This window comes from Rhamphochromis sp. 'chilingali' (genome assembly GCF_963969265.1).
Source record: "Rhamphochromis sp. 'chilingali' genome assembly, chromosome: 18".
Taxonomy (NCBI): domain Eukaryota; kingdom Metazoa; phylum Chordata; class Actinopteri; order Cichliformes; family Cichlidae; genus Rhamphochromis; species Rhamphochromis sp. 'chilingali'.
In genome coordinates this window covers 30,414,367-30,475,314 of record NC_137945.1, presented here as the reverse complement: position 1 = coordinate 30,475,314, position 60,948 = coordinate 30,414,367, and the positions used below count along the sequence as shown (strand labels likewise).

Genomic DNA, 60,948 nt, shown 5'->3' with positions numbered 1-60,948 from the left:
TAGTCTACCCTAGTTGATTATATTCATAACTTTCTCACTGTGTTTTGGACAATTATGTTAAATTGTGTCATGACAAGGTTTTTACACACCTCTTTGATGCATAACTGAGTAACTAGTGATTTTTTTTTACCATATATCAAATTGTCTCATTTACATATTGTTATGGGAACACATTTCAGGATGGTGCTGAACTGAAGCAGCGTATTATTTATGCGTTTTTATTCTGTCTTGGAATTCAGCAGTGTGGTTTCAGAGGAATGGTTTTGCGACACATTACATTTGTTTTTTTCTGAATTTACTTTAAAGTTTGCACGTAACTATGATATGATGTTTCACTGATAAATACTCAATAATATAATTTTTTTTTCCTTTTCTTTTTTCTGGATGGATCACCTCCTGTTTTAACTGTATTGGTAAGTAAACACACACACACACACACCATGGCAGCTGTGCAGACAGACCTGGCTGTTACACGCATGAGTATTATTTATTTTTTAAAAACTATTCTAACCTATTATCTCGTTTTAATTTATAGATTATTTTACATATTCCGATTTTATTGAATTAAGATTTGGACAGATATAGAGTAGTACATGCACATTTGAATTCATGCAAACATCTTGCAGAGCCAAGCTTTGTATAAATAAAATGTTTATTTTAAAAATCAATAGTAATAAATAGACCAGCATTTGCATTGTTTTCTCATCAAGTTCTATACAACCATACATTTTGCGATGAGATGGGAAAGAATGCAGGTTTCAGGGACTGAATTTTACAGTCTTTTATTTACAGTCTATGCACAGAACACATGGCATTGTTAAATCATTCATCACATAGGTTATTAATTATACATTTTATATAACTCCTCCTGTTTAAATGCAACATACAAAAGCATAATCAAATAGTTAATTAAATGTGTTGTTGTGTTAATTGCAATTACAGTAGAAATAAATAAATAACATTTTATTAAAAACACAATTTTTAAGTTTAGCATTAACTTATTCAACGATCAACTTATTTTAAGGCATATTTGATTGTTACGCTATTTGAATTGTTTCATGCTTCCTGTGCTTCAGTCCATCATGAAATTATTTGAACTGTCACTGCAGCACAGACCCTACCATCTGACTGTCTGACTGGCAATAATGTGTATTGACTGCCTGCTCTCCTCTACCCCAACTGCCATGATAATGCAACTCACCAATCCCTCCACACAATCAGGTGGAACTGTGCCGTCGGCCCCCTGCGTCTCTAACTCTTTTACTCTTGCTGTTCGCTTCCCAGTCCTTCTGGGGGTTGGACCTCTGTGGGTGTTGGGGGTGGGGGCTGGCCTGGTGTGCCTCCTGGTGTCTCCATGAGGGTTAGCTTGCTGTGGTTGGGTAGGTGCTGTGGCAGCTATGCGGGGGCTCCATATTTGCATCTGTTGTGTCTCTTGGTTCTAGGTGGGGCGGATGTGGTGCTGGGTGTTGGCAGCGGTGCAACCGGGGAATGACTGGGGGCTGGTGGGTGCTGCCAGCTTGGCTTTGTGGGGCTTTGGAAAACTTTAAATAACTAGTAAAGCACATAGTAAAGCTGAGCTGATGTCCTCTAGTATACTACTGTCTCACAGTCCCCCTATAATCAGATGTCTGCACTCCTGAGTGCACTTTCCAAGCAGGAAGTAGCGAGTACAAACTCTTTGTAGCTGGTATTGAGAAACACCCAAGGAAGAGCAACTGCAGAGCGATGGGTGAGGTTGTCAGATAAAAATAAATCCAAGAAGCGCTGCAGCACGGGGACCATATATAAGAATTAAAAGGCGAAATAATTTTACATCTTTTTAAAATAAAAATGATGCTTTTAATCAATTAGTTATTCATTTTCAATTTTAATTAATTAACAACACGTTTAACCAATTTCTTAACCTTTTATTTACCATTTCGGGTTATATAGAAAATTAAAATGGTTAAAATGGATGATATTAGGATTGTATGAATCTTGGAAAATAAAGGGCTAATGGTGTATTTAGTTATTTTATTTTGGCACTCTTGGGGGTCCGTACTCTTCAGCGTAACACTGTTTTCATCTTTATTTAAAAAACAAATTACATCTGAAAGCACCTTGCGTCCTGACGTCAGCGGTTCGCCACGGCGACACGGTGTGTCGTAGTGAGAGATGACGTGATCAGGAAAAAAAGCTGTCCGTTACCGGGAGGAAGAGGGCAAGCGTCCTGCTCAGGACAGGTAAAGATGACGGGATGATTTACTTAAGAGCGGGAGAAAGAATAGCGATTACTGTTCAGTGATCAGTGACTGAAGCCATGAGCAGTTTGTTATCGATGATAAGAGAGACGGCGCGAAGGAGCATCATTAGTACTTCATCACACTGCAGCTCAGGGTGTGTGTTTGTTTCCTGCTGCAGGACCACAAAGACTCAAACACGCCGGGACAGTCTCGTCCACCGGAAAAACCGCCGTAGGATATAAAAAATCTTTTTATATGAAATTACACCAGTAATTGATCCAGAATGAATGTGATATATTAACCAAACCCGGTTTAGGCTCTGTGTCTGTGGGTCTGTGGATGCTGGCAGCAGATTCGATGAATCAGCTGATATTGTGAAAATCTGTCACTTTATTAGGTACACCGGTCTGTGTAAACTATTCGAATTTAGTGCAACAGCTCTGCTATAAATGTGACCTCTAATGAACCCAGTAAACTAAATGATGTATTTATTTGCGAGGTCATGGTTAATGACTGTGTTGGACTGAAGTGCTTTTTAAAAAAAAATCTCTTCTCTTTGTGTCAGGGACCAACGTCAATATTAAAGACAGCTGTCACCATACAATAGCTGCTACACCCCCAACTCTGCAATTTAGATAAGGTGTGCAGGTATGCATTATAAAGTAAATCATTATACTCGAGACTGTTTAGTTTTTCTAATGTGTCATGGGGAATGAGCCTTGCTCATTAGCTTCAGAAACTATTTTATTTATTAACTAATGTTACTTAGTTATGGCTGTAAAGTTTTATCATGATATTCAGGTAAATTTGATGTAATGATATTTTTGATAATATAGAAAAAGAAAAACTGAAACATGTCTTATCAGTGAGTGCAGGCAGCAGGATCAGTGCAAACAAAAAGAAGGGCATTTTCTGTCTTTTCCAATAAGTTCACTGATGACAGACTACCTAACTCGATGAGTAAATTTGTCAGGATGCAGGTGCAATAAAGCGCAGGTCAAATGTAAGCACTAAAATATCCCAGGTGCTGGAAAATTTAAGTAAAAGTGTACCATAACTATTTTAACACATTAACAATACATAAAGTAACTTAACTCTTCAGAAACTGAAGAATATTTTCTACCTGAGATGTTGCATCTAGGTTTATTTTCTTTTTAAACGGTTACTTAAAAACCACCTTTCCCACCATGTTACCTTGTTCTTGCATAGTATTTTTAGACCAACCCCTTTTTTTTGGTGGGTGGCTGTCATGTACTGACCCTGATCGCTGGTTGCTTCAGTCTCCATGCCAAAGTACCCTTGGGCACGATACTGAACCTTAAGGTGCTCTCTTATGTAGATGAAGTATAGAGAAAAGTGCAGAAAAGCTTTGTATGAAAAACATTACTAACATGACCTTTTTACCTTGAGACCTGCTGCTCTTGGTCTCAGACATGTTTGGGCTTATGTCATTGTTGTGGGCAATGTTTTGCATAACTAATGCAAAACTAACAAGCACCTCTGATTGTAAGGCGATAGGAGGCAACCTCTCAGCTGCAGCCTGACTGACAGACTGCACTCACTCTCAGAGAGACTGTTGAAGGTTTGGAAACAACTGCTATGTAATTTGTAAATGCAGACAGATTTCCAACATGTTTTCATTAGACCGAATGAGTCTTTGTCATTTAGCACAACTCGAATTGAGTCAACTCAAATCAATTTACTGACCTTCCAACTAGTAGATGACTCACTATCATCTAATCCACAGCCTCCCAAAGATCCCTGAGGTAGTTAAACAACTCCTTAGTGGCAGTGCCTGTGGTTGGATGAGATTTCGTCCTGAGTTTTTCAAAGGTGGCCTCAGGATCTCATCTCTGTTTTTTGCCAATGATGTGGTTTTGTTGGCTTCATCAAGCAATAACCTCCAGCTTGCACTTGGGTCATTTGCATCTAAATTAGAAGTGACTTGGGTGATTATTAGGGAGAAGTCTTTGGCAAGGTTTCTCAGTTGGAAAAGGGTAGAGAAGTTTGGCTACGAGTGTGGGGAGATTTGAGTGGCAGATGACAGAAGACTGACGCGCAGTGGTGCAGACTCTGTATCTGTTTGTTGTGGTGAAGAGCAAGCTAGGTACAAAAGTGAGACTGTCAATTTACCCATTGATTTACATTCTTACTCTCAACAAGCTCTGTGTAGTAATCGAAATAATGAGAAGGGCTGAAAGAGTGCCTGGGCTCAGGATTAGAGGTAACGTGAGGAGCTTGGTCATTTGGGAGCTGCTTCCCAGATAAACAGCAGAAAGCGAATATGTGAACATATTAAATGACGAGTACTTGGAGCTAGCTTTATATACTCACTCAATGTTCAGACTGTCCTTATGCATGTGTGGTAATATTCACAAATGATCCAAAGTAGTTGGTGCATCATTGCACAAACTGATGCATTTCTGTCTAGCTTCAGAAATGTTTATCATTGTATTTAATTAATACTCACGTTTTAATACATGCTGCCGTTCATTTCTGATGGACTTTGATGTATTCTTGCACCTGCCACTGATCACAACATTTCTAATGTCCAAGTATTTGCACATCATCGGGGGCCAAATGTTTTGACCATGGGACAAAGTTAGTTTTTCATGTAATTACATTCAAATATTATTTTCTACATTTGTGTGATATAGTGAAGAGGATCCACAAGGACTTCACAAGATGCAAAAACAGACATTTTGTTTAGAAACTGATTCCATGAGCCAAATTTAATATCAAAACATTGAAATAGAAACTAAAAAAAATTCTGTGTCACAAAAAAGGCGCTTATGAAATAAGAGGCCAAAAGGGCAGGAGCTTGAGCAGTGCCTGCTCCCAGTGCAGAATACAGAGTACCTACAGGAAACATGATGTGTGTAATTTCTGTTATCGTACTGAAGAACAACTTGACCCTGAACAGTTCAGTAATAACCTCAATCCAGTCTGAACTAATTCTGGTTTAGTTTGGTTCAAGTTATTATTAAGTTTGAATATTGATTTAGGACACAGTTTCATGCACTCTGTGCAAGCCAGTTAACACAGTAATTTTATGGACTCTATGGATGTGATAAAAGCAATGAATAAAAAAAAACAACAACATCATCGCCATTGTCTGTCAGACTCCAAACCACATTACATCAGCTTGTATTTTAGCCTTAATCCCTCCCTCCGCTCCCTCATGTTGCCATGGCAAACCATCACCTGACAGCTGGATGGGGGTCAGGCTGTTCAGTTTGATGAGACAGAATAATCGGGTATTATTCAATCAAATTCAAACTTTGTGTTTGAATCAGGTTTACTTGTTTCTCTTGTGACTGTAAATAAAATATCTTTGGTGAAAACACTGACTGGTTATCCTACATCACCAATATTTGAACTTGTGACGTTTTGATGCTTTATTGTTAAAGTGTGAAAATACTGCTAAATGCAGTGTGTCACATACACAGCTTATCATTTACCTTTTTTAAAAAAAAATTGAGCCAGCAGTTATTTGGTCCTTTTCTACTCCTTTCAACCACATTATAATGTTTATTACTACTATATCTGAACCCAGCGTTTATGTGACATTCAGACAGTGTTTTCTCGTGCTTTAACACCACAAAACTCTATGGTAACCATGTTATTAATATATGGCAGGTGACTCACCATGACGACAGAGCTAGGTGAAGCCCAGCCCACAGAGGCGGAGTCTTTCCCTGAAGCTGCCAACCACTCCACACCGAAACAGGTAAAAACACAAAGGATAGAAGGATCAGTAAACATCATGAGATCAATACTGCTGTGACATCACTTCCTGCTTCCTTAGGGTGAGAAGGGTGGGGTGTCCCAAGCTCAGGGCTCCTTGGCAGAGGACTCAGCCAGTAACCTGTCGTCAAGCAGCTGGATTGCTCGCTCTCCCGCTAGAAACCCACTGAGCTTTAGAACAATGCAGGCCAGAGTGACCCTGCTAGATGGCTCCATGTTCACCTGCACCGTGGAGGTGAGATGGCTTGTTCGTGTAAAGGGGCATGGAGATGAGGAAAGAGTGAAGACAGATGGAGTACCGATAAAAGATATAAATCACAACAGAAATAACAATCAGGAGGGAGAGAGCCCAAAATGACAAACAGTAAAATCACTGACCTATTTCTGTCTGTGCTTAGAAACGAGCTCGAGGTCTGCAGCTGTTTGAGAAGGTTTGTGAACACATAAACCTGCTAGAGAGAGACTACTTCGCTTTGTCCTTCAGAGATGCTGACAATAACAAGGTACCTGTCCACCCGTCCATCTGTTTACTGTCTTCCACCTGTCTTTCTAACCTCTGACCTTTTCATTGCAGAACTGGTTGGATCCAGGAAAGGAGATGAAGAAGCAGGTCAGAGGTCAGTATGGTCCCACAGCAAGTTGGGCAGGTTAACCCTGTGTGTTATACAACTCATCGCTGTGTGTCTCACAGGTGTTCCCTGGAACTTCTCTTTTAATGTGAAGTTTTACCCTCCTGATCCTGCACAGCTGTCTGAGGACATCACCAGGTAGGCTCACACACCTGTCAATCAAAGCTTTATAGTGCATGTCTCACTTGTTTCCATGTATGATGACGCTGATAATTTTTTCTGCCTTCAGGTACTTCCTGTGTCTCCAGCTCAGACAGGATATAGTTTCTGGTCGTCTTCCTTGTTCGTTTGCAACTCACACCATCCTCGGCTCCTACACAGTCCAATCAGAGCTTGGAGACTATGATCCCGGTACTCACTCTGCCCTATTATACTACTGTGACCTCTCTGTCCACATTTCTCTCTCACTCTGACCGCTCGTGCGTCTGTTTACATATTTCAGATGACTGTGGTGCAGACTACATCAGTGAATTGTGCTTTGCTCCGAATCAAACTAAAGAAATGGAAGAGAAGATCACAGAGCTGCACAAAACCTACAGGTTGTTCACCGCACATATTTTTTTCTAAACGGTGTCAATATTCAGAGCAGCAAAATTTTTTAAGTGTATGACTGTGTTTTTAGAGGAATGACTCCAGCTGAAGCAGAGATGCATTTCCTGGAAAATGTAAAGAAACTTTCCATGTATGGAGTCGACCTCCATCATGCAAAGGTAAAGACACTGTTGACAGTAAGCCCTGTTATTTAAAAAATAGCAACAACTTAGTTTCTACCCTAAATCATCACAATAGTGATCGGTTATCTATACCAAACCTGCATGTTTCCACCTGCACACAGATAAAATTGAGGCATTTTAAATACTTAGCAATATTGCAAGTCATAGATAATTCAGGCAGCTACCAGTTATTTAGTGTGACAAGGACTAGCTATGCATTATGAAGCATTTACAAATGAAATGGAACGACTCCAGCAGTTCATAAATACACAGGTGTCAACATTATATTCTTAATAGATGTTGTAGTGATACAGCAATTCATGATTAGTTCAGGTCTTTAGAAAGCATTTTCTTAAAGGGTGAGGCTGTCACGAGGGCGGCCCGACGTCCTCTAGTCCTCACTGCCCGGTACCATGGAGACTGGCATTTCCCACAGAATACCAGAACTGGCAGGGCCACCGCTGGTATTAGCTTTTCACAGATGAGAGCTGGTTCGTCCTGAGCTTATGTGACAGAATTTGATTTTCCTGGTGTCTTTGAATTCAGGCCTCTGCAGGCTGATCCTTTCATTCCCAACACATTACCCAGGCCTTATCAGTAACTGACAACCAGCATGCTTTATTTTTTATATTGAGATTTGATATGTTTTCAAAGTGGTTATTTAATGTTTTAAGCAGTGTAAAATCAGCTGATTCCCAGGTCAGGTGCAAAGCACTTATTGATTTCACTGAACAAAACATGTATATGTGAAAGAAAATGACAGATTTAACTACTGGTAGCCAAGCTAGGATCCAGAGGCTTCGACCGTTAATTTTAACTGATGTCAGTTGTCAGATTCGACTAGATTGAAGCGCTGTTCGTCTTCCTTATCCTGACCCCACGATTATTAAATGTGCTCAGACTGTGTTCGTCCTTGAATGAACATATGAAAGCACACAGTGTGTTTTGGTTTCTGGACCCAACAATCTGATCAATATGGATGGCCCAGTTCCTGTCAAGAGTCAATTACATGTGAGTGTGTTTGTATGCATGTGTGTGCATATTTGTTGACAGTAATGGTTTTTCCATCAAGGCTGTTTTCCACTGATTCACTGTGTATGAAACACACATCACAGAATGACATTTTTGAAGAATGGATGTCATTCTCTGCATTTTGTGTCATTTTGCCGTGTGTGTGCGTGTGTGTTACCATTTAGTGCAGCTACAGTTTTGGAGGATTTTGGAGATGACCTCTATGTCCAGTTGATGGAGGAATCTAACCAGTATATTGATTCAAACTGAATTCAAACAGCCAGAGCAATGACAGGAGAAAATTCCCACAGCTAGCAGTTCAATATTCAGGCCACAGAGTAATCACTTTGCCGCACTTGTCTGGAATTATACCACGTTTATCTGCTAGTGCCATCCCTCCACATTTCTTCAGATTAACTCTCTGTTAAAAAAAAAAAAAGTCACACCACAGTGCAGGAAATGTGAGTGTACAATCCCCATGATGACATATGCTCCTCTTAGCTCTCCATTTAGCTCCAGCTTTTGTCTCCTCCATAGCTCCTTTGGGACAACAGGCCTTGCTCCAGGCAGAACAACTGTCGGCCTGTGCAGATTTTTCATCACTTTGTATGTGTAAAGGAAAAACACAAGCCAACTTCATATGAAAACAAAAAAAAAAAAAAAACCAGGTGCTTGAGCTGTAATATCCTCACCATGTTACCAGAAAAAAAAAAAAAACTTATGACATTCCCTTTCTTTCAGCAGTTTATACTTGTTGTGCTATAGAGGAAAATGCCATTAAATGTAATTAATTCCAATTATATAATGACTATGTTTTCATCTTATTGTTACTTTTTGTCACCCCAATTTTCTCGTTTTTGCCTTTGATTTTTTATGCCACCTTTACCATGATTCATCCTATTTCCCACGGAGTTTGTGCTTTGCTGAGGCAAAGCTCAAATCCTGCAATCACAGAATTGTTGATCATGGTTTCCAGGATTTATTATAAGACACGAGCATGTGCACTTATCTTGGATGATTGAATCCATCTCGACTTACTTAGTTCTCCTGAGTCATTCATACATCAATCCATTTTCATAGTTGCTTATCTATTTCAGGATTGCAGAGGGGCTGGGACCTATTCCACTCAATGGGTGTCCAGCCAATCTTGATGCAAGAACAACAGGCCTTTTTTCCCCTTGACTTTACCACTTTACCATTTACATTATTTTATTTTATTTTTTACATGTTTCTTTGATATAATGGAGAACGATAGCAAGGATCTCATATGTTGCAAACACTTATAGGAAAATAAATAAAAATTTAGTAGCCAATGACTGCTAAACACTGACACTGCCTAATATTGCATAGAAGTAAAGGCAGAGCATCTGAACAAGAGCACACTTCTGAAGCTGAGGGTGGAGAATTAGTGGATTCAAATATGAAGATGAGGCAAAAAACTGCAAAATGACTGGACATACTGGCCAAGGTCTATGGCTCAAATGTATCTGTGTACACAAACATTCAAAGAATCTTCTCAGAGAGTTTTAGTCTATACATTTCTAAAAAAAACTTAAGAAAACTCTCCCAGTAACTCTACTTGAGGCGACTCTTGTTGTGATTTGGCGCTATATAAATAAAATTGAATTGAATTGAATTGAATTGTGGAAGGGCCTTTAGGCTTAGTACGTTGTTTGGTAAGTTAAGTAAGAAATTGTGTGACTGGTTGTTAATAAAATCGTGTTGCAGACTGGATGTGAATTTGCACAGAAGTCCATGCACATGCTGATAATTCATTTTACCTTTTTGCTGTATTCAGTTATTAACCATTTGACAAACAGAGAGAACCACTTTTTTCTCCAGCAAGGCTGCAACGTCTGTGAATTCTCTTTTGTTAATTTATAACGTGTAAAATGAAATGACGTGCTTCACAAAATCAGAATTTTGCGGGCTGTAAGAGACAAAGTCGTCACTCCCGCGCTGTTGTATTTTTCCAGTTGTTAAATATCATTGAAGTCATTACTTAAATCTTTGCTGCCGTGGTGTTATTATGCTCCGTAGGAGATAGGTGCACCTGTCTAAGATATCCTGTTTGATGGAAACATGCTATAAGTGGCGCATGTACATGTGATCAGTGAGCAGCTTCATTTAAACAAAGAGCACCACAAAGATGAAGAAACTTGCTTGCACTGAATGACAGTAAGCTAAACACTGATGGTTAGCGCTTGCAGGGACGGTAGCATTACCCTTTAATGTTTTTATGTACAATGGTGTTGTAATGGTATAAAACTGGTATAACTTTAGACCAGCTGTTCTGTTGTTGCTCGGTTTTTTGGTTTGTTTGTTTTTTTATTTGTTTGTCATCTGTCTGTCTGTCTGAATGGAGTAGATGATAGGAAGCGGCTTTGTTTGCCTGTCTTCAGCTAAGTCAGAGGTAAGACTCTTTCCTGTGTGTAGGCGTGTTTATATGTGGTTGTATTTTAAATGTGTATGTGTGTGTTAATCCAAACATTTCCATCTGGATGTTACTGTTTTTGTGTAGAGTTAGTTATTCATAAACAGCTCCTGACTTCACAGTAAGCCTTAAATCCACCCCCATGCTCCCATTTTAAGCATCAAGTAGTGCTGATTAAAAGATGCAACTGAGAAAACTGAGGCTGCTTGTCTAATGTAACACTTGATATTCTGATTCTCTCAGAGCTGTAATCACAGTTTAAATCTCTCATGTGTCCAGATAGAACTGCAGTCTAAAGAAGTTTTGAGCGATATAGTTTCAACAGAAACTGAGAACCGCAGATTTCAACAGCTCAACTCAGATTCAGACCTGCACCGAAAAGGAAAATAACAGCGGCTTCATAAGAACCTCTAAAAACATTGAAAAAACCAAATAAGCAAATTTTCTAAGCTTTGTTTTTTTTTTTTAAATCAAACTGGTGATGCTGCATCTTCATGTAATACAGACTGCTGGAATTGACTTAGAAAGATGTTTAGCTACTGCTTCAAATAGCTTCCCAAATAAGCACGATTCATTTCTCCCAAAAGTGTTATTTCAATCCCAATTTAAGTGCCCGAAAATATTTTAAAACCCTTTCTTGGTTTTAGGAGCCATCTACAATGATAAACATGACTGGAGAGTTCTGTGTTAGCTTGGGTGTTTTTGTGTATTTGTGCAGGACTCAGAGGGTGTGGCCATTATGCTGGGTGTGTGCAATAGTGGTCTGCTGGTCTACAGAGATAGACTGAGGATCAACAGGTTCTCGTGGCCAAAGATCCTGAAGATTTCGTACAAAAGAAACAACTTCTACATCAAGATCCGACCAGGAGAGGTAAGAACACACATTGATGACTGGCCACAAGGTGGCTTTATTTCACTCACTGTTAAACAGAGTATTATGATACATCTATGTTGATATATCTATGTTACACTGACCCTTATGCTATACTTCAGCAGCGTAATGTTTCTGTAATGTTACTTAGTCCCTGCAAAATGCTCAAGCATAGTTTGACCACTGAATGAGAAGCCATTTCATATCCAGGTGTAGACTGTTTCCTCATTATTTTACAACAGTTTTCTAAAATAAATGGTCTTGAGTTGATAGCATTTGGTTACGTCTCATAATTAGCAAAAAACATAAACATAATAATTTGAGTGTTTTGAAAGGCGCTTTCAAATAAAACTTATTATTATTATTAATGAGCAAAAAACATAATTTTCAAAGATTGAAAAAATTCAGGGAGTGGCAAAATAAACATGCTGCGTATTCCTGCTTAAAAAGAATTAGGTCATTCATAAACTTCTCTAGTGCTGTGTCTGTATTACAGTGGACTCTAAATCCTGAGTGAAACTGTTTGCACAGTGCGCAATGTGGGAGTCACTTTTAACCTGGTTACAAATAAACAAGTGTGGCTGAGCTGCTCATCCTATTGCTAAGCACAGACACACTTCAAAGAAAACTTGTTTACATTGCTTGTATCAGCTTATTGGTTTGTCACCATAGGTGAACACTGGAACGTAGATCAACCAGTAAATCAAAAGTTTTGATTTAACCTCCTAAGACCTGAACTTTTCCACAGCATGCATTTTTAATTTCTCTTTGATATTTGGGCATATTGAGGCCCGATGAATGCAAAAACAAAGAATTACCAGCTTTTTTTTTTTTTTACCTTATTTTTGTTTTTAAGAAAAATAAGAGCCACATATGAGGATATTCGTTTAAAATTTTGATAGAACAGTAGCAGTATAATGTCCTCGTAAAAGGATATCAGGCCCTTGCAGAGCAAAATTGAGTATTTTGGTCTAAATAACCCAAAATGTGATGTCCACATATGTGGACGCCAGGTCACACACCACAACAGCAGATTAGAGTGTTCACATTACTGCAGATCCTTCTGTCTGTCCATCAGCCACTGCTGAACTCCCGTGCACACTTGAGTAAGGTCAAGAGCTGGTCCACACCCATTGCTCTTAATCACTACAACTGATGGACGGACACTCCTCCCTGAGACCCTGGCACAGATTATTCCAGGGAGACTAAGACGTATGATCCCCTGAAATTTGGAACACATTCTCTGGGCCTCTTTCCTGAAAAGAGGAACCCCGCCTCCAGTCTCCCCGTCCAGAGTTACTGCTCCAGACCTGCAAGAATGTTGTAGAGGCTTGTAAACCAGAAACACCCCACCTTATTCAGACATCACATTCAAAATGTGTCTGAATTTAGTTTAGTGATATTGGTATAGGATGTGCGAGAGTGACACCTACTGATGGGTTTATTTTAAAGCTAAGATGTTGATAAATAATCTGTCTCTCCCCGTCTTCAGTTCGAGCAGTTTGAGTCCACCATTGGTTTTAAGCTGTTCAACCATAGAGCTGCTAAGAGACTCTGGAAGGTGTGTGTGGAACATCACTCCTTTTTCAGGTCAGTCAAGATCATGTCACAACGTGTGGTTTGTTTCAGAAATCATGCGATCAGTTTTGTGACAGCCATCTTTTGTCTCCTTACTTCTCTCTGGTCTGCCCTCCACCCTGTCTGTGTGCTTGTTTTTCAAATTCTCCTCATCTCATCTCCCCTTGCTCATCTCCATCTTATTCTCTTCCCTGTGTGTCTCTCCTCTCTCAGGCTATTATCACCAGAAGAAACTCCTAAGAAGTTCCTGACTCTGGGTTCAAAGTTTCGTTACAGCGGTCGGACTCAGATTCAGAGTCGCAGAGCCAGTGCTCAGATATCCAGACCAGCACCGCATTTCCCACGATGTATCAGCAAGAGGAGCATGTTGAGCCGCAGTTTAGATGGAGGTACTCGTGAATTCTGCATCAGTTATGTTTCCCAGAGTGCTAACAGGGTTAATATGGGTTATTAGTATTGCGCATTGTAAACAGTTTGCAATGAGAGAACTGGTCACTATAGCTCTAGCTGTATCATACTGGTCCAAGTAGTAATACTAGTGGCAATAGTGCATCCAACTGTACCAAGTTTGGAAGTCAAATTTTTCCTTGTATTTACTGGAATATTCCGAGTACTAGACCTGTACTACAAAGGAGGAATGGGGAATTTGAACTATGAGTTTGTTTTTCTTTCCAAGGCCAACTAGGTCAGTCCATATTTTTTAATGTTGTACCAACATTGTCCATTTATATGAATATGGTACTCTTAAGGGGCGATCGTGGCTCAAGAGTTGGGAGTTCGCCTTGTAATCGGAAGGTTGCCGGTTCGAGCCCCGGCTTGGACAGTCTCGGTCGTTGTGTCCTTGGGCAAGACACTTCACCCGTTGCCTACTGGTGGTGGTCAGAGGGCCCGGTGGCGCCAGTGTCCGGCAGCCTCGCCTCTGTCAGTGCTCCCCAGGGTGGCTGTGGCTACATTGTAGCTTGCCATCACCAGTGTGTGAATGTGTGTGTGAATGGGTGGATGACAGGTTGTGTAAAGCGCTTTGGGGTCCTTAGGGACTAGAAAGCGCTATACAAATACAGGCCATTTACCATATGAATATGGTACTCGCTGTTTTATAAGTATTAATTGTAATCTTGGTTACTGGATTTTTGTGAAGCCACATAACAAAAACATATGGATATGTTTTTGTGTTAGCTAGCTCAGCAAAGTCAAAATGACTTGAGCAGTATTATCAAAGTTCTGTGTGGAGTAGTATGCACTGTGCTGACAGCTGGTTAAGTAACTGAACCAAGGTTTGTGTCTATGTTTTCTATGTGTGTATGCTCCATGTCATTCTTTCTTTCCAATTGTCGCACAAATGCAGTGAGCCACAGTCAAATTTCACCATGTGAACACATCCTTTGCTCAATCCAGTAGCAAACTGCTCATGACCAGCACAAGTCATTTGGAATAATGGGTTTCATTGTTGCATTGTATTGTGAGTTTGTCTTCTCTCTACCATAAACTCTGTTTTATGCTTACTACCTATACTTTTCCCCCCTCTTAACTTTCCCCTTACCTCACAACTGTTTGTGACAAATGGCTGCCCTTCCTGGTTCGGACAGTTAAAAGGGAGTTCGTCCTCCACACTGTCACCAAGTACTTGCTCACATAGGATTGTCTGTTCTTTGGAGTTTTCTCTCCAGTATTGTGGGACATTGAGTCAACAGCTGCTGTGAATTGGCGCTCTTTCAATCAGACTGAAATGAATTATATGAAGAAGACTGTTAGGTACTGGCTCTATGCCTACTGCATAATTTTAAGTGTAATTTGTATGTACAGTCCAGGAGAAAATCTTTTTTGCTTTTTTTTGGTTTAAATGGGGGTATATTATTGTATTTATATCCTGTTTTTGTTTCCTATATACTCCCAACAACAACAAAAAAAGAGCCATTATAAACCTGCATAAAGATAAACTTGTTCAGCATAGGTTACTCTACAGTTCTAGCCAGGTTGAAAACAAGCAACCATCCTGATGCTAAGAACTCTGACTCTAGGTTTAGCATACCTCACTAACCCATTAGCCTTATGTTTAGGTTCAGCACTGACTGATTAGTTCATTCTTCCTCAGTATTTGACCAGTTTGTGATTGGTTCTCAGCTTCACAGACTGGACCTACCTCCTCTCCGATTGTCTCTCAAGCCATCACAGCTTCCCCAAAAGTCAATGGTGGCACTCACACAGGTAGTGCTCAATACTGCAGTTGCACTGCTACTGGCTGCTGTGGTACTGCTCTGTGACTGGGCTCCGATCGCTTTATTCAGCTTGTTCAGGAATGCCGTGTACTTGGTTACTCTGCTTCACTCCGATACACCTGATAACAGCTGTACATTTCTGTTCTTTCTGCTCACATGCCCTCAGACTTGCATCCTGTTTTCAGCAGAATGCAAGACTATTACATGTTTGTCACATGTAAGGTTAAACAACCACATCGCTCAAATAAACCTGTTGCCAATATTTTGATGTCCAGATAATTATCTGACAGAATTTATCAGTCTCAGTGCACGGTTATGTTGACACTAGTTATTAGCCCCATTAACCACACAGCTAACAGAGCTCAATGAGCCATGATATTCAAAATAATATGCGGTCATGGCTTGGTGGTGGTTCTGAATGCTGATTGGCCCAGGCTACTGTGCATGCACCCTGAGCTGTTAATTGGCTGAGTGTGCCATTACTCTGACAGAGAAGTCGTGATGCTTTGCTGCTGATGAGAACAAACACAGCTTGAATGAGCATCATAGTGGTTGCTGTCTTTACTGTTGTACCTGTTGATGTTATTGTGATGACATTAGGGCTGGTGCACTTCTGTGTGTGTATATAGATATGGGTTCTGGGCTGTATGGAGCATCTAAAGCCATCGCCATCAGTGACCTCATCACAACAGTAACACCTGAGACGAGAATGGAAGAGAGCAGTGAAGTTCAAGGTAAGAAACAATGTCTGTGGTTGATCTTGAACCAGATACTTAATATGTCAAATTATCTAAGACCTTGCACAAACTTCTCTTTTTTTCCTATGTCACCCTAGTTGAGGAGGTGCAGGAAGTGGAGAATGTGAATGAAATGGAGCAAGAGGAAGAGGAAGAGGAAAACAAAGAAACAGAGATTTCACAGCAGAGTACTCTCACTCCTCAGAAAATAGACACCAAAGTAATTGTCTCACCTGTCAACCCAATCTGACCAGTTTTCTATTGCTGTGTGAAAAACTAGATTTTGGGCCCCATGTTTGATGTTGTGCTGTGTGGCAGGTAGGGTGTAGGACCCACCTACACCCCGATCCACCTTAAACACAGCTTTAATCCTGGGAAAACAAATTCTTCATGGGAAATAATCTTTACAAAATAAACCAAAACCTTCAAACACTAAACTGGGGACAGGAACTTAGAAACTGGGAAACAAACAGAAACACGAAACAATAATGTGAGTGCAACGCAACACAGGGCAAGGAAAACACAGGGCTTAAATACAGCTGGGAGAAATCAAACTTAACGAGGCAAGGGAAGCAAAACTAGACACACTGACATGAGACACGGACTTTCAAAGTAAAACAGGAAACACAACAGGCACAGACACTGAACAAAACCTACACTAAACTCTTAACCAGAATTAAACTGAAACATAGGATACAGAATAGTAGCAAAATCCAAGAAACTAAAAATGCTGGGTCAAAATCATCCAGAACCATGAAACCATGAAGGCCCACAAACATTTAAAATGGTGTGTTAACCCCATACAGGTGCCATCCTTCTCATTAAATCAAGTTTGTGTTACTCCCAGCAGCTGGTAAAATCAGAAAAATACATATAATACAAACGTAATAATAATCTGACATTCCTACTGAAGTTCTCTATGTGCTCAACTTTATATTTAGTTTTTACAAAAGTAGATGTTTTTACCATTTGAATCCTCGGTTAAAGAGCAGCTTGCAGGCAAAAGATTCTCTTTATTTGCATATAATATTTGTTAGGAATCAGTTTGGAAGTGAACACATGCATTTTACATGGTTTGCAAGAGAGTTATTTGGTGGTTTGTGCAGGGGAAGAAAGGACTTTCTTTCAGTCATGAAAGAAATACATGCGCGGTTAATTTAAGTTCCTGGATGTAAGAAGCCTTGATTAGAATTTAGAAGCCAGAACTGTATGATACTAATAGCTGGTGTAGTTCTTTCACTAGTGTCATGGGTGGGTGAGAGACACAGTTTAACAAAAACCCATTTCCTATTGCTGATATCGACCTCATCAGCTACTCTCTCTCCTGTTGCAGTCAAGCTGATTTTAGAGGTGGACAGAAACTCTGCTACAAAAACAACTTTAAAAGGATTATTTCAATATGTGCATTTTTGCCTCATTGCTTAATTTTCCCTCTGAGGTCCCAAACCTGCAAGTTGCTCTTTGAAACTATTTCAGATCCTACCACACTTCATTTCACAGCAGAAGGCGAACTAACTGGTTTTGATCTGGAGGTTATATTTGCACTGATAATTCAACTTAAACGTTTTTGGGTTTTTTTGCTTACTTACTTTTTCTTGTTCAGACTGAGCTAACTGATACTGCTGTGGACGAAGACCTGACAGCTACTGAGGTACACATCTGTGATCGTATGGTTAATAATTCCATTGTGGAAAGACTTGTTAACATAACCTGTCTCTCTGCCTACCTATCTATCTGACAGTCTGACCAAGATGAAGATTTGAAAACTCAGGTAACACCTGAACTATTTTTTCTTCATATGTGTTGATCCCTCTTCTGTCCTCACTGATGTCTTCTGTCTCATCTTACACCCCCCCCCCCCCCCCCCTCTCTGCCCTGTCTTTAGGGTAGTCCTGAGGAGATGCAGAAACCTCAGAGCACCATCAGCGCCCTCAGACGCTCCTTTTTAGAGGGAGGAGAAGGAGAAGGAGGAGGAATGACAGAGTGGGAGAAGCGTCTGGCCTCGTCACCTCTCCGAAGGGTCGATGACTCCCCAATGATTGAACCTCTGGAGCCCGATGAGGTGAGACAGTCATGGATGGGTTATCTTGTGGCATTGGGTTCACAGACACCTGCAGTTGGTAAATGTTGTTTCAGTGCTGTGACTTGGAATTTTTTCCATTAATTGTGATGTAGTACATTGCCACAGTTTGTGGGTTGAATATTTACAATACACATCTTTGAAGTTAAACTGTTTTTTTTTTTCAGGTACCTTTTTTTTGGTAATGTGTGTGTAAAGCTGTGCTCACTTGCATAAAAGTGTTGCACTACAGGAGCCGGTGCCATTATCCCAATTTGCTGTTAGCATGTTGATAAGAAAACGAATCCCAATCTTATCTTTCAGATGTCGGGGTTGCAGACATTTAGACTGTCTCAATAGTTTTGAAAATTCTTCATGGGCCCAAGTTAACCAGCCCCGAGGAAAACCCCCAATAGCAGGAGGTGAAAATAGATCTACAGGTCACATGTCTATGTGCTTGTTGTTACCTCCTGTTGACAGTTATAAACGGGAAATATTGATCTGTATCTCAAAGCTGATTAATTTATGACCCTTACGATCAGTAGAAACTTCCTAGAAGTTTAGTTGCTCTTCAGCTCAACAACAGTAGAATTTAAGCTGAAACTGGTGGAACTTGAATAAAACCTCAATGTAATATCAAATAAACTTTGAATAAGCCTTGGTGAGAAAGATGGCGTTCAGTATCTTGCCCGTCAACATTCACACAGGCAGACAGAGCTGATCTGCATCTGTCTGGCTTCACCGCTGCTACTTTGAGTCATGAAACTGGGCCTTCCCACTGGATTTGTGTATTGTGTTACAGCCCAACCAGTTTCACTATAGTTTCAGAGAATGAAATTCTACTGTTTTATTAGTCTGTAATTTAGCACTAGTTAGCCAGTAGCACTCATGCCATTTACAGTATGTATGAAGCTTGTATTGTTTATATTATTTGTTTATAACACTACATCTAACCACTACATCCTCTCAACAAAACATAGTAACTTCTAGCAACAATCAAACAAAGGAAAAACAAAGAAATATGGCAGCAACCAAATCAGGTGTTATGCTTTAAAGTCCAAAATGACTGGATTATTGCTGTCATGATGGCTATATCTTTCTTTTGCGCTCAGGAAACTGGTCTCGTATGTCACATGATTTCTTGCTGAGTCTGTGCTTATTTAATATTGCTTACCTGTGCGCTCCAGGAGGGCGGGTTCATGACAAACCAAGCTCCTCCTCGGCCATTCAAAAAGAAGAGCTACACAGTGGGGCAGACTTACTGCACAGTCTCTGGCAGGGTTTTTACCATGACGATCATGGATGACAGCTCTGATGCTACCATGACAACAGCAAGTGTCAAACCCTGCCAACAAGTTCAACACATTTCACAGCTCACTGCTGACGATGACATCACAGAGGGACCGCTGATTGCCATCCCTGAGGTAAAGACTCCGACTTCACCTTCGGACCTGCCAGCTGTTGACAACAGACAAACGATTAGTGTGGCTGAAGGTCTCGACTTCTGTGGGGCCAGAGTCTCTGTGAAGTCCTTCCCTGCCACCCCTACATCCTCACTGGACAAGCTAAGCCCCATCTCTGGCAGGAAATCACCTTTCATGGCAGCAGTGGTATGCTGATTGGTTGGTTGGTGGTCAGCATGAAAACAAGCATGAAAACAACAACCTGGCAGCAAAATGTTAACCTCTGCAGCACTGACACAGGAAGCGTGGCTTAACACTGGCTCGTCTGAGCTAGTTCAAACTGAATGTCTTGAGCTCCAAAAGACTGTAGATATCTGAGGGACCAGAGTATCAGGAGACCAGGATCTCCACCTGGTGAACTAGGTCTCCTGGTGGTCTGAAAAGGAGATGCTGCAGAAAAGTTGATTTTCCATCAGAAAAAATTGATTACAGGATTTTAATCACAATTGATGCTGGATTAGATCATAATGGATGTTCTGCTCTGTTGTGACTGGTTGTTTTGCATCTTTTGTGGCATTAGCTGATTTCCACGTAATGTGTGTCTTAGACGGTCTTGTTGCTGACAGGTAGTTTTAAAAAACCAAAAGTTTTTCTTATTTAAAGATTACATGATTCCAGCAGGTTCATCTACCCATCTAAAAGAAATGTGCGACGGTGTCCTGATGCTGACAAATCTTCTAAATTATAAAACTTAAATGGAAAAGTGTGACTTGTTGATATTACTGTTTTTATAGTGCTTTCATCCTATTTCATTGTCTGCCATAGATGGTCAGTGAGTATGTAGCAATCAATCACAACAGAGCTTATCCAATCTAGTGGTGCTGGTCCTTCTCTGTTTTTGATTGGGTTTCCTTCTTCTCCAGGAAGCGGCACCTGTGAGCTGCAGTGTTCAGTTTAAACTCTGCCCAGCTTCTTGCTTCACCTCCTCCCAGAAACCATTTTGTGTCTTCTCCTTTGATCAAAATGGAAAACAGGAAGCTGATCTTTCAAGTTGTTTTCTTCTGTTTGTTGTTGTTTATTTATCCTTCGTGAGCTTGGGGGTGTGGCTTAACTCCATTTTACTGCTATTTTTCACTTCTGTTTTGGTTGGTTACTTTGACTTTGTAATGCTTTTTTACTTTGTTGGAAGCTGCTGCCTTTTTATTAACATTCCTGTCCATGCGAGGTGTAAGCAAAGAGACAGCAAGTCACAAATCCACCACAATGAGAGATTTCATAATAAGTTGTCTCAGTACTTCATGAGGCCTGTACCACAAAGCAGGATTAGAAGTTTAGCAAGGTAAATGCAAGTTTAACCTTGTCACCAAAGTGGCTCAGTTCCACTGGTGTTGCCATGGCACACTTTGATAAGAGAACCACTACTGATCAATTAATTCAGTTGGAACAAAAAAAGTATCCAACCCTGAGCCAAAGACACTTTTCTCTTAGAGCAAATTGGACTTATTCTTAAAGCAAACTTAGGGATTCTGAAGTTACCCGTAATCCTTTTATTTAAAAGTCAAAACTAATTGTTAATCCTGTAACGTTGTTGTTTAAGAAGCCTCATGAGGAGTGCTTAGAACTGAGGGGAGATGATGAAGACTGGAAGAGAAAGAACTAGTTAGGTGGGGATTGTCTTGTTTTTGTTTCATTGTTTATTAATGTAAATAATGATTGGACTGGTTGTTATGCAGCTCTTTTCTACTCTACCTGAGCACTCAAAGCACTTTGTACAACATCCCTCATTCACCCATTCACAACAGCATTTGTTTTTATGTATAAGTTCTAACATTTACATTTACCAATTCACACTTTAATGGATGAATAAGAGCAACTTGGTGTTAATAACTTACCCAAGGATATTTGCCACCAGCTTTTCAATTAATAGATGGCTTGCTCTACATCTGAGCTACACCACCCCAGTGTCTAGTTGACATTACAGTTTACTATATTGTGAACTTTCCCAAAGGGGTGGCTGTAGCTCAGGTGGTAGAGCAGGTAATCTACTGATCGGAAGGTTGGTGGTTCGATTCCTGGCTTCCCCTAGTGTGCATGCCAAAATCCTTGGGGAAAATACTAACCCCAAATTGCTCTCCGATGCATCCATCGGAGTGTGAGTGTGTGTGAATGTTACTTAGAAAGCACCTAGAAAAAAATGTGCTTGTGTAAAGCGCTTTGAGTGCTCAGAAGAGTAGAAAAGCACTATATAAGAACCAGTCTATTTACCAAATGAGCATCATTAAGAAATATAGATCTTCAGGACAAACTCTGTTTCATGTTCTTTTAAAGGAAATTTAATATTTTCTATAAGCCTTAATATAGCAACCACAAGTAAGCCAGTCTGTCAGTTTTCTTGCTGAAGCTTTTTGAATCAACTGAAGACTTTTAAAGGATGTTTTAAGAAATCCTGTTAATAATCAATTACAGTAGTCTAGCCTAAAAGACTGCCTAACATCACTCTGACACAGGATGTTTCTAATTTCAGAGATATTGACTACAGTATGCTCTAATCGCTGTAATGATATATTATGGTCTGCAGTATCAAATGCTGCACTGAGGTCTAGCAGGACAAGCACAGAGATGAGTCCACTGTCAGAGGCCACAAAAAGATCATTTTAACCTTCACTAAAGCTGTTTCTGTGCTGTGATGAGCTCTGAAACTGTAACTCTTCAAATAAAATTCCTCTGCATATGAGTTAGCTGTTTTACATGAGTTAAGGCTAAAGGAATACTTGGCTCAGCAGAGTTCTGACATTGTGTCAGCCTGGCTTCTAAAAGGGATTTCCAAAAGATTTAGGAATGTGTTTATGGGAATTTCTCACCATTATTCCAAAAGTGCATTTGTGAGGTCAGACACTGATGCTGGATGAGAAAGACTGTCTTGTAGTCTCCACTTTAATTCATGTTGTTCTGTCGTGTTGAGCTCAGGACTTTGTGCAGGCCGTTCAAGTCCCTCCACACCAAAATCACTCATCCATGGCTCTGTGAACCTTGCATTGTTTACTGGTTGTTACGGCCCTAGCAGGGCCTCCTCCTGAAGGTGCCTGTGTGGGCGTGTCTCCACCACACAAACAGTCACATACAAGCGGCCCTATACCACAACAAGTTACTTTAATCCAAAAAGTTCAGTAAATCAAGCATACTACTGACCAACCACAAAATGGAGAGCTATGGCCACACAATGATCACATTTAGGGTGATCATTGTGTGGCCAATCACACAATCATGCTGGAACAAGCCATCCAAAAACTGTTCCCATAAAGGTGGGAACATGAAATTGTCCAAAATGTCTGAAGAGTTACTTAAGAAGAGGGGTCGAGCCCAACACCTGAAAAACAACCCCACACCATAAACGCATCTGCCAAACGCCAAACTCAGACTCATCAGTTGAAATTGTCAGATGGAGAAGTGTGATTTGTAACTCCAGAGACCATGCACTTTACACCACTCCATCTGGTACTCTAGAGAGTCCATTAAGCTCTCTATGAACTGTTCTTGAGCTAATCTGAAGGCCACATAAAGTTTGGAAGTCTGTACTAGTTGTCTCTGCAGAGAGTTGGCGACCTCTGTGCACTATGAGAATCTCTGATTTTGCTTTAAAACAGAGTTGCTGTCATTGCCAGCTGCTTCCACCTTGTTATAATACCACTAACAGTGGTATTATAATTAACAAAGACATACTTGTACATTCTTACCCAAAGCTCCTCCATCAAGGTCCTCTCCTCCGGATGCATTTTGGAAACTGAGGCAGGAAGACAAGGAGGCTTTAGATAGGAAAATATCAACATAATTCAAGGCTATTTTAAATAAGCCCACCATGGCTCCACAGTGTCCCCTGCATGGCTGGAGTTTTATTTTGAGACTTTTAATTACAAGTTTCTTCTTTGTTTTCACTGTAACTGTTGTTTTTTGTGTGTTTGATATGTGCAGCCTAAACCTACATTTGATGATATGTCTCCTGAGCTGACAGCTCTGCTGAAATCAGCCAGAGAGCAACAAACCTTCAGAGAACACGACCTGCTCAAGGTGCCTTTTTCACTAGCTGTCTTCCTTGTTGTCCAGTTGTATTTTTGTCTGGCTCTCTTTAACTCCTCTTTCAGGTATTTTATTGCCTGCCTTCTGTGAGTTAATAAGTCTCTTTTCTCTGTGGATTTAATCTCAGTGTTCTTATGTATGAGAACCAGCACTGCATCTTGTCAAACCTACAATCAGTTCTCCTCACTGCAGCTTCGCTCAGCCAGTAAAAGAAATCCAGCATCCCATCTCAATGCTTTACAGTTTCAAAAGCTAGTCTCAGTCTCCAGGTTTGTGCATTCTGAGCAACAAATCATCTCAGCTTCTCAAGAACCCTCCATTGCCACAATTATTGGTCCGAGTTCTAACACTAAGGACATAAGCAGAGCATGGGTTCTCCTTGCCCCTTCACCAAAAGTACTGATCTGATTCATGTCCTCCAGGCTGTTATGACATCCCTGCAAGACATCCACACTCCCCTGCATCCTCTAGCAAGATCATAAAGAACAACCCTGATACCGATCTGCTCCATGACCCTGTAGCAGCTGCTTCACCCATCATACTCACCTCAGTGGTTTCTGGTTATTCTAAGCTGTCCTTTCATTTTCAAGGCTACATATTCACAAAAATATTATAAGTAAAATAAATTAATTTAAAATCCTCAGATCCTGAAGTGCACAGTTTAACTAGTTCGAGCTTAACACATAACTAGCACTGATTAAGAGTCTAATTATAAAGAATTCAAGAATACATTTTTCATCTCAGTGTTCACGTTCCAGCAAATGAATTAAAAGATCACCTGTTTGTAGCTCTTTTGATACGTGGACTATGACAAAGGTTTGTTGTTATTAGACCATGCATGACTTATTTTTATGTAAGAATTGTAATTGTGCTGTTAAAGACCATAAAATGGTCTCACAGCTCTGGGAAAGAAATACGTAAATTGAGGTGACAAGGTCACCAGGATTTGAACTGGTCTAAGATTTCTAGTGCATGTACCTGAAAGAACCTTCACCATGAGGTCGAGGTCACTAACATTCAAATTCATCTGAGACTTTTAGAAGATGGACCTATGTTGTAAATTTCAAAATCCTACATCGCCTCATTCTCTGATCTCACTTTCACAAACTTGTGTTTCCACACTGCAAACAACAACCCTGTTTAACAGGTCATCTTTTCCAGCTTGCCCATATTCAGATTTTTACTGCATCACACTTTAGTGTACAGTCCATCTCACTGATAAAATTAGCTGGCAGTGGCGCGTGGTTGTTCAAAACTAATATCAGAGGCACATAATTTAAATGTAAGCAAGTAAAGTCATGTGTGTCACTTACTCAGTCGAGGCTCCTCAGTACCCAATCTGCTGGTCACAGTTTCATTTGAAAAAGGTTTATGCACAGATTTAAAGTTCTGGTCCTTGCTGTTTTATAGCTGGTGAAATTCTACACACATATAGTGCTGTGGACATGTTTTGAGGGGTACTGGGGTAACTGGCAGGCAGTTGTTTACCAAACCTTCATCGTAGGCTTTCTGTTCTATTTCCTGGCCTTCAACAGCTTTCCGTCCTTTCTACACCATACTCCTTTCAGTTAGTTATGTCGATACTCTTTTCATATATTATGCCATAGCTAACCTGTTATGTCCATGTCATGCCATCTCCAGCACCACCAGCATTTGGACTCTGGTGGGGTCATTTCCATTTCCTACTCTATGAATAATCACCAAATATTGCTTAACCTCTGTATTTCGAGAAGGTCAGTTCAATTCAATTCACAAAGAACTGCCATTTACATCAGTCCTTCAAATCGGTTTGCAGCAGAATGACACACATGTGCAGCACTCTCATCAAGGAGACATCACTTGTTAAAATAATCACCTAATGTTCTGTGATTTCACTTCGTTTTTCAGACTTCAGAGAAGGTGGAGACAATAATGCTGGTGACAGAGCCACATGACGAGGACGAGGCAATGGTGGACCAGCAAAAGGTAGCAAAAGAAAGTCATGTGGGCATGCCCTTTAGTAATCTACCAGCCAACCCAGCAGGTGTTGACGATAGCACACAGCAATGGGCCTGTGACAGTTTTAATGATGGTCGGGCTAATAGTCCAACAAGTGATGATGATGATGATGATGATGATGATATTAGCTACGAGCCCAGCAGCCAGGCTAGCGATGACAATGCTAGTGAGATTAGTGAGGATGCCGTCAGTGTGCTGGTACAGGCAGCAGTGGAGGAGGCCATCGAAGCTGCAGTCAGAGAGACTCAGGCCCCCAACGCTAATGACACTAATCAGGATAACATTAACAACAAGATAGCAGTTAGCTTTTGTGAACAGGAGCAAGCTAGCTCTGTCCTGGACTCTCAAACACCTGGGACTCTGCATTACACTGACAACGAAGACTCAGACGACTCACAGGAAGATGAAGGAGGGTGGCAGTTTGAAGAAAACTCCCCTCCGCCCTCTTTACTCCATCCCACATCCAGGCACTTGGCCCATCAGATGCAACCATCTGCCCACAGGGATGACGATGAGTTCAAACCACTACAGGAGGTAACACCTGAGACACTTGCCCAAATGGCATCTGCGACTCCTATACTAGTTACCCTTGCCCCATTTCACCACCCTGAAACTGCACCTACCCCACCTGACCCAGTGACCTTTGGCCCATTTCTTCCTTAAAATCTAATCTACCCTCTGTTCACATGAATACATCGAAATATTATGTCAGTCAGACGAGAGTTTGATATATTTTCAAACTCTAGGCCGACTTTCCCGTTTTCCTAATTTTGCTTAAAACATAGATTGTATATCAGATGGGCATAGCTTCTGAGTCTTGAAAGGGAAGTCAATATGGAGACCAAGCAACATCTCATTCGACTGCAAAAGGTTTATGAGTGGTTTTAAAGAGGTTTGTGGGAAAACCTCCCTCGGCTCTCTTGCTTCTTAATGTTAGTAATTTTATTTATTCCTGGTGACTTTATGGGCTCAGTGGCTAGTTTGTGAAGACAAAATTCATTAATTTGTAAACTAGAGTATGACCATTGGCTAAGAACTAGACCCCCTTTTAGCTCAGCATTACCTGTTTCAGAATATTAAGATGATAAAGGCAAGAACACTCAGTTTGAGACCTCAGGATGTCTTAACCAGTGCTGGTGCTGGCTGTAAAGGGTTCAATTTTGCCTCTTTTAAGAGGCAACATTGATTAGGAAGATAAACACTCTGGGAATGAGGAAGACTAAGTGTTTAGTTTAAGAGGTCAGTTTGTACTATTTAATTAGGTGAAAAGAATTCAGAGGATTACTTTGAAGTGATGTAAAAGTTTACTGCGTAGTTTAATCAATCAAAAGATGTGTAGTTAATATGAGTAGTACCAGAAATAGATGGATACATAAATATTTTTCCCCAGACTGACATCCTGTGTTTTATCCTCAACATTTATTTTTCATCAGTACAAAAATGTGCTGGTATTTGGTTATTACTCTTCCTCATTGGCTGATGTTCATACTTGTTTCAGAGCCAAGTAGAATCTGATACTCCTGCTGGTCTGCTGCTGAGCTCACACAGCTACACTACCGAGACCTCCAACACCACTACCACCACTCACATCACCAAGGTAACACAGGACCAAGGTACCACCATAATACGCAAGATTTACATTACTGCCATGGCAATACCACCACACACCCATCAACAAAATGACATGATAACTATGGGAGCACTACTGCTACTACATGAGCCCCACACGTGTCACCATGGTAAAACCATAACCTAAGAAATCCCACTGCAAACCATGGTAATATTGTCATGGCTGAAAAGGTTTGTTGAAACTATTAAGGGTTTACAAACAGCATTAAAAAGCTGAGAAAAGGCATAGAAGACATATATGAAAGATAAAGACGCTTGACTGAATTCGGATGTTTCTCCCTTTTCTTCTTCAGATGGCAAAAGGGGGGATTTCTGAAACCAGAATAGAAAAGAGGATTGTGATTTCTGGAGATACAGAAGTTGACCACAACCAGGTAGCTTGAATGTTGTTGTTTCTGTAATGGTGTGTTCAAGGGATGAGGACAGAAGGGCTGTTAAAAAGTTAAAAAAAACGGCAAGCTTCATTCACTCATACACAGAGCATTTTATTTTATGCACTTTAAGCAATTAACCACAACATTTGCAACCAATTTGGAATCACCTAACATGCATGTCTTACACTGAACAAAAATATAAACGCAACACTTTTGTTTTTGCTCCGATTTTTCACGAGCTGAACTTAAAGATCTGAAACATTTTCTACATACACAAAGGACCCATTACTATCAAATATTGTTCACAAATCTGTCTAAATCTGTGTTAGTGAGAACTTCTCGTTTGCCGAGATAATCCATCCCACCTCACAGGTGTGGCATGTCAAGGTGCTGATTAGACAGCATGAATATCGTGTGCCTTAGACCAGCGGTCCCCAACCCCCGGGCCTCGGACTGGTACCGGTCCGTGAGTCGTTTGGTACCGGGCTGCGAGAGTTGAGGCTCAGGTGTGAAATGTATAGTTTTCAGGGTTTTTATCGGTTTTCAGTGTGATTTTGTTATCGTTTTTATCGTTAACTCTATTTTCCTTGGTCTTTTCACGTGTGTTATGAATAAATTTTCTTTTTTCTGGTACCGGTACTAGTTTTATTTTGTTGTATTTATCCACGACACCTTAATGAAAATATTGTCGGGCATAAACCGGTCCGTGGCGCAAAAAAGGTTGGAGACCGCTTCCTTAGACTGCCCACAATAAAAGGCCACTCTGAAATATGCAGTTTGATCACACAGCACAATGCTACAGAGCTACACTTTCCTAACATACTAAGCTATGCTAGCATGCACTTAACATCAGTCTGCTCTTTTCTTAACTAGCTTAGCATAGACATGATCAGAGTGATAATCTAAGAATAAAAATGTCTCCACACTGTAAATATCAGTCTCAGGGTCTGTTCTGAGAATAATGCCATGGAATCTTTGAACTACAGTGTGTCTCACTGCTCCTTCTGTCTCATTTTCAGGACTGAATCTGGACGCCCAAGGGGTTTAGTATAGAGTGCATTGCCAGAAACAAAACTGTTGGCTGCAGCATCCACCGAGCATGGATGAACTGAGGATTTGGACACACATTCATGCATGGACACACATATATACAGCATCGCCTGCCTATCTCACAGGGGGTGGAACCAATGGCTGAGTTAGCATTAGTTCGATAGTGTGACTAGATGAGTAGATTTAACTGAAAGTTTCACATGCAGCGCAGAGATGGGAGAGAAAGACGTGTTTCCATAGCAACAGACAACCTACACTGGACCTTCACTATGAATCAGCTTCTGAAGCATTTACTTATATAAGCCTTCCCCCACATCTCATTCCCCAACACTCTAAGGTGGGCATCTGATTGGCTAGCTGACTCAGGTGTGCTTGCTCCTCTATTGTTGGGAGACAGCAGCTTTTCAAAACATTTAGCCTGACATCTGAAAGATAGTGCTTCGAGCTTTACCTGTTGAGAAACTTGATGCGTACTATCACCAGCTGATCAAAACAGTTTCCTGTCTAACAAGAAAAAACAGCTAAAACTCTGCTTTGAATTTACCCATAATGCAATAGTAATGTGCCATTCGCTAAACCTTCCACGAAAATGACGATGAATCATTCATGTGTGTGTGTTTTTGATTTCTGTATCCATTTATTTATTAAATTACAAACTGATCACAGCCCCTGATTACCGACTACTTTCTCTGTTGCATTAGAGACTTCTGCTTCCCTGGTATCAAACTGACCATCACCTCTTTGTGAAAGTTTACCAACGTATAAGAGACAGACGTGTCCCAATTCAGCGGCTAAATCCTTCAAATGATACTGTATACAAATGATGCAGTCTCCATAGATCAGAAATGGTGAACCAAAGAAAGGTTTCCTATTGCATCGTTTAAAAGTTGTGAAAGCTAAGGTCGGCCAATGGCACTGCTCATGCTGTGAAACTCGTTATAGCTTGTTATAGCTTATACTGTAAAACGTTGAAAATGAGCTCAATATTAAATATTGAAATACTGTGAAATACATTATTGAAACATAATGTGAATCTAAAAACATCAGGTATAACCATAACAGCAAAACCATAACATGGATCCGTGTAGTCATTTTCTTTAAATTAGACAACACTATTGCAAAGCAGGGAAATTTCACCGAGCTTCAGCTGTGTATTGACGTCTGGCATCTGGACCCTGTCAACCAGAAATAAAGACGCAAATGAGGGACCACAATGGAGACACGGGTTTCTCTTTTGTGACATACACTATGTTGCCAAAACAAGCCATTCACTTTTTTCCTTTTTTTTTTATATATAGCACTAAATCAGTTGCCTCAATGACCTTGTCTTCCACAGGGAGGTAAAGACCCTACAATATTAGAAAACAGAGAAATCCTAACAACCAGCTGTGACCCCCTATGAGCAATTGCATTGGCAACAGTGGGAGGGAAAACCCCCCATTTAACAACATGAAACATCTGGCAGAACCAGGGTCAAGGAGGGGTGGCCATCTGCTGCGACTGGGTGGGGATGAGGGGAGGAACACAGGCCAAAGACACGCTGTGGAAGAGAACCAGAGATTACAAATAACTAATGATTAAATGCAGAGAGGTGTATAAGGATGACACAGAGAGTGAGAAATGTAAAGAAGTGAAGAAACAGAGGCTAACAGAGCATCTTTTGTAACCTTCACAAGTGCTGTTTTTGTACTGTGATGAATTTGGAATTCAGATTGAAACTCTTCAAAAGAAAAAACGTTCCTTTCCATCCGATCAGTGTTTTACAACTACTCTGTGAAGAATGTCTGAGATAAAAGGAAGGTTGGAGATTGGCCTAAGACAGGTGATGGCTTTTTCAGGAATGTTTTCAATTAAAGCCACCCTAAAGGCATACATAGGTTTTTGATCATATTTAATATTAAAGCATTAATTAATTGTTGGACATTTTGGTCTAATAGAACTTGAACAGCTTGAATGGCTTGAATGAAGCAGTAACTGAAATTACTCAGAAAGATCAACTGGAGAGAACAGTTTAAATAAATATCAATAGGATTTAAAGTAGCTGTATAATGACATGTCTTTGGGATGTTATACAGTTTACTCTAATGGGTAAACTTTTATTTATGAAGAAATTCATGATTATTAATGTTAAAGGAATGCTTGGCTCAACAACTTTGTCTGCCTGGCTGCAGTGATGAAAAAAACCTGCAGTATTTTTCATTTTCTTAGTCAGATTTTCCAACTGGAATCTTGCTTCAGGATGGTAGCAGTGCACATAAACAGGAGTAAAACTTAAACTTTTACTCTGTACTACCACTGTTGTCTTGCACAGAGAACTGACTCTACAAATAAAAATAAACCAACAACAGGTGTTATGCAAGATTGCTTACCAAGAGCAAAACAAATTCTATCTTTCCTCACTTTTACTACTGGAGCAGCTTCCAAGCGCTGTCGACTCAGGAGTCGTGTCACTCTTGGCTCTGACATCCAACTTCAGAGGTAAATGGACGGCAGCATTAACATCTCCAAAGTTGACCCACAGACGTTTGAAGTACCCACAACAGGTCAGGGATGACTTGTTGCCAAGTGGAGGAATTAAAGTATCTTTGGGTCCTGTTCATGAGTAAGGAGGAAGACTGATAGACTGATTGGTGCAGCAATGGAGAAGTTTGACAAATTCATTGCTAACCGGGTCAGGGCAGAACCAGGACATGTGAGATTCACCCATGTGAATCTGGCATTACAGAAATACCATACTGAGAGATCCCCACTGATCATTGCTCTCTTTGTTTCGTGTTATATACAGATCACTCCCCCTGATATGCAGTCTTGCATTAGTCCTGTGCAGAGCCTACACTTTGCAGAATATTGTTTACATGTTGTAGCTGTTTGCTGTCAGCAGGGGGGTTGTGTCACAAACAACTGCAGTGTTGCCAACTCCTCAGTAAGAAAAATCCCTATTGGCTGTCCTAAAAGTTGCTAGAAATCGCAAGATGACGTCATCCCTAAGTTGCCTAATTGGTTATGCTTATGTAATTGTAACCTACTGTTGGATACAGAAATAACATCGTGAAGGAGACATGAAGTGAGTTAAAAAAAAATCCACTCTAAATGCATTTAGAATATATTTAGAACTACACATTAAATTTATTTTAGCAATTATTGTTTTTTTTTATGTCACACTTCCAACCGTCTTCCTTTGTCCGGGCTTGGGACCGGCAAAAGTGACCCGAAATAGATACGTGTGTGTGTGTGTGTGTGTGTGTGTGTGTTTTAAGTAGTTTTAAACTATGTGAGCCACAAAAAGTAACAGTAAAAGAACTGACTGCGTTACAGTCAGGGCGGGAGCAGCGGCTTCGCTCATGCGCGATTCATTTGCCAGTTTGGACGCGTAGGTGTGAACATCTCCTCCTGCTCTGACAGCACCTGGGGCAGGGGTCGGCAACCCGCGGCTCCGGAGCCGCATGCGGCTCTTTAGTCTTTATTTTGCGGCTCCGGGTGGTTTGGGAAAATAAATTAGAAGTATTTAGCTGAAGTGTATTTTATTTGTGTTTAGTTCTTTTTTTTAACTTGTAGTTCTAAATTGGAAGATTATTGTGATTTTGAAATATAAAAATAAAATTATATCTTATTATTTTTTCATCGCTCAAAATAAGCGTCACACTCGCGGAAGCCGGTGTACCCGCCGAAACGCCGTGCATTTATCGAGACTTTCAACCCCAGGTAGGCCAATTATGGATCTTCGGATCCTCATTATGTCAGCAGCCATTCTCCACTGTGAACTATGTTAAAAACAAACACCGCTCACGCCTCACAGATGTCCTGCGTAAAGATGAAAGCCCCGATTTGCAGACGCTGTGAACAGAGGTTCGGGACCATAAGTCTTACTGTAAACATATCGATGATTTCATGAGCATGCTTTTCAGCATCTCTTTATTGACCCCTTTTCACACACGGTTGCTGTAGCATACAGCCAGCTGTAGCTTTTCAACAGCAGAGAGGGCACAGACTTTAAGGCAGCGAGGCGTGATTGCGGTTCCCGCTCAGGTGCGTCCGCCTCCCCTGCAGCGGCGCTGCAGACCACGCCCCGCCACACACATTAACCAGGTAAAATACATATTTAGGCAGAATTTTGCAAATATCTATTTTTTTTAGCATCGTCGTGCTTTTTTTCCCAATTATTTTTTAAAAGTCAGGTCAAGGCTCCAAAAGCCCAAAGACGATATAAGGGTGGCGGCTCACAACAGTTTTGTTTGCTACATGGATCATTTTAGTTCAGCTGGGTGTCTTTCCTTTTGTTATATTTCTTTAAGAGTTCAAAATGTGTTAATTACATGAATAAAATGTAATTTCCTCTGTAGCACTTCATGGATTTCATAAGCAACACACCTAAGTTGTTCTGTGGATTCTTTTAAAAAGCAGTTAAAAACTTTTCTGTTCAAACAAGCCTTTTGTTGATCTACGTATTTTATATTCTTTACATTATTTACATTTGATCTTTTACATTGTGTATAATGTCTATTGATCGTATTGTTTATTTTAATATTTGTGTACAGCGCTTTGTGACTGCCTGTCTGTGAAAAGCGCTTAATAAATAAACTTTACTTACTTAGTTGTTCACACAAAGCATAAAGGTAAAAACAAACAAACAATATATACAGTGGTATCTTCATTTTAGATTTCAAAAAGTATTTGCGGCTCCCAGTGTTTTCTTTTGCGTGGAAACCGGGTCCAAGTGGCTGTTTGGGTGTTAAAGGTTGCAGACCCCTGACCTGGGGGGACTATCTGCCGCCTGTGAGCGCTTTGGCGAGGTGCCCACAGCAGCACCCGCTGCTTGTTGAGAGTAAGAGCGATACGTGGTTTCAAAGTCGTCATAAGTCTTGAAACGTGTTGTCCTCGGCAATGGATAATGGCTGAAAATAAAAACAGGTATCACTTTAGCCTGCTCCTAGTTTTATCAATTCTGCACTCTGCTTTGCAGTCCTCGATATCACTGAAATGCAGCCAGAAGCTGCTATTTTACGTTTTTGTCCGCTTCTTCACTTTTTCCCGACAGGCTCCCCCGTCTGTCTGTGTACCTGGCCTGTACCACTACACTTGCTATTTTAAAACATCTGCCGCCCTTTCTTTCACATCATGTCTTATCACCAATGGTGATGAGAGGGCTTACAGGGAGGAGGTCAGCGCCCTGACCCACTGGTGTCAAGACAACCATCTCACCCTCAACATCGCAAAGACAAAGGAGTTGATAGTGGACTTCCGGAGGTGCAGAGAAGTACACACCCCCATCACCATCAACGGCGCTGCTGTGGAGAGAGTGAGCAGCTTCCGGTTCCTTGGCGTACACCTGGCTGAGGATCTTACGTGGTCAGTACACACAAACAAAACAGTGAAGAAGGCGCAGCAGCGCCTCTTCTTTCTCAGGAGACTGAAAAGATTCGGCATGAGCCCCGCATCCTCAGGACCTTCTATCACTGTGCCATTGAGAGCATCCTCACTGGATGCATCACCACCTGGTATGGCAACAGCACCGCCTACAACTGCAAAGCTCTCCAGCGAGTAGTGCGGTGCTCTGAACGGATAATTGGAGGTGAGCTTCCCTCCCTCCAAGACATCTACAGGAAGCGCTGCCTGAGGAAAGCGGGGAGGATCATCAAGGACTCCAGTCACCCCAGCCATAAACTGTTCAGACTGCTTCCATCAGGAAGGAGGTTCTGCAGCATCCGGTCCCGTACCAGCAGACTGAGAGACAGCTTCTTCCATCAGGCCATCAGACTGCTGAACACTTCATAGACACCTCAGCTTCACTACTGGAACTTCAACATTATGCACTCCACACTGTATATAAATGCCACTTGTTTTGCACATGTCTCAACTCTGTATATTTTTATATATTTTATTTATTGTTTACTCTATTTAATTTGTAAAATATGTGTACACACACACACACACACACACACACACACACACACACACACACACACACACACACACACACACACACATAGAAAATATTTAGTATACACATCCAGGAATGCATATACTATTATATATTGTACATATATTTATTAGTTTCAGATGTAGCCATTCTTGTATTTTGCTTGTTTACATTATTGTATTTTGCACAACTCTGTTGCTTGTGAAGCTCGCACACAAGAATTTCACTCACATGTGCTGTACCAATGTACCTGCACATGTGATGTGACAATAAAAGTGATTTGATTTGATAATGGTACGATCGCAGTCTGTCTTTGCATGCGATTGACCGCGTGGTTGTGCCCATCAAAGTAAAGTGCTTTCAACTGGATTCTCAGCAGGGCTGAAGAATCAGCTCCAACATACTGATGGGACATTAATAGCTGAGATATGAAATTCGTTTGACGCCACTTTAATAGAATAAACTAGAATTACTCTCAAATTACTCTCCCATCAACCTGCCCTGGGTCGTACCCCCACCGATCACTCTGTTACCTCTGGGATAGATTGGACCCTCCACCTAAGTGAATTAGATAAGTATTTACAAAAATGGGTAGATGGAAAAGGATGGCCTCAGCAGATGTCTAAACATAAAATGCTACTTAGATTACAGACAGATGACTCCTCCTTTTTAATGATGAGCTTAAATACAAAATGTGCCTTTACTCAAAAACTCAAACTGATCACCAGGAATGTGTTTCTTCTGTGGTTTAATTACTGTTCATGTTTACAGGCAGAAGTTACTGAAGTTTCTCTGCTTAGAAAATAAAAAGTATGAATATGTTAGTTTTAAGATGAACTTTAATCATTCAAGTTTGGACTACAGAGACTCAAAATCCACAGGAATAATCAGCAGAGACATTCACACTACACAGCCCATCAATCAATGATACTGCTCTGTGACATAATCCGGCATGCTTTCTGGCCACTGCTAGGAAGCGGGGCATGAGTTAGGGGTTACTCCCAACAGGAAGTGAGCAGAACTCAGATCAAGGGTCTTGGTCAGGTGGGACTTCAAGAGCTGCAGGTTCCTTAGACAACCTCTGAAGCTGGAGCTCAATGACAGGCAGTTCTGTTTGACACCAGCTACAGCAGAGAGATGGACAGGTTAGAATTATTTTTAGGTGTGTTCATCTTTTTTTTTAAATTCTGTTTATGTTCAAAGGGTCTTACCTGGATATCCTCCCAGGAAGACAGGGTTATTAGTTTCAGCAGAGGTGGATTGTGGGTAAGGGTTTGCAGTGGTGTAAGTTCGCTCATCTACAGTTAGGCTGAGGGCATGTTTGGTTTTTTGGGCCAGCAGGCGGTGCCACTGCCCATCACATAGCATCTGGCCACCAGAACGCACTGACACTCGACCTGCCCCATTATTCACGTTGAAAACCACCTGAGGAGAAAAACAGATACACCTTTATTTACGCAAATAAAACTTCATTTGCATATTTAAAACTTAGTTTGCACAATCCTTTTCTATACATCTATTACTTTAGTCAAAAACCAAGAATAACAGAAGCTCTGATGTTACTGCAGCTATTAGAAAGATACCGTGAAAACGTGGCAACTTGCTCAGTTAGATCATTAAATCCCTGGGGTGTAGGCCTATTACTGTTTACATAATGCATAGAATGGAATATCTCTGCTCACCTGTCCATTGATCATCTCCAGTCCCACAGCATCAACTTTTGCACTGCTGATTCCCAGGAGCACTCCTTCTGATTGACTTGTTTGAAACTCCAGAGAGACTGTCATGTCAGAGCCAACCTTATAGCCATCATGGACTGCAGATGGAAACAGCATGTAATCAGATCATAGCTTAATCACGGTTAGAGACAGCTATCCAACACCTGTCTAGTATGTGACGTGCAGCTAGTTCCACACGTTTTTGGACAATGCCACTTTTTTTTCAGTTTTGCCTCTGCACACAAAAATAGTGTTCATTGCCGGAGGAGGAGAATAGTGTAGAGCATGACGTTAAAGTGCAAACTGCATTATGCTGCTAACACAACCTCAGTGCTAGCATGTCATCTGTGCAAAACCCATCCCAGCAGCCACACCCTGAACTTCAACAGGTAACAAAAAGCAGTGATGAGCAGTCAGGCGGCAGCCCGTTTCTACCTGTTCAGGTTTCTGAAGTACAATCAATGTGCTGACTGCTTTAAAGTCTCTGTGTTCTGGTTTTTGTCTTTACTTTCTACTGTCGAGTTTGAGTTCATACCCAGAAAATTAGTCATGTGTGTCCTAATTAGAATAGGGATTTGTGTTGGCCTCAGGTTTATATTGGTTATTTACCAATATAAACAATGCGTTTCAGGTCATTTTACAGAAAAACACAAAAGTAATGTAACCCATAACAATGCTTTTGATATGCTTCTTAGCAATGATGAAGCTAATGAGAACCCAATTAAAACGGATAAGAAATCGAATCGATAAGTGATATTTGCAGTGGAATCGGTGTCGCTAAATTCTTATCAATTGCCATCCGTAGACAGAAGTCAACAAAAATGGATGCTAGTTCTCAAGTGGACCTCTGTGTTTTTGCAGTTGGTGGATTGCTGTAACTTGACAACAATTAGCAACGGTCTGTGCACTCCACCTATACAGTTTATGAAAATGTGCTTTCATTTGTTCATATCTCGGTACACCCATCATCCAAACATTATAACTCTTGCTCCAACTACCTAAAAACAGGCTCTCAAAATTGTGGCCCAATAAGGAAGCAGCCAAAAGTAACTTCTCATATGAACTATAGGCAAAAGCTGTACAGACTATAGGCTGTCAAAAGTCCTTCTATACTAATCAGACCGATCAGTCTGCATCTCATCTTCAGCGCAGATGATTTTGTCTACAAGTTTGACTTACTCATTTCAGCGTATCCGCTTCCATTAAAGTAACTTCCTATCTGGTCTCTGGTGAAACAGGATGTGACACCATGTTGTGACGCCGGCTTAGACACATCCAACATGACACCATTCAGACTGATGGACCGAACACAGCCTGGAAAACTGCTGGTATCCTGAGAACCAAACAGGAAGAAAGACAGGGGGAGACACATGGGAGCAGAAAGGGGGAGAGATTTCCAATAGAGTCAGAATACCTGTGAGTTTCAAAAATGTGCGCAAAGAAAATCTGTCTACATATTAATTCTTAGCGCAAAAATTTCTTCCTGTGAAATCAGGACACTCGTGCAAAAGATGTTCAATAACTCAAGAGTTTCTCTTCTAGGTACATAAAATGCTTTTTTAAAACATCAAATAAAATGATTTGATGTATTTGGGGTAATAATGTTTGTGTCTTTTGTGTTTAACGGTGAAAAAATGAAAAACAATCATACTCCGATTCTCCTGCTGGTCATAGTGTGAGGTGTTCCTCCTAGGAAAACTTTGTTGGCCACATCCAGCTGATTTCCTTTGACTGAGATGGATTCAGTTTTCAAACTGTTGACAGACACTGACATCAACCGCCGGCCCACCTCTGCAACCACCTGAGACACGGTGAACACCACAGCATTCAAACAAAGCTATTTTTGTCTTAACACCAAAACCTCAAACACAGGTTGAAATTTACAGAGTTTGACATTGATGCGTCTACAGTGCCTCGTGTCCAATTAACTCACAGTGTGCCACTCTCCATTGTTAACAGCTACAGATGAGGTGATCGAGGCCGGGCCTTTCCCCAAATCAGCTGACATCATCAGCCTGCCCCCCTTTAGGCTGAGGACAACAAAGTCCATCTGCTTGGAGTCGGAGAGAAGGAGGATCAACCCGTCCAGGGCCCAGCTTCGAACTAACAACCTCACCGACACACTGAGGAAGGGAACAGACACAGTAGTGAAGACAAGAGTGAGACACAAACACACCACAGCAGTGTCGGAGATGGAGTGTTATACAAAGATGAAGTGACCTGTCCCCTGTGTGACCCGAGAGTTGCCTCTGTTGCTATGGAAACTCACCTCTTTCTGACTGTGCTTGGGTTGATAATGAAGGTCATGTGACTGTTTCTGGACAAGCCAAACTGAACTGATGACGGCACAAAGGTTAACTCCCCATCTGATGCACACTGCATCACACACATAAATCAAAAACCAATAATCAATAAAAACGGACATATTGATTAAATTAATCAATTAAAATGAATGCACTGAGAATAGGTGATAATGAATATAGTAATTACCGTTAGACCTTCAGGTGACAGGGCACCAAACTGTGTGGGCTGAGGTAGAGGTAAATGAGTAGGGTCTGGAGTTACGTTTACATCCTGGTCATCAGGAAGGAGCACATCCCCAAGCTTCTCCTCCAAGACGCATTTGTCAAACTTCACCCCCTCATATCTCAGAGCTCCTGAAAGGTCAACAAGCCTGCACAGAGCCACAAAATCAAAACTGTTGTTGTCCGAACTCCTTTGGAGAACACAGTCTATGAAGGCTCTTACATGAGATGGTCTAGTCCAAGGAGACCTTAGTCCTTGTAATGCAAAGCACCGCACCTGACTCCTAGGTAACACTGACAGCAGCAGATAACAATCAGGAACCGCCCTAAAATAATTTTACCATTAGAGCCATAAATCCCATTTATTCTTTTTTGACTTAAGGAAATTTGCTTCTGCTGCTGGTGTCTGATGTACAATACTATGCAAAAGTCTTGAGCCAATCCCCATTTCTTTATATTTGGTATGAAAAATTACTGAAACTTGCAAACAATTATGGAAATACAGTATAAAGGGTCAAAAAAGAATTTTAAAGTCAGTATTTAGTATGACCAGCTTTATTCTTTAGCACATCCTAAACTCTCTTTGGTATGATTTCCTGTAAGTTCTTTAAGTAGTGTTCAAGAAAAGCTCTCCAGGCTTTTTGAGGGACATTCTTGGCAAAACAACCTCTTCTGAAGGTCGCAAATTGTAGATCTAATAGTCAGGGGAAACTGCCTGACATTTCAACTACCCAAGTGGCTTTAAAAGGTTTGGGATCTAAATCAGCCTTTGAATAGTTTGGAAATGAACGCTTTGATTTCTTTGATTGAAAAAGCAGTGGTGTCAGAAAACAGAGACACATCTGTAAACTGCATTTTCAGGAGCCTTCAGATGGGTGCATTCAAAGAAGCTTTTGGCAGGCATTGGAAATATGCAGTCGTTGAATTGGGACACAACTTGGATGTGTAAAACACTTACGCTCTGCCAACTGCCAGGTGTTGGATGCAGCCTTTGAACAACCTAGATATTTTCTGCAATCTGATTGGTAGACGGGCGTCATCAGCTGAAGGCAGCCCACCAATAAATAGAGAGGCTGGAGACAGCCGAGAAAATACACCCGGCAACAGGGACACAAGCTTCTTATGTTCCTCATCAATCTGCACTGAGAGCGACCTGAAAGACAGTTAAGAAAGGCCAGACAGGTGAGATGTGAGAAGAAGCATAAAAGTTAGCATGTTATGCTAATACTTACTTTTTGTTGATGGTAATGATCACAGAATGTTTCATTCTGTCACTGAAGGATCCTCCATCAGGCTTTATCACAGTTACCTTACGTGTGGCTCCGCCCACCTCTCCAAGCTCCACCTCCAATGCTCCCGAGACTAGGTGAACAGATAGGAAGTACTGCACATACAGACACATAGAAAAATTCAGGTTGCAGTGTCACCCACATAGCTTTGTTAGTTCAAATAGACTTGGTATACATGTGACCTAAATCAGTCTCACCTGTTTGTGTGAGCGGTCATTACTGAAAGCAGCCAGCAGGACCCCTGATTGGTTGTTGGAGGAGAAGGAGAAGAGCAACTCTGCTTCTTGACCAAACGATGGTGGAGTGATCTGAACATAGCCTCCAGCCAATAGGGACACACTTCGCACCGCCTGGTCAATACATTAATCAGTCAAACAACTAACCTGTAAATCAATCAAGCTGTTATCCTACGAGTGTGATCAGTGTTCATTACAAATTAACAAAAGTGACCTCAAAGCACTTTAAAATCTAAGATATTTATAGTACAATATTAGAGAGAAAACCCGAAAAATTAGACAATACCCTACGAGCAGTACTTGGCAAGAGTTAAAGGGCAGCAATAACTCGCTTTTAACAGGAAGTGACCTGAGAGAACCAGGCTCAGGATAGTTGGAGCATTTTACAACAACTGGTTGAGGGATTTAGGGGAGACACAAGGGCAAAACACCAACCATGGAGGGGAGAAATACAAATTTAATGTCGCAGTAGTTGTATGGTTCAGGAGTGAAACGAGGAGAGTAGAAACAAATGCCCAGTGCATCATCAGTAGTTTGAGCCTGAATGGTTCAAGGATACCTGTTCCAGTGTTAACTAATAGTTATTTCAAAAAGGAGAATCCAAAGTCTAATCCTATGGAGGGTGTCTGTGTCCTGAATCTAAACTTGGATTTTGTTCTACAGCTTTGACAGCTGAAGGCTCTGCTTCCCTGCATACCGAGAGCCAAGTACTAAAGTACTCTATCTGGATAATATGATACTAAGACTTTAAGATATGATGAGGTCTGATCAAGACTTCATATGTGAGAAGAAAATTTAAAATTCAATTACAAGGAGCCAATGAAGAGAAGCTAAAATAAATATGAGCTTTCTCTCACTGCTTTGTCCAACCTCAAAGTAACAAAGGCAGAGGATAGTGGGAAGGAAACAGTCAGGAACAAACCTCCTGCAGAACCAGGCTCGAGGAGGGGCAGCCATCTGCCATGACCTGCTGGTGGTGATAGAAAGTTCTACATATTTGTTTTATATGTGTATTGAAGGACAAAAACAACTCCAAGGTTCTTCACAGTAGTACTGGAAGTCAATGAAACAACTGTTGGACAGTTATTTTATTTCATACTTCAGAAAAATTAACATCAGTTTTGTCTAAATTTACAAGCTGAAAATTACTTGTCATCCAAGGACTTTAGTTCAGTGGATTATTGTGCATTATTATATGTATCAGTACATGCATTTATTAAAACGTGTATATTAGTATATTATTAGCTTGGATCTCAAAAGAGACTTGAGATGAATAGAGATGGAGTCAGGCAGGGCGACAGATATAGTCAATGTAGTATTATGTGCAGCCTTGAGGAAAATTAATTAAACCTTGTGATTCAATAGAATGTAGAAACAATTTTAGCAACAACAACTAATAAATAAAATAATAATAATTTTCTTTTTCAGTCTCTTGCGTGATTGTGGATTAATTTTGCCCTATTATTCCTTCAGTTCATGGAGGTTTGTGGGTTTGTTTAAGGTTCTGCCATAGTGTTTCAATCAGGTTCTGGAGTTTCACTGGTCACTTAGTTATGCTGCTGTATTCAGCGGATTACTATATTTTTTCTGACTATATAGGGGCTTGTCTGATTCTTGGGGATTCTTTCAAAAATGTGAGATAAAGACCCTGCAATAGCACTGTGAGTCCAGTATTGTTGTGAATTGGTGCTATATACAGAAAACTGAATCTAAATCAATTCAACTGAACAGATTTCCTGGCATGCTTGGGAATCATTGTCCTGTTGTATGACCCAGTTCGGACCAAGCTTAACTGTTGTGGAAACGGCCTCATATTTGACTCAAGAATACAGAGGAGTTCATGGTAGACTTGATGACTGGAAGGTGCCCAGGTCCTCTTACTGCAAAAACAAACTAATCACTCCTATGCTACCATGCTTGACAGTTGCTATGAGTTGTGTGTCCTGATTTTCTGTGTTGGTCTTTACCAAACATCGTACTGTGAATTATTGGCAGACATCTCCACTTTGGTCTTGTCTGTCCAAATTTGTAATTCAGTTTCAATTATTTAGTGCAGAAATCACAACTGGTGCTTTATATTCTAATATAAAGACCCTGCAATAATCCTGAGAAAACCCCAACAATCAGATGATGTCCTGTTAGTGAGCAAGAAAAACTCTTCCAACAAGTAGAAGTGGGATAACTGGGGCTTGTATAGTCTGAGCTTACCTTGAGTATGCAGCCTTTCCTGACACCATGTGCATCCCTTAGCAGGTCAAAGTTGGACCGAGCAATCTCCACATTTTTTATACACCCCACGTAAGACCGGGATGCTACTTGTCGCCTAGCAACCAGAGAGATGGCATTCACAGGTGATAACACGGTTCTGGCTATATTATAATCACCTTTGTCTTCAAAAACTCACCTGATTGGTCTGGAAGCAGGAAATCCACCAATGAAGATAGGGTCAAGATCAGAGCGGTTCAGATCAGAGGCCTTTCCAGGAGAGTCCGCTTCCAACACTTCCTTCTCCGATGACTGGTCAGCTGCCATTATGGACAAGTAACCTGGCCACACAGAAAAATGTGAAATAACATTTAGCAGTGTGGACACGGAAGCAGCAGCACGAGTATTACTAGGAGTAATAGTAGTACCTTTGCGTTTGTTCCTCTGCAGTGTGATTTTGTACCACACTCCAGTGTTGTACTTCCTGTTGGAGGTCAGCATCAGAGCACCAGAGCCAAGGTCAAAGGTCAAACGAATACGCCCCTCCACCAACTCCATGGACAGGAAGTCTCTCTGTCGATGACAGAAAGTGAGGTATGTGTATGTTTCCTTAAAAATAAGAAGCCCAGCAAAGACTGTAAATGTGTGTGTCGTACAGTGTTGTTGGAGGCCAAGTACAGCAACAATCCGACTGGAGACAGAGTTTTAAACTGCAAAACGATTAACGTGGAAGTAGACCGCAGAGACTTCTGGACCACTGAATAGCCAGATCCATCAAAGTGAAAGGAAGTTTCCTCTGCTTGGGGACTGTGAGTGACACAAAATACAAGTCAGAATTTGCATAAGGAATGTGCAGATTTAGCAAACTGTGTGTGTAACGTGTTTGTGTTGCGTCCATGTAAGTGCTGTGTACACGTAAATATGTTAAAACTTGTGTGAGTACCTGCTGAAGCAGCCGCCACACTCTCCCTCTGTATGGTCATAGTTCCAGAGTCCAATGTTCTGCTCATTCAGTGAAACTTCACCCAGGCAGCCCTGGAAGGTGGTCGATCGCAGTGCCGCAGGCCGCTGAAATCAAACACACCGAGTTAGCCCTTCTTCACCTGCACACAGACGTGCATACCTGATGTGTACCTGTGTATGAGCTCCCAGCCCTGCGATGTAAACAAAGCTGTTTTCGTCGATGTCTAAAACTTGGAAGGTTCCTGGTGATGTTGTTGTTACTGCTGGCAGCAGAGCTGACTCAGAATCCAGCTGATGGACTGACAGTGCAACATGTGATCCAAATCTGCCGGGATCATGACATTGTGGCATACACAAACACAGCTGTAAACCTATATCCACCTGCGTCTTCAATCGTGTGATTAGTTTAAATCGTTTAGTTTAGTTTTGTGGGGGTTTTGTTACCGTGTAGCATTGATCTTTGTCCATCTATTGTTGGTGATATCCAGTCCAGGAAACTCAAGCCGGGTGCTGCCCGAGCCCACATCCCACAGTAGAGAAACCTGTCCATTATGCATCTCAGCAGCCAAGAAGTCCATCTGAAACAACAGCTTCAGTTAGGATGCAGAACGAAACAGTTTCTGTTACTACTCATTAACAGCAAGTTATTGTCTTTACCGTAGTGTTGCTGCCCAGGTAAAAGAGCAGGTTATTTGGAGTGGTCGTCTTGACGATCAGATTCAGAGTGTTGAAGTTACTGGACTGAATCGATGGTCTGTAGGAACGAACACAGCCTCTGTCCGCTTGCAGTGCCACCTTAATCTGACGATGTTACACCACAACACCATCATTATCAAGAGAAATTGTGAGGTCTTTACCTTACAATGTAAAGTGCCTTGAAATAACTGTTGTTGTGGATAATCATAGTCACAGGATTATCCATCCTGGTCACAGATGTCCTAATTCTCTGGTTGAGGCTGCCTTATCTACGGTAAACTGTTTGCTGTTCATTTCTTTCCTGTTTGAGGAGTTTTGTAGACATCTATAATCATTTTGGGACAGTGATAGAAGCCATTGTGTGAGTGTTTACTTACCGATGCTGCCTGTCTGCGGGCCTGATAGATCAGCTCCCGGATGTCAGACAAGTTTCTGCTCAATGTTTCTCCTAACATTCTCATTGGTTTTATTCTGTCCATCAGATGCTGTGTACGATATTCTGCCTCCTCCATCTTATGCTGCATCTCATTGGCTGAGCACACAGGAAACAGGAAGAGTTAGGCTAAAGCTGTCTTATTTAATGAATCATTTCAATGTAAGCAGCTATCTCCTGGAAGTTTTCAGTCTTTTGAATATGTGCCTTTTACAGCTGAAGGCCCCATCCAAAGTTGTGTTTCTTAATGTTTACAGGCCTCCCAAATACTGCAAAGACTTTTTTAATGATCTCAGTGAATTGCTGTCTGTGATCTGTGTTGATTTCGACTGTGTAATTATTGTTGGGGATTTTAACATCCATGTGGACAACCCTCAGGACAAAGGGACTAAAGACCTGAGTGACACTCTGGGCAACCTTGGGCTGACGCAGCATGTAACAGAGGCCACACATAATAGAGGACACACTCTCGACCTACTGATCTCCAAAGGCCTGAGCATTTCAAAGGTTACTGTGTCTGATGTGGGCCTGTCTGATCATTACTGTGTTTTCTTTGAAAGTAAAATTTCAGCCCACACAAATACGTCAACAGCAGTGATAACAAAACGGTGTATAACTGAAAACAGTATTGAGATCTTTAACCAGGTCTTCCCATTAACACCTGATCTGTCCAGAGGGTCAGTCAATGAGCTTGTCAATAGCTTCAATGCTAAAATGTTAAATGTAATGGACACTATTGCTCCCATTAAGGTGAAGGTTATCTCTGGAAGGAAAAAGTCTCCATGGAGAAACTCCACACTGGTGAAAATGAAAAAAGAGAGTGTAGGAAAGCTGAGTGCAGATGGAGAAAAACAAACCTCCAGGTTCATTATGACATCTATAAAGAGAAACTTCACAATTATAATTTACAACTGAGGAGTGCAAGAAGGTCCTACTTCTCTGACATCATCACTAAAAACAGCCATAATGCTCGGGTCTTATTTTCTACAGTTGACAGGCTAACAAACCCTCCTGTGCCAGTGGCAGCTGAACTTCATTCGACCATGGCCTGCAATGACTTTGCCAAATTCTTCACAGAAAAAATCCAAAAGACAAGCAATTGGTACATCAACAGCAGATCCAGAATATGTACTGTGTCCACCGAAAAACTGTTTAAACACCATGAAACAGTTTCCCTACCCTATTAACCCTATTGTATCCTATTAACAGCAAAGACCTGGAGGACATCTTAGGTCAACTGAACTCCTCCTGCTGTTTAGATGTCCTGCCAACAAGTTTTTTCAAAAAGGTCTCAAAGACTTTAGAGTCAGACCTGTTACAGATCGTCAACTTTTCTTTAATGTCAGGTGTGTTTCCAGAACCACTAAAAACTGCTGTAATAAAACCTATACTGAAAAAGGACAATCTTGACAAGACACAAATGAACAACTACAGGCCGATCTCAAATCTCCCATTTTTAAGTAAGATCATTGAAAAAGCAGTTTCTCAACAGCTCAGTTACTTCTTAAAACAGAATAATTGCTACGATGCCTTCCAGTCAGGTTTTAGACAGAACCACAGCACTGAAACCGCTCTGACCAAAGTGTTCAATGACATATGTCTGAACACAGACAGTGGAAAAATGTCAGTCTTAGTTTTACTGGATCTCAGTGCAGCATTTGATACAGTTGACCACAACATATTACTCAAACGACTGGAGAACTGGACAGGTCTCTCAGGAACTGTACTAAACTGGTTCAAAACATACTTAGAAAACAGGAAATACTTTGTATCAATAGGTAACTTCACATCTGAGCAGACAAGCATCACATGTGGAGTTCCCCAAGGTTCCATTTTGGGACCCCTTCTGTTTAACATTTACATGCTCCCACTGGCACAGATTATAAAGAACAACAAAATAAACTATCACAGCTATGCAGATGACACACAAATATACATCACAATGTCACCAGGAGACCGAGGCCCTGTACAGGCTCTTGGTAAATGCATTGAGGAAATTAATGACTGGTTGTGCCACAATTTTCTAAAACAAAACAAAAACAAGCTAAACAAAAACAAAACTAAAGTAATAGTCTTTGGTGCCAAAGAAAAACGATTACAGGTCACCAGAGAACTTCAATCTGTACACCTAAAAATCACAGACCAGGCGAGAAATTTGGGTGTAGTGATGGATGCAGACCTAAACTTAGAAAAACACATTAAGACAATAACAAAGTCAGCTTACTATCACCTCAAGAATATTTCAAGGATAAAAGATCTGATGTCTCAACAGGACCTGGAAAAACTAGTCCATGCATTCATCTTTAGTAGGCTTGACTACTGTAACAGCATCTTTACAGGTCTACCTAAAAAAGCTCATTCAGAACTCTGCTGCTCGAGTCCTCACTAAGACCAAAAAAGTGGACCACATCAGTCCAGCTCTGAGGTCTTTACACTGGCTGCCTGTCCGTCAGAGGATAGACTTTAAAGTTCTGATGCTGGTCTATAAAGCTCTGAATGGTTTAGGACCAAAATACATCAGTGACCTCCTGACCCAGTATGAACCTTCCAGATCCCTCAGGTCATCTGGATCCGGTCTTTTATCAGTTCCCAGAGTCAGAACCAGACACGGAGAAGCTGCATTCAGCTTTTATGCTCCATATATCTGGAACAAACTCCCAGAAAGCCTCAGATCAGCTGAAACACTCAGTTTATTTAAATCCAGGTTGAAGACTCACCTGTTCTCAGCTGCATTTGAATAAAGCACCAAATCCACACTTTAAGCTTAAATTTCAAAACTTACATTTAACTACTGATTTTATCTACTGTCTTTTTAATCAATTTTAAATCATGCTTTTTATTGTTTTTGTTTTTTAATGTCTCTGTAAAGCACTTTGAATCACCTTGTTGTTGAATTGTGCTATACAAATAAACTTGCCTTGCCTAAATATTTGGATTTTTATGAAACCAAATCATTTGCGTAAAATCTTAATGACAAACCTGCAGTGTGTGTAAGAGTCATCAGCTGACTAGTCTCCCTCAATGTATTGTTAGCGTTTTCCACCAAAGAAGAAGAATCCTTCAGCTGTGCTCTGAGTTTCTGCAGCCGCTGCATCGCCTCCTGCAACTTGGAGTGCGCTGCTGCAGCCTGAATCTGGGTCTGCTGCAATGCCTCAGAAGAACCTGATAAACACGAGTATCAGTATTGTATTAGTATCACTGTTTCAATACGTCAGTGCATTAGTACATTACGCATATCAGTCCTTTTACCATTTGAAAGGCTCTGTAACGCTTTGACGGGCTGACGGAGAAGCAAGCTGGAGTTATGAACACTGTCTCTGACAAGTCCAAGTCTGATAGTTACCATGGAAACATTCAGCTGCAGGTCTAAATAAAACAAAGAGGAAAAAGTTTCATCTAAAAGTAGTAATTCAGTCCACACATGGCTGATGTGCAATGATAGTCCAAATCATTGTTTCATAAACAGAAACATTATCACACCTTCAGCCGCACTGCTGATTCTTCGGCTTTCTTCCAAAATATCAGAGGAAACTTCCAGCTTTGCTTTGCCTTCTTTTGACAGTGGCTGCTCCGATTGAACACTCTGAAATACAAATACATATAGGTGTTATACATTTGCATACCAACAGCCTCTCATTTACCTTATTGCACTGCTGTCTCAGGCCAAATACAGACTTACCGTGTTTAGGGCTAAGGAGGCAGACACTAGGGCAACTGAAGCCATCCGATGGGCAGAGTCCACTCGTTCTGTGATGTCACTGTCAAACTGAGCCAGCTGACTACCATTCTGAGACACGTTACGCACTGATGACAGAGAACTGAGAGAGAAGAGTTTTTATTTCAGTGGGAAAAAACAGCAGGAGCACACAAACAGAGGAAGAGGAACACAAAATACCTGTGCAAGGAGAGAGCATAGCTCTGCAGCAAGTGGGCATGTTTCTCTGCACGGTAAACATTCTCCAGAGCATCGTTTTTCTTCAGCCCCATTACCAAACCATTCACCTGTTTCCTCAGGAGGGGGCGCCCCTGATCCAGCTCAGCAGCCAACATCTCAACCTGCTGATCAGTGTGACATAATTATTATAGCAAGCGTCTGCTGGAAAGCTTTATTATTGACTACTATAGTTTCTCTTACTCTGGTGTGGTTTCTTAACTCCTCCGTCAAACTGACAGCATTTTCAAGCAGCAGCTGGCTGTCCTCCATTTGTGAGTCCAAAGACAGACACGCCACACTTAGGTTCTGATGGCCAGACTGACAGAAAGAGAGAAAGAATAGCAACAAGACGCCTTTGAATTTCAGAAGAATGCTAAGACAATGTCACGCGTGTTTTATAAAGCAGAGAAACAGCAAAAAAAAACGTGAGCTCTGCTCTAGTCTTACTGACCTCTCAATGCTTTTGACTACAAGGCTATTTTGAACATAACAAACACAACAAACTCCACACAGATTGGCCCTAGCCAACAGGAGATTAGTGATGCTCAAAAACTAGTTAATGCATTTACTTCTTTTATTTTATGTCGAGGTTATATTATCAGGCTATTCTAAAGGTTTCCTGAAAGGCCTTCAGGTGATCCAAACTGTGCCGGGGAGAGACTAGACCAGGGGTGGGCAACTCCAGGCCTCGTGGGCCGGTGTCCCTGCAGGTTTTAGATGTGTCCTTGAACCAACACAGCTGATTTAAATGGCTAAATTAGCTCCTCAACATGTCCTGAAGTTCTCCAGAGGCCTGGTAACAAACTAATCATGTGATTCAGGTGTGTTGACCCAAGGTGAGATCTAAAACCCCCAGGACACCGGCCCTCGAGGCCTGGAATTGCCCACCCCTGGACTAGACTATGATCCTCAACCATGTGCAACTATGCTCTGCACTTCCAGTTTGACTTCAGGAATATTTTTTTAGAGCAATCCAGTAATTCCGCTTCAGCCTGTGGTCTGTATATGTGGACTTACCTGATATAGCTGCAGCAATGTGTGTGCAGTGTCCAGCAGAACGTTTGTTTCTATGTTGTGCTGCACTGCATCATTCAGCGTTGTGTTTGCATGTTGCAGTGTTTTAATGTCAGCAGTAAGTGAAGTAGAGAGACGGCCAAGCTTGTCGCTAGTGGCCACCCTGCTGGACAGGAAGTCGATCTGCACCGATTGAAAGAGAGACTCCGAAAGGCTGGAGAGAGAGAGAGCATGTTAACGCTGTCCTTGTGTGTTTGTGTATCAACTATATTGCTGTGTTGCTCAAACAGACCTGAGCTCCTGATTGGCTACAAGCTCTGCAGCTGTTAGGTTTACATCTTTGATGCTGTTTAATATGGACTCTACGTCCTCCAGCAGATGCGTCTGATTGGCTGAACCCAGTCCTTCCTCTGCAGTCTGATTCAGGTGTGCTGCTTCCCTCTGAAGCACTGAATCAATTACAGTTTTCACGTTTGATTAAAAACAACTTGTTTGCTGTTGGTAATGGTGTCTTCGTTGTTTCATTAATTAATGTGTCATTAAGCATTCATTATTCATCATTCTGATATTCTGTTGTTATTTACCTTGAATGTTGTTTTGAAGTCTGGTGATGCCCTCCAATAGGAGCGCGCCTCGGGAAAAGCTGTTGTTTGTGGACACGTCCACTATCTGGACATCGTTAGACAGACTGTTGACCTAGCCAATCAGGAATTGGGAAAAATTTTCCGATGGGATGGGAAAGAAGTTTTAAAAGACCAGTCAGTTATCAGATGTGGAGAGTACAAAAGTGTTCAGAGCTAGCTAGCAGCTAACTCTAGAATTACTGCAAATGTTATCCACTGTTCCAGGACCCAGTACCATTCTCACATTGTTTGCAATGTGCAATGTATTACAGTAAAAACTAAAGGGGTGAAAACACTCTGAGTGACACACAGAAGGTGGTGTAATGAACCTTTAGCAGACAGGCGGGTGTGCCTACCTGCTGCAGTAGAGAGCCGAGCTCAGAGGTCAAATAATTTAGACCTTCTTCCACTCTAGATGTGGACACTATAACAGAGTTGTTCTGTGAAGACACCACCTGGGGAGACATGTCGTCATCATTTCAGTATGTCGTACATCTCGACATGAGCAACAACTTAATCACATTTTTGTACCTGCATTTCTCTGGTCTGATTCTCCAGCAGCCACAACTGCCGGTATGATGACATTGCAATGGTACTCAGGTTGAAAAACAGGAAGTGATTGTGCAACTCATCCAGGTCATCCAACAAGATACCAGTACATTTGTCATCACATGCTGGAAATAAAAAAGAACATGTTAGTCGCGTGTCTCATGTTAGTGTGTGTCTGTGTGTGTGTGGTGTGTGTGTGTGTGTATTTACTCACACACGCACTCGCCTTCCTGGAAGATGCTCCTCTTTTCACACTCGTTACATGACTGACCTTTGACCCCATCCTTACATTCACACTCTCCAGTCAGCACGTCACACAGCAAGTGGAGGGAGCCCCATGCACTGCAGCTACACTGTGAACACACACCGCCTGGTACTGATGGGTTACCATAGTAACCAACTGAACACCTGGAGGATGGCAGTGTGAAAACACAGCAAGCAAATTTTCACAATAAAAGTTGCATTAATTAGATGACGACTTCAGTATATAACAAAGGGTCTAAAGACAGATGTGACGTAATGATCTCACCTCTCACAGTATCTCCCTTCATAGCCAGGCTGGCAGGCGGTGCAGTGGAAATCACCTGCTGCTCCTTCCAAAATGCAGGTGGGACTAAAGCTGCACACACACATACAAAAATAACAACATGCCAAAGTTGATCAATACCAAAATTCTGTATTATATCCAGGCATTAATTAACATTAAATATAGCAAGTATGTTTGTATTTTGGACTGTTTGTCAGTTGAAACAAGTTTTTTAAAGTTACTTTGATATAAGTCTGTGAAGGTTCTCAGTCATCCAGGTCATTGTAGTCAAAGGAGCTTGCAAAGAAAAGCGTCTGGACTTCTTTAAGTTGCTTGAAGACATTTCACCTCTCATCCGAGAAGCTTCTTCAGTTCTAAGGTCAAATGGTGGAGAAACTCCCACTAGGTTTAAATCTGGGACTCTCCACCATTTGACCTTAGAACTGAAGAAGCTTCTCGGATGAGAGGTGAAATGTCTTCAAGCAACTTAAAGAAGTCCAGACGCTTTTCTTTGCAAGCTCCTTAGACTACTTTGATATAAGGTTTCCACTTTTTGCTGTTTAGGAGCTGGGCCTAAAAGACACATGCTTAACTTAGCTCATGTATCTTAATAGCCTGTTATATAATAAGCATCATAGGCCTAATTAAGTTTATTTTATATAATAGCCATGCTAACATATCTAATTCCAGCATAAATTTTAAAACTGTGACATTTTAAAACAATTTTACACAATTTAAGAATCATTAAGAAATGAGGCACAAGATGCTCGATGAAGGTGTGCACCTGTTGTTCAGCAGGGGGCATGCACATGGTGAGCAGTCGCCGATGGATCCTTTGACACTTCCATAATAACCTGAGGCACATTTCTCACAGCTCTGTCCGCTGGTGTGATGCTTACAGTCCTGTGTGAAAAAATACAGACTCTACTAAATTCTGCAGTCTCTTGATATTCTGCGCTGACTATGGTTCTGTCTTTAGTTTGCAATCTCCTCTAAAATGCTCGTATGAATCAGTGTTAGCACGTTACCTGACACTGTCCCGTCTCAGCGTCGCACTTTTCGCTGTGGTTGTTGCAGCGACACCGAACACAGGGGCGAACAAACATCGACTTCTTGCTCTGCGGTGACAACTCAGACTGAGGTTGACGGAAATATCCTACGTCACAATCCTGCAGAAGGATACATGAGAGAGGCAGAGATGTGTCAGGAAATGTCTTTGATGATGGTAGACGTAGTTAAGTGAACTGGGCCTCACTCTGCTTAGTGTAGGAGAGAGGTGCACGTTTCCTGCCTGCCAAATTCAGCTGTGGGCATTTCGTCTCCCTTGCAGAACTGCATGCAGGGATTTCTCTCTGCCTCCAGCACATTCTGTCTGTTCATGTCCATCTCCAACCTCTTCTACTTCTACTCACTTGCCTGTCCCATTCTATGTGAGTCCTTCCTTGGACTGGAAAGATCTTTACAGTACAAACAGTCTTTATTTTATATCTGTTTTATTTTTAACTTCTGCTTTAGCTACCTCACATCCATACTTATGACATGATCTAATTTTAATTAACAGAAATGTCTACAGCCTATGCAAGGACACTGGAACTTCTGGAGAAACCCGGACCAGCAGAAATCCACACAGGAAGCTCCCAAATATGTTTGACCCCAGAACCTTCCTGCTGTTAATAGAACCGTCCAAAACCATTAACAATACAAATACAAATTCAAATATAAAAATACAAACAGTTCCAGAAAAACATGTATACTGTGTAAAATATATATTTTTTAATGTGCAATGATTTGCAAATCGCATACACCCAAACACAGAACATAGAAAGCATATCAAATGATTAAACTGGGAAAATATTTCAAAAAACTTTAAATATTCCTATGTTTACCATGTTCAGCCATGAACATCTGGGAGAATGCCAGTTCTGGACTTTTGGGAGGGCTGCTGTCCCATTCTTGTCTCATAGAAGATACTACTTCAACAGTCTTGGGCCTTCGTTGCCAGATTTTTGTTTTCAGTTGTTGAAAAGTCTGGACTGCAGGCAGGCCTGTTCAGCACCCAGACTTGTCTACTGTGAAGCATTGCTGTTATAATACAGGCAGTGTGCAGTTTCGCATTGGCTTGCTTAAATATAATCAAGGCTTTTCATGTAAACAATGTAATCTGTATATGACGTATATGTTGCTGTAAAACCTTACTACACCTTTTAGCAGTGATGTTGCCTGTCCTGTGTAAGCTACCAATTCCATAGGCACTATTAGAACAGTTTCCACTTTGTCTCACTGCATTTTGAATTTGGCCCAGAGATGATGGCAGATATTCTTTTATAATGAGTATGTATGGCCTTTTCTTTGTATGACACAGCTCAAACATGAATTTCAGGATTGCGGAGCGAGCATATACAGTGTTTTCTATGACATGCTTATTTGTAATGCATGTCATAGAAAACATGCAGGGCCCAATGAATTTTCAGTCTTATCCTCGCACATGCATGATTCTTGGAGTCCTTTGATGATATTATATACTGACGAGATTTTCAAGGCTGACGGTCATTATTTTGAAATTACTCAACAATTAGTAGAGCTGGATGTATCGAGACCACTTTTACGTGGTCTTAGTCTTGTCTTGGTCTCGAATCCCTCTGTCTTGTCTTGGTCTTGCTGTCTCAGATCGACATAGTGGTCGGGAGATTTGGAGTCAACAGTATCCATGACACACAATGTAACGTTCGATAATGTGTCATGCGCAAAAGCATCAGCTCTAAGAGCCGTGCTTAGAGAGTGCTTTGTAGTGAATCAGAAGAGTCGACTCCCATTGAGCGAGAGCCGCTCCTCACTTAATTTCCTTTTGCTGCTCAGCTCTCACACAGTGGCTCAGCTATGCTCCAATTCTCCATATTGTGTCCAATCACATGCGAGGATATAGGATAATATCATTATGTGAAAAACAGAGAGGGTGAGAGACACAACAGTCAAGTGGAGCGTGCGTCTGTCCTCTCAGTGAGTGAGTGAGACAGTAGACAGCGGTGAGGAGGGCTGTGCGAGTGCGTCGCAAAAACACATAAATATGCCTGACACCCGTAAGCGAAGCAGCATCTGGCTGCAGTTTAAAGACTTTTTTGTCTTTGTCTTGGTCTCGTCTCGACTTTGTCTTGGTCTTGACTCGGTCTGTCTTGGTCTTGGTATTGTCTGGGTCTTGGTTTAGGCGGTCTTGACTACAAGTCTAACAATTAGTATGTAATTTTTTGCTCAACCTCTGCCCATTTGAACTTGTAGGAAAATGCCTCTCTAAGACAATCTTTTTATACCCAGTCATGGTGCTGAGTTGCTGCCACTAAACCTAATAGTTGCAAACCTCCAGCTGTTTCGTTTCAGTGTTATTTACTTTTCCAACCTCATTTTACCTCAATCCAACTGTTTTTGAGGCATATTGCCGTTCAAAATAAGCTAAGATTTTTCATGAAATAAAGTGTTTTGTTTTAGACATTAGATATGTTTCTACTGTTAATAAAATTGATTCTGTTTTTATTTATATTTCACACAACAACCAAACTTTTTTGGAACTGGGTGTCACGGTTCTGGGTCATGTTGACCCAGCTTTCTGTTTCTCATGCTTTGGTGTTTTTCTAGATTATGATTTATGTTCTGATTGATCAGTGATACTGTTTTGATTATGATTATTATTTAGTAGGTTTTGGTCAGTGTCAAGTCTGTCTCTGTCTAGTCCGTGTCTTAGTAAAGTGTGTTTTGTTTCCTGTTTTACTTTGAAGGTTCTTGTTCCTGTCTGATGTCAGTGTTCCAGCTTTGCTCTCCCTGTCTCGTTAGGTCTTATTTCTCCCAGCTGTGTTCCCCTTCTGTCTCTAATTCCTTGATGACTCTCTCAGTGTATTTAAGCCCAGTGTGTCTTTGCGTCAGTGTCGTGTTGTTAATGTCTACTCACCCTCACCGCGTGGTCCATCTGCTAGCCTGCCTAGTTTAGTTCTGTATTCCCAGTTTAGTTAAGTTTATGTTCCCTTTTCTGCCCACAATAAAGCTGAGTGTTTTGAGTTTACATCTGCCTCAGAGTCCTGCATTTTGGGTCCTTTCTCCCTGCCTGCCTGCACACAGCCATGACACTGGGGGTAAGTTACTCTTTCCACAAACTGGATAGAAAAGGGTTTCAGTTTTTAGTTAAACTTGATTAGCTAGCTTAATTCACTTGATTAAGTCCAGGTGCAGACCTAGTTAGCCTCGGTAGCCACAACCACGGAAAGGAAGAAAGGATGCTTTAGATAGTGCCCCACCAGGTATACAGTTGTACCACCACATGGTGATTACCTGACATGACAGTCCAGTGTACCCAGGTGGGCAGACACACGACTCAATCAGTCTGGCTACATTTCCGACTTCTGACTTCTCCACCTCCACTGCCATTTCCATGGTAATGTTAGAGATCCTTAAAAAAACAGCACAAGAAAACTGGTGATCTCACAGCTACCATGACTTGTGGTCACAGACATGTAAAAAATAAATTTCCTGTGGAAGAAGCCCCCAGCTTGGATTCTTCTTGGTCTTTCTGCTGCTTCTAAAAGAAGTCAAAGTTTATTTCTATAGCACATTTAAAAGATAAGCGTACATCAAAGTGCTTCACAATAAAACTGCAATGCGGGCGAAACAAGGAACAAATAATACAAATATAATTAAGACTACATTTAGCGATTTGAACGATTGAATTGATTCCGATGTATGGCTATCGACCGGGAGATTACTCCAGTCACTACAGCGGATCATCTGCCTCCATCTCACCTGCATCGTTCCTGTCACACCAACCCTATTCTTGGTCTCCTTCTCCACATCCATCCTCTGAGATCTTCCTCGTTTTCTTCTGCCTGGCAGCTTCATCATCCTTTGATGAATATGTCATATGTCCAAGCCATCTCAGCCTTGCCTTTCTTACTTTCTCTCATCCTGAGCTGTCTGTCAGATATAGTCCTGTCCTCTCTGACCACTTATAATGAAAATCTTTAACTCTGCCACCTCCACCTCCAGCTTTGGCTGTCGTTTTGTCAGCACCACCGTCTCCAAATCATATATCATAGCAGGTCTCACTACCCTTTCCCACTTGCTGCTGTCCCTCTGTCACAGATCACCTCTAACACTTGCACTCTTTTCTTCACCTCTTCAGCGCCTCTTTGTATGTTGCTTTGTCAGTGACTCCAGGTATTTAAACATAACCACCTTCACTATCTCTAATCCTTGCATCGTCACCTTTACCTCTGCATCCCTATCATTCACATGTAAGTATTCTGTCTCGTTTCTACTCACTTTAATTCCTTTTTCTAAGCGCATACCTCCACCTGCTCCTTGATTTAGCTACAGATCAAAATGTTATCCCACCACTGGGAAAGACACAGTATCTACTTTTAAGGTTAGGAGCTTGGGGCTTGATCAGCCCGAATTCTAAACATTCCCACCTTTTACTCTCCATGTGCTTATACATGACTACTGCATTTTATTTCGCCCACAGTTTATTTTTAACCATAATCAGTTATTTTAATACAATGTGTAGTACAGTGTTTACAAATACCTGCTCTGCTGCAGTCTGGTACCATAAGACGCTTTGATGATGATGTACTCAATATTACTGAGGACGGACATGAAGTCAGCGTGACTCACCGACCTCTGTGATACGGAGTTAAAATACTTCCACTTGTGCTGTAAAACAAACACACACACACAGTGAGCAGGTTTTCTTTCTAAACATCTGTCTTTATTTTAACATGTTGCTGTACCTCTGTCAGCCTGATGTCATGCTGAGTCGTGACACCATTGCTTGGAGCAACCATGTCAGTGTATATGGCAAGCTTCCTCAGAGTCCCGCCCCTCATTAGCACCTGAGGCTCCTGATTAGAAAGTCCTGAGCCATCCTCAGCGTGAAAGGTGACAGTGTAAGAAAGCAGTCCGCCATATGATAGTAGCTGGAAAGTGAAAACAACATAAGTACACCACTAAGCACACACAGCAGTTTACGCTACTACTATAATGAAGTGAAAATTGTAAAGTCTAAACCAACACATTTAAAGGTTGCAAGACTAAATCATTCTGTGACTATTTAAACAACCAAAGCACATATTTAAACAGTGTGGGCAACAGCAGCTGTCTGTTAGCCGATTGGGCTGAAGGTACAGTGGAAGCAACGAGACAGTATCAGGCATCAATTTGGATAATAGTACCTGGTTTCCTTCAAACTGAGCGGGGAGCCTCCAGTAGAGCGGGCCTGTCAGCCCGCTGGTGTTGAGCTGACGGGTGTCGAGCAGCATTTCACTGCCCTGACGGTACACTCCAGATACAGTACCCTGCAGGTTTGACTGACTGACCAATGACAGGAATGGAAGAGTGGAGGAGTAAGCCAGGTACACCTGTGAGAAGGGACAGCATGAGGGAGAACTCTTTGGAGCCTTAACTGTGTATGTCATGATGCGTAAACTACAATGATTATGCAAAAGATGTACTCACTGGTACTCTGGTCAGTCCTCCCTGTTCCTCGCAGTCTTGGCTCAGTCCTGAACAGAAACACTGCAAACAACCATCTAGATTTTCAGCTGACAGTCCGAACCAACCAGAAACACACTCTTCACATCGCCGGCCTGAGACCCCAGGCTGAAAAAATACACACACATAGAGGACAAACTCATATTATACCCTACAGAAACATGTGAGCAACATAAAAAGAATTTGAGATTAACAGCAAAGTTTAACTTTCCCAGAGCAATCAAACATTTCAAGCAGTGCAGGAAGCAGTGCAGCACTTGATGCTACTGATGAAGGAAAATCTGCCCACATGTTCAGTTTTTGAGACTGTTTTGCATGTATATGATTTTGGAATATGGAATTTCATGAGGGTCTTTTTATTATCTTAAGCAGGACCATCACTGATTTGATGAGATCTCTAAACCAGAACTTATATACAAACAAACAAACAACTCACACATTACCTTGCACACACAATTTCCAGTGTTTTGGCAGGAACACACCCCCAAGGTAGCGTTGCAAAAGGTCTCCTCTGTGCCTGCCATGTCACAGCCACAGGCTGAGCATGCTGGGTACCCATAGTAACCAGGTGCACACTGATCACATGACTTGCCAAAGAACCCCTCTTTGCACAGACATTGTCCATTGGTCAGGTCACAATGAGGGGAAGAGCTTCCTGCTTCACTGCAGCTGCAAGGCTAAACAGACACTACACAGTTAACCTGTCTCACAAGGTGTGTGTGTGTGTGTGTGTGTGTGTGTTACCTTGCAGCCTGTGGTGGGGTTATGGCCCCAGTAATTTTTTACACACTTATTGCAGGTTTCTCCCTCTGTGTGGGCGGGGCAGATGCACTCTCCATTCTCAGGGTTACAGTTCCCACCAGTGTGATCACAGGAGCATGCTGGGAGGAGAAAGTAACAATCAATTAGAGACAGAAATGTCAACAAATCAGCATGAAGACTTGTAGCTTACAGTTTATTACCTATGCAGCCTTTGTCATGGAAACCATAGTAACCCCTACTGCAGCGGTCACATTTGTGTCCAGTCACACCCTCTACACACTGGCACTGCCCCTCCTTATCACATGATTCAAACAGAGATCCTGATTTGTTGCAGCCACATGGCATACAGCCATGGCCACTTTGCAGCCCATAGAATCCTGACTGAAAAACAAGTTTTACACAAAGTATAAATGAAAATAACAAACACAAAACAAAAACAGTGTATGCCACACATGCATGTGTGTCTCTCACCTTGCAGTGGTCACAGGTGCGTCCCGTCACATTCTCTCTGCAGATACACTGGCCTGTTGTGACATTACATTGACTGGAAAGGGCCCCGTTGACATCACAGCCACATTCTGAAAGAAAGCCCCACTTGCTGTCAAAAATTACGTGAAACTTCCTACCCGTTAACAGCCCAGGTCAAGTGACACCACCTCTACAACAGTTTCTTAAAGTTGTTTGCTGTTTACTGACAAACAGTACAGCTTCTAAGAGCTTTTGTGCTTTTGATTCTTTTCTCCTCTCTGTGCTTTCTCTTCCATCTTCTTTTCCCTCACTCTCAACTATTTGCAGCAGCCCTGTGTATGGTTCTCCTTATAGGGGAGTTCTTCCTCTCTACCACAAAGGTAACGGTGCTGCAATTCCTTGAGAAATGCTAATTAAATAAAACTGAATTTTGCTACATTTTTGTATCTGGAAATTCAAGTTTGATTTAAAACAGTTGTGCAGACAAGAATGACTGTGAATCTCAACTCTTTTCAAAGTCTGGAAAATAAGGAAAAATGTACTGCTATAAATTATCAACAGTGCAGTTTGATTATGTCACCACTAGATAGTAGTATATGCAATCACAAGTACTGATACACACTCACACATAGTCACAGACAGTCATGTGATAGCAGAACAAAGAGTCCATAGGTCGACTCTAATCTGGATTTGTAAAAGATCAACATTTCAAACAAAGGCAGTGAGTGTTTCTCTGTGTAAGCAATTCTGAGTGCGCCTGGGTGTTAGTTTTTTCCACACTGACTTCACTTTCCAGACTGAGAGCCTATTTTTCACTATGACCCATGATGCTTATTTAAACTATTCATGTATGTTGTGGTTAACATATTTAGTGTTTTGCTGTGATGGTTGAAAGGTCTTGCTTTTTCCTTGCCTGCTAGTCTGCTAGGGTCTGAGGGACATAAATTTCATTACTGTATGGTGAGTGCGAGCATCCATGCAGAGGTCTGTGTGACAGCCAGTTTTTCTTGACTGTGGACTAATCCATGGAGACTTTAAATTACAATGCACAACTGTGCGTTGGCCTGTATAACAGGAATGACTCAACAGACTGTGTCCATGTCCATGACAGAGTATAATCAAGGCTTAAGAGCCTTCTTTCAGCAGAATGAAACCTCAGGCAGAGCCAGGCTCAGGGACGGGGAGTGATCTACCATGACTGGTTGAGGGCTGAGAAGAAAAATAAAATGCTGCTTTTATTGCAGGGATATTGGAAAATGTGGTACTATGAAGTCTTTAAGAAACAACGTGGCCTGATTATCAGGACTGCATATGTGAGAAAATGATTTTAAATTCAATTCTGGATTTAACAAGAAGCAGGTAACTAGAAGGTGATTTGGGAGAAACATGATCTCTTTTCTAGTTTCTGTTAACACTCAATGTGATGTGGTGGATCAACTGAAGATGAACGAAAGCATAAGAGAACATTATATTTATTTACACACATCCATATCCTGGTCAATAATGATTCCAAAATTTCCCAAGTGTTACTGGAGGCCACGGTAATGCTGTCTCTAATAAGTATACCATTAGACAGCGTGATTAATTTTTTCATGAATTTAGAAGTGGAAAACTCGATCTCATCCAGACTTCTATGTGTTTAAGACATAGCTGCGTGGGTACTATTCACACAGACCATGTGAATGGTCACAGTGGAAGTCGATCACTAACCTTTCAGTGTGAGAAAAACTCACATTAACAAATTGAAATCAATCATGTATCTAAAATGGTAAAATGGCCCATTTAGTCATTAAGTGTGTATGATTACTGATGTCAAA

The 60,948-nt window shown here is 41.2% G+C and overlaps 2 protein-coding genes across 8 annotated transcripts in view; one reads left to right on the top strand and one right to left on the bottom strand.

Moving 5' to 3' along the window:
• The first annotated feature begins 2,116 nt into the window (after positions 1-2,116).
• epb41l3a (erythrocyte membrane protein band 4.1-like 3a) lies at positions 2,117-29,411 on the top strand. Of its 6 annotated transcripts, none has more exons than XM_080865415.1 (23): positions 2,117-2,222; positions 5,862-5,952; positions 6,031-6,204; positions 6,368-6,472; positions 6,544-6,586; positions 6,661-6,736; positions 6,828-6,949; positions 7,041-7,137; positions 7,221-7,308; positions 10,691-10,735; positions 11,475-11,627; positions 13,120-13,217; positions 13,419-13,594; positions 16,051-16,155; positions 16,257-16,378; positions 17,762-17,809; positions 17,900-17,929; positions 18,044-18,220; positions 23,590-23,685; positions 25,582-25,659; positions 27,191-27,289; positions 27,615-27,695; positions 28,715-29,411. In XM_080865415.1, the coding sequence occupies exons 2-23, from the start codon at positions 5,872-5,874 to the stop codon at positions 28,718-28,720; spliced, it is 2,100 nt and encodes a 699-aa protein (XP_080721541.1). In that variant the 5' UTR covers positions 2,117-2,222; positions 5,862-5,871; the 3' UTR covers positions 28,721-29,411. The 6 variants fall into 6 exon arrangements, with proteins under 6 accessions (XP_080721541.1, XP_080721545.1, XP_080721546.1 ...); XM_080865417.1 differs by lacking the exon at positions 2,117-2,222 and adding an exon at positions 2,234-2,376; XM_080865416.1 differs by lacking the exon at positions 2,117-2,222 and adding an exon at positions 2,326-2,453.
• Positions 29,412-35,483: 6,072 nt separating this feature from the next.
• lama1 (laminin, alpha 1) overlaps positions 35,484-60,948 on the bottom strand; it is a 33,679-nt gene continuing 8,214 nt past the window's right edge. Inside the window, exons 21-64 of one of the 2 annotated variants that reach the window (XM_080864783.1) lie at positions 59,135-59,241; positions 58,864-59,044; positions 58,646-58,782; positions 58,345-58,578; positions 57,866-58,009; positions 57,583-57,768; positions 57,142-57,327; positions 56,937-57,064; positions 55,688-55,805; positions 52,402-52,542; positions 52,158-52,276; positions 51,377-51,466; positions 51,062-51,255; positions 50,830-50,972; positions 50,655-50,753; positions 50,260-50,371; positions 49,968-50,124; positions 49,679-49,889; positions 48,863-48,979; positions 48,623-48,786; positions 48,407-48,545; positions 48,208-48,310; positions 47,977-48,093; positions 47,707-47,889; positions 44,672-44,826; positions 44,256-44,399; positions 44,043-44,176; positions 43,770-43,923; positions 43,579-43,703; positions 43,292-43,442; positions 43,064-43,208; positions 42,835-42,976; positions 42,639-42,753; positions 40,392-40,544; positions 40,138-40,289; positions 39,864-40,058; positions 38,871-39,054; positions 38,650-38,756; positions 38,314-38,503; positions 38,032-38,181; positions 37,560-37,713; positions 36,345-36,478; positions 35,874-36,087; positions 35,484-35,786 (exon numbers count right to left, since the gene is read on the bottom strand). In XM_080864783.1, coding sequence (XP_080720909.1) covers positions 35,632-35,786; positions 35,874-36,087; positions 36,345-36,478; positions 37,560-37,713; positions 38,032-38,181; positions 38,314-38,503; positions 38,650-38,756; positions 38,871-39,054; positions 39,864-40,058; positions 40,138-40,289; positions 40,392-40,544; positions 42,639-42,753; positions 42,835-42,976; positions 43,064-43,208; positions 43,292-43,442; positions 43,579-43,703; positions 43,770-43,923; positions 44,043-44,176; positions 44,256-44,399; positions 44,672-44,826; positions 47,707-47,889; positions 47,977-48,093; positions 48,208-48,310; positions 48,407-48,545; positions 48,623-48,786; positions 48,863-48,979; positions 49,679-49,889; positions 49,968-50,124; positions 50,260-50,371; positions 50,655-50,753; positions 50,830-50,972; positions 51,062-51,255; positions 51,377-51,466; positions 52,158-52,276; positions 52,402-52,542; positions 55,688-55,805; positions 56,937-57,064; positions 57,142-57,327; positions 57,583-57,768; positions 57,866-58,009; positions 58,345-58,578; positions 58,646-58,782; positions 58,864-59,044; positions 59,135-59,241 — 6,563 coding nt within the window. In that variant the 3' untranslated portion in view covers positions 35,484-35,631. The remainder of the gene's footprint in view (positions 35,787-35,873; positions 36,088-36,344; positions 36,479-37,559; positions 37,714-38,031; positions 38,182-38,313; positions 38,504-38,649; positions 38,757-38,870; positions 39,055-39,863; positions 40,059-40,137; positions 40,290-40,391; positions 40,545-42,638; positions 42,754-42,834; positions 42,977-43,063; positions 43,209-43,291; positions 43,443-43,578; positions 43,704-43,769; positions 43,924-44,042; positions 44,177-44,255; positions 44,400-44,671; positions 44,827-47,706; positions 47,890-47,976; positions 48,094-48,207; positions 48,311-48,406; positions 48,546-48,622; positions 48,787-48,862; positions 48,980-49,678; positions 49,890-49,967; positions 50,125-50,259; positions 50,372-50,654; positions 50,754-50,829; positions 50,973-51,061; positions 51,256-51,376; positions 51,467-52,157; positions 52,277-52,401; positions 52,543-55,687; positions 55,806-56,936; positions 57,065-57,141; positions 57,328-57,582; positions 57,769-57,865; positions 58,010-58,344; positions 58,579-58,645; positions 58,783-58,863; positions 59,045-59,134; positions 59,242-60,948) is intronic. The other variant, XM_080864784.1, reaches the window with a different exon arrangement.

What these genes read in the sequence shown, in the direction of transcription:
- epb41l3a (XM_080865415.1), top strand. Translation starts at nt 5,872, where the DNA reads ATGACGACAGAGCTAGGTGAAGCCCAGCCCACAGAGGCGGAGTCTTTC. An exon ending in TCAAGATCCGACCAGGAGAG is followed by an intron (nt 11,628 to 13,119) that starts GTAAGAACACAC and finishes CCCCGTCTTCAG; the next exon opens with TTCGAGCAGTTTGAGTCCAC. An exon ending in ATGAAGATTTGAAAACTCAG is followed by an intron (nt 17,930 to 18,043) that starts GTAACACCTGAA and finishes CCCTGTCTTTAG; the next exon opens with GGTAGTCCTGAGGAGATGCA.